Genomic DNA, 72,089 nt, shown 5'->3' with positions numbered 1-72,089 from the left:
CACGAGGGGACCGACCACGTACTAGTAGTACGTTAGCAATCGGGACATGTGACTATGTGGCTCACAATAGGTTAAAGGCTCAGGTCGCTCCAGCTTGGGTGCATCGATATACCTTTCAGAGTCACCTGATTATACGGTACTGATGCCCCAGTTTGATATACCCTAAGGTACGTGACTGGAGTTGTGATTTTCATGAATGACGTCGCATCTCTGAGGAGACCGGGCCACGCACTAGTGCCACGTTGGCTATAAGGGACATGCAACGTGCAATGTAATAATATAAACGTGCATGTGGTGTGTGCAAAACAGGGTGGGGTGTGCCCGGGGCCTTTTCCAAACAACATGGGCCTGATCATATCATCAATGGGTCACAATCATAATGAATACAAGTATATTAAGATCAAATTCATAGCATGCAAATCAAAAGAAATTCAAAATCAATCGATCAAGACCAATCAATTAACTAAGATCGAGCAATTAACATGTGAGACTTAAGATTCAATCAATCAAAGTATCTAAGGGGTATGATCATATCAACCGGGTAAAAAGGAAACCATGCACCCTAATCTAGCACCTAATTCACTCGATCATGGACTCATTGAGTTAACTCATCTCCTAGCATTCAACGTCGTAAAACATGGAAAAATACATGGAAACATTGGCATAAAGCTTAAAGTGAATGCAAAGGGAATTGCATGAGGTCTTTAATCCAAACGAGTCAACTCGACTTACGACAATCAAAATCGGGATATCATGACAACACATTATGGAAAAATTAAAACAATTAGCACGTAATTAATTCCTTATGTGGTTCAAGACAAGTTAACTGAATTAACTCACCTGAAATTCACCCCTATGGTTGATTTTTGAAGTCCAACACCCCGTTTTTTTTTTTTTTTTGTTGAGAAATATGCAAAGTAAATCCTTTGGAGATATAGGCTAACTTGATTTTATGGGAAAAAACTCGAATTCAAAAAAAAAAAGAAAATCAATTTTAGAACCAATAAACTTAGATCCAAGGTTTTAAAAAAATAGGTGGCTATGAAATTCCATCAAAATCTTAATTTTAGAATCAAAATTGTATGATGAAATAAACAAACATAAAGGAAAAATTCTATGAATTTTGAAAAAATGATCACTTTTCACCGCTGGATTTCAATTTTCATATTAGGAAACCATAGCCATCCACTTTCAACATCGAAGATTAAAGTCAATTTTGTTTTTAAAATCTGATTTTTTCCACAAAAACTAGAAGGCTGCAATGTCATGTTTTTAATTTCTTGTTCTAAGTGAACCCAATGACACCTAGTAGGATTCAAATCTTACTATGTGAGTCATGATAGCATGACTCATAAAGTGAATCCCAACTCAACACAACAATCAGCCATTTTTTCCTTCGTATATCTTGCTGCCAGCAACTCAAGTTTTTCACTATTGTTGTTAGCAGCAACTCAAGTTTTTCACTGTTGTTGTTGCTAACAACAACACAGCCGTTCTTTCCTCCATATATGTTGCTGCCAGCAACTCATGACACTGATACACAACACTTCACAACCCATTATTTTTCTCTTTATGTTGCTACCAGCAACACCAACAACCACCCTTTTTTTTTAAAGGTTTTATGTTGCTGACATCCCAAAGACAATCAGTTTTTTTATGCAACTTGTAGCACACAAAACACTAACTCATTTTTTCCATTATTATGTTGCTGCCAGAACATGCTACCAACACTAACAAGTCAACTTTTTTTTTTCATTTATATGTTGCTGCCAGCACCTCAACTCACACATCCCTTTTTTTTTATTATAAATTTTTGTTTTAATTTTATGTTGCTGTCAACACCTCTCACGTCACTCACACTTCCATTTTTGTGTTTTTGTATTTTAAGCAAATTGATTTTATTTTTATTTTTTTTTAAACCACCACACACCTATTATCCACAACAGAACCAGATGCCAAATCTATCATCACAACGAACCCAACCTTCAAACTCACCACCTGGAATTAAGATAAAAGATACTTGGACTGGTTTTTGGCGCTGAAACGAAGGGAAGAGGAAGGTTAGTTTAGATCTGACATGAAAGGTTGGAGGGGCTGCTAGTTTGAATTAGTGGTTTTGTGGGTCTGGAAGGAGATTGATAGAGGAGGCTTTGAGAATCAGTTTCGTTTGTGAGAGGGATTAAAAATGGTTTCGTAGATCAAACTGAAAAAATAGAGACAGAAGTAGAGATTGAAAACGACACCATTAAAGGACCTTCAAAGCTATCAAGAAATAATCGAAAAACGAGCATGGATGATGAGAGAAATAAAGAGATGGCGTTGAAAAGAAGCTTAAACGATGGAAAATCACTAAAAATCAAAATTGAGAGAGAGAGAGAGAGAGTTGAAGAGATGGCATTTTTTTTTCTGTTTTCTTCCATGGAGAAGGAGATAAGAAGAGAGAATTCCTCTTCTTATTAACGGCACACCAATCCCTCTAAAAAAATTGATGCTGTTGTTAACAGCACGTTTTTCATGCAAAATTATTATTTTTTATTTAAAAAAAAGAAACAGACGGATTGACTCACACCTAAAAAAAACAAATAATTAAAATAAAATCTTAAAAAATAAATAAAAAATAAATAACAAAGTTTTTTTTTCTTTATTATTATTATTTGAAATATTGTCCAAACACACGCCTAATAAAGAAAAGTTAATACCCACAAAGGATAGATTGACGTATGCCTAAAAAATAAAAAGAAATAAAAAAGTTATTATTTTTTTAATTAAAAAGAATAATCCTCATGGGTCAACAACCATTATTCCATAGAATCATTCTCTTGGAAACTCGAATTTCTTAGGGTCATTCCAAATGTTCCTTGATTAAACTATAAAAAATAATATGTTGGAGCAAGGTACTCCAAGTAGAACCGAATGATTAAGGATTGGACCAACAAGAACAATAAATAAAAAATCGATAAACAAACAACAAAAAGAAACTAACTAAAAAATAAAAAATTAGGTCATTGGCAATGTTCCCATACTTGGGGCTTTTCAAGTCTGATCCTCAAATGTCCCTAGTGGAGTCGCCACTGAAAGCGCACTCGATCTACGGGGTGCGCGGATCCGCTTTTGACCTTTGAGGTTTGGGAGTCGCCACCTAGTTATTACAGTCTAGGAACCGAATACTGACTCTAAAAAAGTAAATACTACTAATCTACGAAAGAAAAAAAATGGGTCCAGGGACACGTTACGGGGTTGGAAGGTGTTAGGCACCAACCCCGCCCGACAAACGCCGGTCTCTACTAATTCTCAAATAAATTACATTGCTAAAAGACCTAAGTAATGAAAAAAACTAATAAGAAATAGATACCTTTCTAAAGACAACGGTCTTATTCCCTCAGATCTAATAGAGTAACTACTTGTACAATACTCCTCGCTTCGTTCTGTCTCCGGATCTGATTTCTGATATCCGAGGTAAGGTATCTCTTTTCTAGATCTGGATTCTTCAGAATTTTTTTATGGATTTCTAGGTATTTTTGAAGAGCTTCTAGGTGTTTTTCAAGCTAAAATTGAAGTATGAGTGTTAGGTAAGGAGTTAGGGATTCAAAATTAGGGTTTTTGAGAGGCTAGGGAAGCTTTTTGACATACTTCTCTTAGGGTTTATTCTTGGATACGAAAATAGGTTGTAAGGATCCCTTTTTATAAACTTTTTTAAGTGCCTTTTAGATAGAGTTAAGGTTTAATTATAATTCTTTTAGAGAGAATTATTGTTTAATTAGAATTCTCTTAGAAAGAATTATTATTTAATTAGAATTCTATTAAATAGAGTTATTATTTAGTTAGAATTCTATTAAATAGAGTTATTATTTAATTAGGATTACTTAGAATTATTATTTAATTAGAACTCTATTAGGGTTTTGACTTTTAATTTCATTTGATTGACTTGAAGATTTTGACTTTAGTCTTACTTGGTTGACTTTTAATATCTTGACTTTAGTCTTACTTGAGTGACTTTAAGATCTTGACTTTAGTCTTACTTGATTGACTTTAATTTTTTTAGACAACCCCCTTTATTATATCTTTAATTCTTTGGGCCCCCAGATGGAGGGGTCCTTGAATAAATATCTTGGCAACCATCAACAATTTTGATTGAGAGTCTGATTGATTGATTTTTTGGTTCAAAATTTTTAAATTAATTTTATTAATGTTTCACTTTACATTATTTAATGTTTAATTTATTAATTTCAAAATTTTTAATTATTAAAATTGCAAAATTACCATTTTATCCCTGAAAAGAACTTTTACGTTTCAAGTCAATTTTTTATGTTCCAAGATGTTTTAGAATCAATTTTTTGTAAGGAATTCAATGAAAATATTGGTTTGTGTCATTTATTAAATTTTTTGTGCGAAATGATCGTGAACTTTATGAGGGGCATTTTCATAATTTTATCGAATTATGTGAAAATTGGCGAAATGGTTTATTTGGTTTTGATTTGTTATTTTATGTGTTTGAATGGGTTTTTCTATGCGTAACGTAGGCTCTAGGGATGTTTTAAGGTTAGGGGTATTTTGGTAATTTGATTATTTTTTAGTGATATTTATCGTAAAGCTTCTTTTTATCTGCAAAATGATGATTTCTATGTTTCTGGGGTCATATTGTCTTAGCGTAACGTGGTTTCTATAGTTTTTTCAGTTCAAAATACCTCATCCAGTTTTCTGAAACATATCTAGTAACAAATAAAGCATTGGAATAATCATCCATCATTTGGTACAGTTACAATCAGGTTGACGAGTTGATTAATCAGGCGGATGCAAAAATGGGGTGTCTACACCAGGAATGGTCCCCCTATGGACTTTTTGTACAGAGTGTCATCCAAGACCGTGTATCTCTCTGCTCTATTCTTGACTTGCCTGGCTTCTTTCGGGCTGCCGGGCAATTTTCCGCGTTGTAAGTAAACTAGGATCAAACTTATCCATTCTTGACTTCCTTCAATTGCTACTAAGCTAGGCAACCCAAGCTCATCTATTGATGGGTGCTCTTGATAGCTCAAAGGTAATTCCTTCTTGTTCTGCCCAGCCAACATGGAAGCGATGTAGGACAATGTCTACATGCCTGTTGTCTGTCCGTGGTATATGCTTAACTTTGATGTCTCCTGCTCGATGCATAGTAGCCCTGATTTTCTCAAGATAGAGTTGTATTCAAGGATCTCGGGCCTCGAAGGTCCTACTGATGTGGTAGACTACTAACTACAAGTCGCTATAGATCGTAGCATCCGATACCCCTAGACCTGCTAAAGACACGAGGTCGAGCAGCATTGCCTCATACTCTGCCTCGTTATTGGAGGCCTTGAATCCTAGGGTCACCGCATTCTTTATCCTTTCTCTATCTAGGGTAATTAGCACTACTCTGATTTTTGACCCCTCAAAATTGGATGATCCATCTACGTAAACCTTCTACCCCAATTTTTTTGGTAACTCATGCCCATCCTCTGCTTACTATAATTCTTCTATCAACAAATCTACTTATTTCTCTATCGCGAAGTCAGTTCAGAAGTCAGCTACTGCTTGGCCTTTCATTGAAACTCTGGGTTTGTATTCGAGGCCAAACTCTACTAACTGTACTGCACACCTGGCCATCCTCCCCGTACTTTCTATTTTCCCAAGCACAAATTTTAGGGGAAATTTTGTGATGACTTGCACCTGATCTACCTGAAAATATGGTTGCAAGCGCATTACCGTGTAGACCAACGCTAACCCTACTTTCTTGAGTCTAGTATAACGCATTTATGCATCTATAAAAGTCTTACTTAGAAAGTAAACAGGCTATTTACTTGCTGTCCTAGTTCTGACTAGGACTGCAATGAGTGCGTGCTCGAAAGTGGCCAAATACACCCCTAGCTCTTCTTCCATCTCTAGCTTGTAGAGTATGGACGACTTGACAAGATATCCCTTTAGCTTTGAGAATGCTCGCTCACATTCTTCCACTACTTGAACTTGAAATTCTTTTACAGTAGCTGGTACAAGGGCCTATACTTATCTAAAGACCTGGCTATAAAGCAATTCAGGGCAGCAACTCTTCCTACAAGCTATGGACTTGCTTCTAAGTTTTTGGGGAGGGCATCTCTAACAATGCTCTGATCTGATCTGAGTTGGCTTCGATTCCTCTCTTTGTGACTAGGTAACCTAGGAACTTTCTTGATGTTACGCGAAGGTACATTTCTCTAAGTTAAGCTTCATTCCCACATTTTTTATCCTGGAGAAGACTTATGCTAAATCTCTAACGTGGTCTTCCTTCTTCCTACTTTTAACTAGTAGTTCGTTTATGTGCACTTCTACTATGTGGCCTAGCAGATCTCTGAACAGCTCTATTACTAACCTCTGATAAGTGGCCCCCGCATTCTTCAACCCAAAAGGCATCACCTTGTAGCAATAGAGTCCTTACTCTATTATGAATGTTGTCTTCTCCTGATCTTCTAGGCTGAGTTGTATCAAATTATAGCTTGAGTAACCATCCATGAAGGATAATCTCTCATGACCAGAAGTCACATCTACAAGCTGGTCTATCCTTGGTATCGAAAAACTATTCTTAGGACAGGTTCTGTTCAAGTTGTAAAGTCTATGCAGACTCTGACTTTCCCATTTTTCTTGGGTATTGTCACAATATTTGTTATCCACTTCGGGAACTGCACCTCCCTTATAAACCCAGCCCTGATCAGCCTATTCACATCCTCATGTACCACCTCTTTGATCCACGGTGCTAGTCTCCTTGGTTTTTCCTTGACTGGATTGAAGTCTGGCTCAACGTTCAGACGGTGATAGATCACCTCTGGACTGATTCTTGGCATCTCTTCGATAAACCATACAAGAATGTCTCAATTCATTCTTAAGCACTGTGGACACGTGATTTATTCATTTTTGAATATCTCAACCACATTGAGAGGTTTTGGAGTCGCCACCATTCATATTTGAAATGGGTGTGAATGGTCAACCAGATTGTATTTTTTTGAAAAATCATATTTTTTGGCATTTGATGACTCTCGTACTGATCAAGTACATTTGGTACAACCTTTGATTCTAGGTAAGGGGGTTTATTTTATGGAGTAGGGAAGGTGTTAAGCACCCTATTCCATCCACCATTGGTAGTAACCTCGGATTCGATCCATTTTTAAAATAAAGAAAAAAAAAGAGTTGGAAAAATTCGACATGTACCCTCAAAGATGAGGGACTTGGATATTGATTCCCTTATTGAAAAAGGGGCCCCTTTGATGGTTCAAGTCATTTGTGGTGTGTGGATAAGTATAGAGAAGGGGGAGAGTAAAAGAGGGAGAGTTGGAAGGGAGGAAAACTTTTTCTCCTATTTTTAGTCCATGTCCTACCTTGTTCTTGTCTTGATCTTCAAAGTTGTGTTTTCTTGATCTTTCTTGACTTACTTGAGAAAAGGTAGAAAGTTGAAAGTAAGCTGTGATTCATGAGTTGAGGGAGAATATTGAGAGAACAAGTTGAGAGTAGAGGGTATTAAAGTAAGTTGAGAGTTGAGAGTTGTAATCTTTAGAGGGTACCTTTTTTCAATTTTCATTAGGGATTGTGAGTGGAGAATGAGGGGGGTTTTATATGATTTGAGAGTTATTTTTAGGGATAAAGTTGGGTGAAATGATGAGAAATGGTATAATGGTGTGGGGTTTAAGAAAGATGGGGTAAATTAGAGGGGAATTGAAGGGTATTTGTGTAAGAAGGTAAAATGTATTGTTTTACAATCCAAATGGTTTGGATCTTATCCAATCCATTTGGGTGGAGTGTTTGGTGAGGTGAAATGATGGGTGTTTAAGAGGGTGGTTGATTGATTAAGTGGTATTTGATTTAAGAGAATGAAAGGTGTAAGAGGGTGGTTGATGATATTTTGGGAGGGTGAGGAAGATGATGTCATGTGTCAAAATAGGTGAAGATGAGGGGTTTAGTTGAGTTGATGGGAGAGGATGAGTGTTTGAATTGAGAGGAAGGATATGGGTTTAGATTATAGATGTGGGTTTTATAGGGAATGATGAGAGTAGATTAGAAGGAGGTGTAGGTTGTAAATGTTTGATTTGAGATAATGGATAGGGTAAGTTAGGATGAGGTGTAGGTTGTAAGTGTGGGTAGATGATATTTAGAGAAAAGGTGATGGGATAGGTTGGGGATGAAGGAGGTGAATTGAGGTGGTGACATGTGTCCCACCTTGATGATTGTGATGTTGGGTTGGGTTGAGTTAGGTTTGGGTAATGAGTTGGGCTTTGGGCTTTGGTAATGGATTAGATTAAAGAATGGTTGGGTTTTAGGTTGTAAGTTGGGCTTGGGTGTATTGATGGATAGGGCTAATTTAAATGGGCTTAGGTGATGGGTTTAGGTTGGGTTGGGAAGTGTAGAATAAGAATGGGTTGAGTTTAAGAATGTAGGAGGGTGGTAAGGTGTTTGGGTCCATGGGCCACGTGAGTAGCCTTGAGCCGTTTATTGAAAAAGAATGACAAAATACATTGGATTTTTGTAGGTTTGGGCCTCGGAGTCCATTCCAATTTTTACGATTTTTGGGGCATTTTACGTCAAGGGCTCGGTCAAATTTGGGTATTTACAAGCACTCTATTATCTCTTCCAATTCCCCTAGCTTTAGCTTGGCCCCTATTCCTATATGTTTTCCTTCTCCTATATCCACCATCTGTAGGCCTTCTAAACAAGGGGGTCCACCAAGTTTGGTCTCCCCCCACTGTAATTACTATTACTGAACTTTGTCTTCAGTTGATTCCTCCCTGCTCAATGCGCATATTTGCGCCTCTACTTGGTCACCCCAGACATCCCATATCCCCTATGGTGTGGGGAATCGAAGAACTTGATAGTAGGTGGAAGGGACGGTTCTCATCTCATGCGTCCACCACCTTTCTAAGATGGCATTGTACGGAGAGCTTGCTTCGACAATCATATATCGGGTCATCAAGGTCACTAGCCCTTCTTTAACTAGTAACACTATCTCCCCCCAAGGCTGACTAGATCTTCTATCGAAAACGACCAATGGTACTCTTGTTGGAGCAAGCACATTCCTACTGAAGCCCATTTTCAAAAAAGTCGATGCGTATAGGATGTCCACCAAGCTGTCGCTATCTACCAGTACTTTTTTAATCACAAAGGTGCCTACCTGCAAGGTTGTTATAAGTGCATCATAATGGGGTCTGGCCACCACTTCCAAATCTTTCTTAGTAAATGTTACCATCTGTTCCCCAAAGGGTTGCAGTTTGGTAGGTATACTCCTTGTCGTAAAAATGTGAGCCAGGTGCTCAATTCTCCTTCTCTTTAACCTCTCAGCATTTTCGATTTGCCCAGGCTTACCATTCTCCTTCCTAAGGACAATGTGTATCACAACTGCCCTTTCATCCTGCCCTCTTATTGGTGGATGTTCTGTCCTGAGATTCCTTTCCTGAGGCAGGTCCTCCCTCTGTCTTCTGGGCAAGTCTCTTAGCCTACCCTGTGAAAGCGCCCTCGATCCGTGGGGTGCGCGGATCCGCTTTTGACCCTTGAGGTTTGGGAGTCGCCACCTAGTTATTACGGTCTAGGAACCGATCAATGACTCTAAACGGATAAAACTAATCTAAAATAAAAAAAAACTGAATTCGGGGATCATGTTACGGGATTGGAAGGTGTTAGGCACCAACCCTGCCCGGCCAAAGCCGGTCTCTACTAAATTCCCAAGTAAATTACATTGCTAAAACCTAGATAAAAATAAATAAAAATTTACCTTTCCGATAGCAAGGACTTTGTTCCCTCAGATCTGACAAAAAGAGCTCCTTGTACCGTGCTCCCTTGCTTCGTTCTGTCTCCGGATTTGACTTCGGATCTCCTAGACCGAGGTATCTCCTTGTTTTTGAATCTGAACTCTTCAAGTTCGTTGCGGATTTGGGGGTGTTTTTAGAAGGCTTTTGGGTGTTTTTTAGACTAAAATTGAAGGAGGGATGTTAGTTAAGGAGTTGGGGCTCCAAAACTAGGGTTTATGGGGGGCTAGGGGAGCTTCTAGACCTACTTCTCTTAGGGTTTTTTATCTAATAAGAAAATAGGGTGTGAGCACCTCTATTTATAGATGTTTTTAAGGGTTGATTTGGATAGAGTTAGTGTTTAATTAGAGATCTTTTAATTAGAGTTGTGTTTTAGTTTGACTTGTTTTAGGTAGAATTGTTTTTTAATTAGAATTGTTTTAAGTAGAATTATTTTTAAGTTAGAACTCTATTAGATAGAGTTATTAATCAATTATAATTCTATTATGACTTTTGGTCTTATTTGATTGACTTTTAATGTTTTGACTTTAGTCTTAATTGATTGACTTTTAATATTTTGACTTCAGTCTTGCTTAATTGACTTTAATTTTGACTTCAGTCTCACTTGATTGACTTTAATACCTTGACTTCAGTCTTGCTTGATTTACTTTTAATTTTGGAGAACCCCCTTCCATTATTTCTTTAATTCTTTGGACCCCCAAATGGAGGGGTCCTTAAAGAAATATCCCACGAACCCTCAACAATTTTGTCTGAGAATCCGATTAATCGATTTTTTAGGTTCAAAATTTTAAATTAATTTCATTAATGTTTCAATTTAATTATTTAATGTTTTATTTATTAATTTCGGAATTTTTTATCATGAAAATTGTGAAATTACCGTTTTGCCCCCGGAGAGGACTTTTCACGTTTTAAGTCGATTTTTAATGTTCCAGGATGTTTTAGAATCAATTTTTCGTAAGGAATTCAATGGAAATATTAGTTTGTGTCATTTATGAATTTTTTTTGTGTGAAATGATTGTAAACTTTATGAGGGGTATTTTCGTAATTTTGTCAAATTCTGTTAAAATTGGCGAAATGATTTATTTGGTTTCGATTTGTTGTTTTATGTGTTTAAGAGAGTTTTCCTAAGCGTAACGTAGGCTCTAGGGTTATTTTGAGGTTAGGGGTATTTTGGTAATTTGTTCAATTTTAGTGATTTTTATCGTGAAACTTCTTTTTGATCTACAAGATGATGATTTCTATGTTTCTGGGGTCGTATTTTCCTAGCGTAGCATGGTTTCTAAGGTTTTGTCAATTCGAGATACCTCATCCGGATTTCTGAAACACATCTGGTAACAAAATAAAGCAACGGAATACACATCCATCATTGGGAATCATTGCGATCGAGTTGACGAGTTGATTAATCAGGCGAGTGCAAAAATGGGGTGTCTACAGATGCCCCTCTTTGGCCGAGGGTTGAAGCAAACTAGATAGCAAATCTATTTTGGTAGATAGTGCGATATCTGAATGCCAAAGCTAGTGACAGTTCATTTTGAAGCCTGATTTAGCAATTCGTCGGGGTGTTCGGATCCATGAGTGTAAAGCTCTCCCCGAATTAAAAGGTTGTCAGGTCCTTGAGCGCAAACTCTCACTGACGGTGTCAGATCCTTGAATTTTAGAGAATTCTCCCTGACTAAAAAGTGCAAATGTGCAAGTGTGTGCACTGTGTGAAACTGAGTAAAACCTGAGCATAAATTGAGCATAGTCTGAGTATAAACTGAGCATAATTTGAATATAAACTGAGCAAAATTTGAATATAATCTGAGCATAAACTGAGCATAGTTCCGAGAAAACCCTCGGTGGTATCTGAGCATAATTCCGAGAAAACCCTCGGCGGCATCTGAGCATAGTTCCGAGAAAACCCTCGGCGGTAACTGAGCATAGTTCCGAGAAAACCCTCGGTGGTATCTGAGCATAGTTCGGAGAAAAACCCTCAGCGGTAACTGAGCATAGTTCCGAGAAAACCCTCGGCGGTAACTGAGCATAATTCCGAGAAAACCCTCGGCGGTATCTGAGCATAGTTCCGAGAAAAACCCTCGGCGGTAACTGAGCATAGTTCCGAGAAAACCCTCGGCTGTAACTGAGCATAGTTCCGAGAAAACCCTCAGCGGCATCTGAGCATAGTTCCGTGAAAACCCTCGGCGGTAACTGAGCATAGTTCCGAGAAAACCCTCGGCGGTATCTGAGCAAAATCCAAGATAACCCTTGGCGGTAACTGAGCAAAATCCAAGATAACCCTTGGCGGAAACTGAGCAAAATCCAATATAACCCTTGGCGGCAACTGAGCAAAATCCAAGATAACCCTTGGCGGAAACTGAGCAAAATCCAAGATAACCCTTGGCTGAGTAAAATCCAAGTTAACCCTTGGCGGCGACTGAGCAAAATCCAAGATAACCCTTGGCGGCAACTGAGCAAAATCCAAGATAACCCTTGGCGGAAACTGAGCAAAATCCAAGATAACCCTTGGCGGCAACTGAGAAAAATCCAAGTTAACCCTTGACGGCAACTGAGCAAAATCCAAGATAACCCTTGGCGGCAACTGAGCAAAATCCAAGATAACCCTTGGTGGCATCTGAGCAAAATCCAAGATAACCCTTGGCGGCAACTGAGCAAAATCCAAGATAACCCTTGGCGGAAACTGAGCAAAATCCAAGGGTGCAAAATCCAAGATAACCCTTGGCGGAGACTGAGCAAAACTGGTAGAGGAATGAATAAATTTTGGAGAAAACTGATTAGAACGAACCGGAGAACGAATAAATCTGGAAGATAATGAATCTCGAAGAGAAATGATTGATTCCAAGAATGATTGAATCTGGAAAAGAATCTAGAGACTGAAAGAATGTTGTATCTCCTATGTGAGATCCGAAATGCTTTTGTTTGAACCTCAAGGATGTATCAAAAAGTTTTATGAATTTAAAACATGAGTTTTTATTTCTTTTGAACCTCAAAAGTTTTTCGAAATAACTGTTATCAAGAGGGTAACCTTTGGGGTTCCTATTATTTTTTAGGATTAACATTGCTCGAAGACAAAATGTCCCTAGTTTGACAATGTACGTGGCATTGATGATAATTGAACACATCATGCAAAAATTAAAAAAAATGCCCCTAGTATAAGGGGGAAAAGTTACATTAAAGAAGAAAGAAAATGCCCCTTGTATGAAGGTTTGAAATAATTGATTACCACAAGCACAATAAAGACTCAACTTTTAATTTTGATTAATTTTATTGAAGGTCTTGAGTCAGACTCAAGAGTACAAAATTATTTCCTTTCGAGACTCATCATAGAATTCACTCTTATCTCCCTTGGTTCACTTGGGGGAGTAAACATTTTCAGATCGATCGTAGACAAGATACTTGTATCCATTGAGTCTATATTTGGTTCAAACTTGATCATTCAGACTTCTGATATTTCGGCACGGGCTACCTTTTCAGCTTCTCAACTCAATAGAGATTTTCTTTTATTTTTTGATAGCTCTAAATTTTGCCTAGATTGCCTATTCAAGTTTTCAATCTAGTGAGCATGCTCTAGCTTTTGCCTAGATCGCCTTTTTAGGTTTTCGATCTAGCGAGCTTATAATTTTTCTTTTTTCTTTACTCTAATTGTTGCCAAGGTCGTCATTTCAGATTTTCAACCTTGCGAGTTTACCTTAATTTTTGCCTAAGCTACCCTTTTCGAGTTTTCAATTTAGCAGGCTTTTTTTCTTCTCTTCTTCCCTTCTGAACTTCTGGAGTTGCTGTCTGATCATGCTTTGCTATCTTCCTTGACTTCTCGCACGGTACTTAGGAGGACTTTCATGGGTAAGCTTAGGACTAGGTATAAAAAGAAAGGGATTTTGAGGCTCAAAAACCCAAATGCCCCTTGTGTGACATTTCCTTTTAAATTATTTTCTTTTTTCCTTGAATTTTCTTCCCCACTTTGACAATTTTTTTCTTTTGAATTTTTTTTTTAGATTTTTTCTTTGTCGGGGAATCTATTTTTATTTTTTTGATATGGTCGGGCCTGAACTAACTTCTCAGGTTGCCTACGTACCCAGAATTTTGGGATCAGACCAAAACGTAGTTCGAAACTTCCCTCCCCTAGGTTAGGTGATCGGGTTAAGAAAGAAAAAGGCATAATTTTTCTTTTTGAAAAAGGTTGCAAAGGGGTTGAGAAAGGATATATTGAACTGGGTAACAGGAGAATTGATTCGGTCAAAGATGGCCTCCTTAAATGTAGTACCGTTTGATTTGGTCAATGTTGGTTGGTTCTGGTAGTTCACCTCCATCATGATCTTCAAGTCTGACGACTTTTCCAGACAGTATTTCCTTAATGAATGAATTTTTCCAATTTAGACTTTCTCCTAAAATCGAGGAGGAGTATTCAATTTTCTTTGAAGTCTGATAGTTAAATCTTTGACTTGTAAATGATGAGCTTTGAACTTTTTGTCAAATGCACGGGTGACTCTTCTTAGATAAGCTTGCACGTGGTACAGGGCTTTAACTCGTTTTCTTCGATCAAGTTTAATTCTTCATACTGCTGACGAACCCAATCTGTTTCTAAAAATGATTTTCCAACAAGACCTTGAGAGACGGAATTCACATTTCAACTGGTAAGATTGTTTCCATATCATACACTAGAAAGTAGGGAATAGCTCCAGTGGAAGATTGTATTGAAGTATGATGTGCCCCTAGTGTGAATGGTAACTTCTCTAACTAATCCTGGTGTGATTGACGCATTGTCTTGATGATTGTTTTGAGATTTTTTACTAGCTGCTTCAACCTTTTCATTAATCTGAGGACGGTAGAGAGATAATGTGTGATGCCGGATCTTCAACTTTGATCACAGAGTAATGATTTATGCTTTGAAGTACGACCCATTATCAGAAATCAATTCAAAAGGTATCCCCATATCGATTGATAATATGTGATTTGCAACTCAAGATGTAGTGAGGATAGCACTGGTACATTTTATAACATCTTCTTTGATTCCATTGATATAGACGAGTATCTAGTCCATGTTGAACAACCCAAGCTTGTACCTAACATACCCTCATATGATCACACGAACAAGTCTTTTGAAATTTCTGAAAAAATTCATTATCCCCTTGTGTTCCTCTAGAGATAAGATGGTTTCTATTTGAATCTCTTTAGGAATTTATTTCCGTTCCGAGGTCAATGACCTTTGCTTTCTTGAGCCCGACTCTTATCTTCTTGTCTTTGAAGCTAGATTATTAGTTAATTCGTTAATGCGCTCGAGATATTCAAAAATTTCTTTTGTATGATCAATTCTGAAGGGGCGACAGACACCTCTATAAACTCGACGAATTAACTTGACTTAATAGGAAAGAGTAGATTCAATCTAAGGAAGACATGACCTTGCTGGAAAAAAGGACTCGAGTTAACCCAAATGACTCATGAAAACTTAAGACAAGTACCCACACGAGTTTGATTTGGACTGAGGACTGAGATATTGCTTATAACCAGTAGGATTGAAGCACTATGATCTTCAAAGAACAAGTAGACGATGTTGAGAAATTTTGAGGTCATTTCTGACTGTTGATTTGATATTGACGTTTACTCTAACTAACCGGATTTACAACCCTAGTTAGACGATGGATGATTGAGCTTAGACACAATGATAATCCTTAACCTCTTTGAAGGTGAATTTAACCAATTTCAGTGTCACCCCCTTGATAATATTTTAAATGAATCCTGAGATTTTATTGAATTCTGTGCACCAATCCATTAAAAAGTTCATCCATTTAATGATTATTCAGAAGAAAAATAATTTTACTGCACTCTTGAAATATTGACAAATAATGTTTTCATTGAATAACAACTTCAAACATATTTCAATAATTTTTATGCAAATATATATCTTTTGTAAATCATTTTTCCTTCATTTTCTTTTTTTTTGGAAAACATTTTTCTGGAAAACATTTTTTCTTTGAAAAATAGTTTTTATTTGAAAAATATTTTCTCTTGGAAAATCTTGTTCTTATGGAAAACATTTTCTAGAAAACATTTTTTTCTTAGAAAATATTTTTTCTAGAGAATAACACTTTTTCTGGAAAACACTTCTTTTGGGAAATATTTTTTCCTAGAAAATACTTTCTTTTTCTTCTTTGAAAATTCGATTTTCATTTTGATTTAAATGGCCCGGTCCACCATGATTGTTGGATCGGGATGGACTGGGTCATTATTGTAAAAGAATGGATTTTTTTATTGGATCGGTGCACCCATTTTACTTTTCAAAAGCAACATTTTTATCCTTGAGATCAATTATGCACTCGGATCTCATCATTCACATCACTTACATACATTCATCAATCAACGGACTCCATTCAATAAACAACCCGGGAACACCCACGATAAGTTCGAGTCGTGACCTACTGGGAAGGTTTCTAGACTCTAAGCTTACTACGTGCAATGCATTTTCATCTAGCCACCCTTGCCCAAGCACACCTATATACCTTTCGATACGTGGTGACTTGGTTTGATATACCGTATAGGTGATAATCTAAAACCTCAATTCACTTCTCTGAAGCCAAAAACAGCCAGTTTGATCTCCAGTTGAGAGGTGGCGCACAATGCTGAGCAAGGGCCCACTTAAATACCTCTCGTCTAGAATAGACGTAGTCTATCCCCCTCGTACAGTAGGGTACAGCGGGGCAAGATCTGCTTAGGCACCGGTTTTGACCAAGAAGTGCAACTGATATACTTAGATTATCTTTTATACCTACGGGTATGAGTCAAGGGTTGTAGCTTTCATAAATGGTTTGGCATCCCACGAGGGGACCGACCACGTACTAGTACTATGTTGGCAATCGGGACATGTGACTGTGTGGCTTACAATAGGTCAAAGGCTCAGGTTGCTCCAGCCTGGGTGCATCAATATATCTCTCAGAATCACCTGATTAGACGGTATTAATGCCCCCAGTTTGATATACCCTAAGGTACGTGACTGGAGTTGTGGGTTTCATGAATGACGTCGCATCTCCGAAGAGACCGGGCCACGCACTAGTGCCACGTTGGCTAAATGGGACGTGTAAGTGAGTAAAGCAGTAAACGTGCATGTGGTGTGTGCAAAGCAGGGTAGGGTGTGCCCGGGGTTTTTCAAACACGTGGGCCCATGGGCCAGATCAAACCAATCAAGCCATCAACATGTGGATATCGAATAAATATTGATAAAAAATATAAAAATATTCAAAATATCCAATTCGAAATCAAAGCATGTATATATCCATTAAGATCATGGTATTTCGGATAATCAATCAATGAACATAGCACAGAATAATCGATTAGATCCAATATTGAAACATGCACAAAAAATTCTTTTTTTTTTTTCTTGGAATTTTAGGAATTTTCTGCATTTTTGAATTTAGGACTCAACAAATTTCTCAAAGAGAACTTGGGTTATCTCGACTAACACATTAAGATTTCAAAATTACTAAGGGCCATTAGGCCACGTGGTTCCCTCATTGATAATCTAATTTCATAGCTTTCTAGACTTTAAAGGAAAAACTTGAATCCAAAAGTGAAATTCACACATTTTTTTTTTTACTTTGATCCAATGTTTTGAGAATGAGTGGCTTATGAAACCAAATTTAAAATCAAAAATCAAAATAAAAATTAACTTTGGAAATTTAAAAAAAAAAAAAAAGTTTTGGAATTTCATCCGTCACAAGCACGTTTCATTGGATCACTTTTGGATACCACGTGGCGAAGTCAATGACTCTTAGTAAGAAGAAAATCTTACTAAGCTAGTAAGATTAGCTCATAAAAAAAAAATTTAATTTGCTTTTCATGTTACTGCCAACCACACGTAAACCCCAACTAGCATGTTTTTAATTTACACAACAAAAAAAAATGAAAGTGACATCATGTAACACAATTTTTCTTTGCTGCCAGCACACCATGTACCTCAATTTCCAGCACACAGCCAACATACTATTCTATTTTAGTTCGTCATGTTGCGGCCCCACACATATTGCCAACACAGCCATACTTAAGAAAAAAAAAAAAAAATCACAAGTCAAAAATGCTGCTGCCAGCACTTTACTCACATGTCCACGCATCACTTCCTCTTTTTCTTTCGGCATCTCTCTCTACTAAAAAAAAGAAATCCACTTCTAACCCCTTCCTTCTCTCCTTTTTTTTTTTAAAAAACATTTATAAGAACACACAAACAGTGAGTCAACCCATTAAATCTCTTTAAGTGCCTGCCACAACATTCAAACTTTTTTTAAAAAACGATAGGGAATATTTTGCAACTCCAGCTAGGATTCTTAGAGTGTAGCTCCAAGAACCAGAGAGCATGCCGATGTAAAGTGCTCAAATGGGCAGCTTCTACCAATGTTTGATGTTCGACCATCTGTTAAGTCAATCATCTCTTTTGCGATGATGATCCTTCCCTTTTCAATAATTTCCACTTTTCATCCATGTAGAATTGATGGAAAAGAAGCTACAACTATGAGACAGAGAGAGAGAGCGAGACAAAGAGAGAGACGTTTCTCTCTAGGTTGACGAGCATCTCAAAGCAAAAAAAAAAAAAAATCAAGGGTTGGCCATGTGAGGGAAAGCAAGGAATGTTCATTAGTTTGCACTGATTGTGTCAAAGCTTTTTCAATTTTAATTTATGGATTCCCATCAGGTTAGCTTCTCCCACACAATGTTGCAACAACTTCATGCCTTTCCTTCGTATTCTTACTCTTTTGACCTTAAAACACAGGAATAAAACAAATAAAACTTATGATTCCAAATCACGTCGGGCCCATTGAGACCCAACAAAAACCTGTCCATAAACCATGTAAACACAGGGTTCCAAACACCAACAAGTGTTGTCGTTGTCATGGTGCTCTATTCCTCGGGTAATCGGCAGTGCCCATAGAATTATCCCTTGAACCACAGATTTTAGAGCTATTCCAACCGTTGATCCAATACAAATCAAGAACCCAAATAGACGAAATAAGGGTTCATTATTTCTTGCTAAAACAATCCAAAACAACTGGAATTAAAACCAAATAAACCTCTCCGGATTCTTTCTTACAAATAATCAATAAAGTGAAAATTGCTGTAAAAAAAGTTGTTGCTCCAATTGTTAGACTGAACGATACAGGAAGATATCGAAGAGACGTGTTTCCACAAACAATAGAGAAACAGAAAATAACGGTTAGGATTAAGGTCTTGAAGAACTGAGTTTGAGAAACGAGTTGTTGAAACGGGACGAGTTGTAACCAATGGATTGAGATAAAATTGGAGACGGCGCAAAATACCATGTGAAGCATGGTTAGAATATGGGGTTTGATAGGGAATGGGATTCGTAAGTTTCGACAGCGCTGAATGGAGAAGAAGATGGATTCTTTTTATAAAAAAAAACTATTTAAGAGGGGTGAATAAGTAAAAGGCTTTTCTACTAACAACACCCCAAAATCATTAGTTGATTTATACTAAGCACACACCACCAAAAGTTTCTGCCGGCAGAAATTCCAAAAAAAAAAAAAAAATTTGTTTTTATTTTTTCGAAATTCTATATGCTGTTAATGGACAGCATGTCTTCCCTACTAAAAAAGAATTGAATACCTACGCGATAAGCGAAAAACAAACAATTAATCAAAATGAAAAAAAATCTCTCTTTTTTTTAAAAAAAAAACGTTATCAAACAACGTATCAACCATGTTTCTTTAAAAAAAAAATCTTTCATTAAGCAAAAATGGATCAACATACCCCAAAAGGAAGAACAACCAAAACAAAATCCCTTTTGTTTCATTATTCCATCCTCAATGATCATTATTCCACCCTGAACAAAATTATCCATATTGAAATATCGCATTATTTAGAATCATTCCGAATGACCCTTGATTAAATCATAAAAATTAACATGTTAGATCAAAGTGCTCCGAGTAGAATTAGATAATTAATGATGTACTAACAAAAATAAAAACAATAAACAAATAATAAAAAGAAACTAACTAAGAATTAAATAAAATAAATAAAAACAAAAAACTAGGTTGTTGGCAATGCTCCCATACTTGGGGTTTTTCAAGTCTGATCCTCAATGTCCCCAGTGGAGTCGCCACTGAAAGCGCCCTCGATCCGCGGGGTGCGCGGATCCACTTTTGACCCTTGAGGTTTGGGAGTCGCCACCTAGTTATTACGGTCTAGGAACTGATCAATGACTCTAAACGAATAAAACTAATCTAAAACAAAAAAAAACTGAATTCGGGGATCATGTTACGGGATTGGAAGGTGTTAGGCACCAACCCTGCCCGGCCAAAATCGGTCTCTACTAAATTCCCAAGTAAATTACATTGCTAAAACCTAGATAAAAATAAATAAAAATTTACCTTTCCGATAGCAAGGACTTTGTTCCCTCAGATCTGACAAAAAGAGCTCCTTGTACCGTGCTCCCTTGCTTCGTTCTGTCTCCGGATTTGACTTCGGATCTCCTAGACCGAGGTATCTCCTTGTTTTTGAATCTGAACTCTTCAAGTTCGTTGTGGATTGGGGGTGTTTTTAGAAGGCTTTTGGGTGTTTTCTAGACTAAAATTGAAGGAGGGATGTTAGTTAAGGAGTTGGGGCTCCAAAACTAGGGTTTATGGGGGGCTAGGGGAGCTTCTAGACCTACTTCTCTTAGGGTTTTTTATCTGATACGAAAATAGGGTGTGAGCACCTCTATTTATAGATGTTTTTAGGGGTTGATTTGGATAGAGTTAGTGTTTAATTGGAGATCTTTTAATTAGAGTTGTGTTTTAGTTTGACTTGTTTTAGGTAGAATTGTTTTTTAATTAGAATTGTTTTAGGTAGAATTATTTTTAAGTTAGAACTCTATTAGATAGAGTTATTAATCAATTATAATTCTATTATGACTTTTGGTCTTATTTGATTGACTTTTAATGTTTTGACTTTAGTCTTAATTGATTGACTTTTAATATTTTGACTTCAGTCTTGCTTAATTGACTTTAATTTTGACTTCAGTCTCACTTGATTGACTTTAATACCTTGACTTCAGTCTTGCTTGATTTACTTTTAATTTTGGAGAACCCCCTTCCATTATTTCTTTAATTCTTTGGACCCCCAAATGGAGGGGTCCTTAAAGAAATATCCCACGAACCCTCAACAATTTTGTCTGAGAATCCGATTAATCGATTTTTTAGGTTCAAAATTTTAAATTAATTTCATTAATGTTTCAATTTAATTATTTAATGTTTTATTTATTAATTTCGGAATTTTTTATCATGAAAATTGTGAAATTATCGTTTTGCCCCCTGAGAGGACTTTTCACGTTTTAAGTCGGTTTTTAATGTTCCAGGATGTTTTAGAATCGATTTTTCGTAAGGAATTCAATGGAAATATTAGTTTGTGTCATTTATGAAGTTTTTTTGTGTGAAATGATTGTAAACTTTATGAGGGGCATTTTCGTAATTTTGTCAAATTCTGTTAAAATTGGCGAAATAATTTATTTGGTTTCGATTTGTTGTTTTATGTGTTTAAGAGAGTTTTCCTAAGCGTAACGTAGGCTCTAGGGTTATTTTGAGGTTAGGGGTATTTTGGTAATTTGTTCAATTTTAGTGATTTTTATCGTGAAGCTTCTTTTTGATCTACAAGATGATGATTTCTATGTTTCTGGGGTCGTATTTTCCTAGCGTAGCGTGGTTTCTAAGGTTTTGTCAATTCGAGATACCTCATCCGGATTTCTGAAACACATCTGGTAACAAAATAAAGCAACGGAATACACATCCATCATTGGGAATCATTGCGATCGGGTTGACGAGTTGATTAATCAGGCGAGTGCAAAAATGGGGTGTCTACACCCTGCTCTACTAACTTTTGCAGGAAAGTCCTAAGAGCCTGGCATCTATTAGTGGTGTGAGCTTGCATTTTTTGATACTCACAATATCTCTCATCCTGGTTAATCTGATCTCGAGGAAGTGGCACAGGCCACTCAAAAAATGGTTCATGAGCAATAAGGGCAATATCTCTCTAGGGGGTATAGCGAAATATGTCCCAAACCTTCTCCAATCTCCATCTTGCTAACACGGTCATTTTTTGCCCTGTTGTTGTAGTTGGGGCTACTTGCTAGGCTTTTCTACAGCATGATAAACCTTACTCTTTCCCACTAAGCTCTGAGGACCATCCTCTAAGTGGATAAACCTCTCCGCTCTCTCGAATAACTCGCTCAAAGTCTCCGGCCTCTTCTTCACAAAGGATCTATACAACCCTGAGTTAAAGGGTAGGGAGTTTCTAAACGCCACTATTACCGTTCATTTGTCACAACTCTCTAATGACATTGCTTCCTCTCTAAACTTCTTGGTGAATTCCCTGAGGTTCTCCCCCGATCCCTACCTCATACTAAGTAGTATGTCAACATCTCCTCCACTTTTTCAATTTCCAATGCACCTGATGAGACTATCGTTGTTCTTCTCATCGGAGTTAATATTAATCTTACTTTTACCTTACTTGTGGGGCAAGTAGGGGATCGAACTCAAGAGAAAGGAGGAATAAAGTTAAGCTAAAAGGATAAAATTCAAATTAACTAAAAGGAATTAAAATTATTTTTCTTTGTATTTTTGAACTTATAAGAATATGTAAAATTGTTAGAAAATGAACTAAAGTAAATGATGTTAAAAGCAAGTAAACTTATGAAATTAAAGCACCATTGGAGATGGATCTACTTAGAACATGTTGATGAGTAATTCCTAATCTCAAGCCTTTTTCTAACTCAATTATAAGGGCTTGGTGTTAGCTCCTTAGATCGGAAAGTTTTGCAAATGAAATCAAATGAGGGAACATAAACAAAGTAGAATTCTTTGAAAACTTCCTACTATCAATTATCTAGTTTAAGCATATTTTATCTTGATCTAATCTAAGCATAAAGTGTCTATATTAAGAATAATAAGTGCAAGAAATCTTAAAAAGAACTCATAAGTATTTTAAATAAAAGAAAGGCATGAAATTAGAAACAACACAAGAACTTGCTCTAGGCTTTTCCACTCTCCAATGGAGGACAGCTTAGTCTAATGTCATTGCAAGAGAAGGAAGATAAGAGATGAAAGAACTTTTCTTCATTTCATGGAGAAACTTACAACTTCTTCTTCTTCAATTTCTTACAAGACTTTTAGTCAAAAGAAAATAACTAGAAGATAAAAATACAAAAAATAAGAGAATAGGCTAAGAGCCATAGATTAAATGAGTCTTGGATAAGAGAACCAAGAGGGGACCTCTTTCTCTAGAGATTGAGACTCTAATTATAGAGAAAAATGTGTATAGAAGAGTCTAAAAGTAGCCTCCACTTTTCTTTGCACAAAAAGACAAAATAGGAGAACATGAGTTAAGGATTAGAGAATTCCAAAGTGGGTCCAAATGCTTTTGCTTGAGATTTTGATTTCAAAATGTTGATTTCCTGCACAAGAAACATACGTAATTAGATTTATCTAGTAAATGAATTTATTTATATATAATTAAGCCTAATTAACATGCAACATGGTGTTTTGAGGTTTATCATGATTATTACCTTAATATGGAGACATAGGTACAAAAATCAAGATAAATATCCAGAAAATATGTGTATAATTGAGTGTTTGGAAACACTCATTAGCACCGTGCGACGAAGACAGTACAAATCTTTTCAAATGAACTAACAGATCCACATGGCAAGTTGTGGAACCAAGTTAGAGCATTCCCCTGCAAACTCGAGGGAAACAATCTACACATTAGCCCTTATTTCTCTTCCTACAGGTTGAGCATCTGCCGGAAGTGAAACAAATGCTCCATCAGGTCTTTCGTCTCGAAATAAGTGGTAAATCGTGACGGCACGAACTTCTTAGGAATTTCTTTGGCTAAAATTTTTGTTGAAAAGGGAAATTTCTAGATTCCCTTAACGGCTTGCGCTGCTACTGTGCACACGTCGACACTCTTTACCATCTCTTTATCCTTTCTAATCATCTCTCTAACCTCTTCTCAAGTCAACCGTACTACAGGTTCGACTCGAGTTGTTACTGTGGTAACCTCTGTTCCATCTTCCCCCATCGGGATCACTAACGGCGTGCTTCCTTGTACTAGAGGTATGGCCATCCTTATTTTTCCTTTGAGGATCCTTTAATATAGTATCTTGTTCCGTCCGTTGGCGGTCATCGAGGCACTGATTCAAGTTCTGATTTTACTTTATCAAATCATCCATCCTCTTCTGCATCTGTTCTTGCTGCTTTCTCCTAACCTCAAATATCGTCAGAAGCTGTGCGTCTGCGGTCGGGGCTGCTGACGGAGGCACATTGACTTCATTTGTTCTTATGAATCTCACCATTATTTCAACTAAAATCAATTTGCTACTGTTTTCCCACAAATGATGCCAATTTGTGTGGGTCAGAATCAGGTGAATGGCTTTGAGGGCCCCAATTCACACAGTTTCAAAGTCACTCATTGTGCCTCCCTCCTCGCGATGGCCTAGTACCTACCACAGACACTCTAACACTTAAGTTCGAAGGCTCTAGAGATAATTATCCCCCTCTAATAGTGCTTACTGTGCTATTTTAACCCCCCTACCTCCCCTTAAGGCTTCCCCTTCCATAGGTCGGGATTGACGTGCACGCAACAATATCGCAGTTTTCTCGAGGCCTGCCCTGCCCTGCCCTGCTTGGCTGGGCTGATCTCGCTTAATGCTATGCTACCTTGCTAGCTAGACAAGGGAGATCTCTGCTTTGACCTGTCCTGCTTGCTGGAAAACACCTCATCAATTGGTTTGTGTTTGGTGCCCCCTGGCCAGCATGGATACATGTACGACTAAGATTAATGTGCAATTATTTCCTTTTACAGACTTGATGTCTTCTTAAATAATCCAAATATAGTCGTCATCACTTTTGCGTATAATCTTACGTATGAAGCAACATGAAAAATTTTTAGGACGAGCCAATCGAGGTGGATTGTGCAACATTGAGAATTCACTGCGTCGCAGTAATCTAGAAGCATTAAAATTCTATTTTTTTACTGCATCCCTGATCTGACTTTCTGATTACATTGCATTCTTGCTTAAGTGATGGGGTATCCTTTTGGATGAGTTGATCATTGACCTATATAGTGAACACACGCAATCAGTTTTCTGATATTTATAATTATTTTGTGCAATTAAGCCTAATTAACATGGTATAACATGAAACATGATAATTTGAGGCTTAACATACTTATTCATCTAAAGTAATGAAATAAGGACGTAAATCAAGATAAATACCTCAGAAAAATAGTGATAATTTAGTGTTTTAAGACATTGATCAATGGGAAAGGAGAAAACTAATTCATTCCATTAGATTAGGGTGGCCTGAGTTGAACTAATAACTTGATTGGGTGCGTGGATCCATCCATGGAACTAATCAAGTCAATGGGGGGTTCACAATATTTCATTCTAGCTAGTCTAATCAGATGAATTGAATGAACCAACTCATTTTTCCCATCTAACTTTGGTCATTCTGTTAATCTATTATTTTGGTAAACATGTGGATGCCTTTAGACTTAGTAATGAGGGAAATATTCTATTCAAGTTGGTTGAAATTTCTCCAAGAAATTCTTAATCATCCCTTTTTTTCTTGTACATCGAGTCTATCCAATAAAGCTTTACTCAATTATTTTCTCAAGTCATCCAATTGGTTGTCTAGGATAATCCCTTGTTGTGGTTGTTCAATCAAATCTTCTATTTTTATTTTTCATAATCTCCGATTTATTTCTTTAATAGGCCACCAGTCTTCGAATGGCTAATCTATGTCAACTCATGCAAGATAACACGGACCAGAGGAACTGTGCTCACCAATATCACTCACTTATAACTAGTCAAGACAGTGGAGTTGGATATGGAAGGGATTTGATGATTAAGAATGATTATCTGAAGTAAAATAAATAATTAAGCATGCTCAAGTACGACGGAATTCGTGTCCAAGAACTAACCTTTGCACATATGTTAGAGACATACATCTTCGAGGTTTGAGGAGTGAACAAATGACACAACTATTTCGCACCACTCTTGAAGGACCAGTTCTTATGTAGCTTGTTTCTTTGATACAGTCTCGCTTTCACACCTAAGAAGAAATCATGGAAGAATTCGTGAAGCCGTTTAGACCAAAGATGTCATCAAATACAAACCCAACTTCAGCACTACTAGTAACTCAGGTTGTTGCTCTATCTAAGCCCAAAAGAATGTTTGATCATCTCGGGATGACTTTGAGCACCGTTTTAGAAATTTTAATAGAGAAATAACTAATCTTACCATTGCAACCTAAACATGTGACCAATACCATTCCAAACAATCACATGGGCGACCAGTTCTGCAAGTTTCACCAGATTATAGGTCATTATACTGACAAATGCATCTCTCTGCTACGTCATTCAAAACCTCATTGATAAGGGGAAGATAATCTTGAAATGAAATGTCAAGTTTTCTAGGAAAGAGGTAGAATACTAGTTCATTTGTCTATTTTCTCTTCTTTGTTTCTTATCTTTTTGCGCTTAGTTCATCTAGTCTGAGTCAAGTCAGTCTCTAGCTTGTGTTAAGTTCCCAGAGTAGTTTTGTTTGTGAGAATCTTTGTTCTAGTTTATTAATTGAGTCTTTTTTTCCCAATGAAATGACGGAGTATTTTGATTGTAATGTGTGCAAGAATATTTTTTCAAACTCTTGAATCTAAAAGGAAATTTGACTAACATTAAAACTAAGGATAATTCTCAAACGGTGTGAATCAAAACTACCTAATCTCTAGAAGAACATAAAAAAAAAATAATGAACTTACTCAACAAGTTCAGAGATGTTTTTTCATGATCTTATGAGGATATGTTAAGTGTAAGCATCAATATTTCTGACACTAAATCTTATCATTGATTAGTTAAGAAAGGAATTTCACCTTTGGGTACACAAGAATCCCTAGAATCAAGGTTATCAATTCAAATGGATATCTTATGACAAATGACCTCGAGTGAACCATGCATAAAAGACAATCAAAACGTGTCAATCGTAGTAAGAAGAATTAAGCATCACCAAAGAATTCAAATACCTAGAGTTGAACCATCAAATCTTATCAAACACTTCGAAGCGTGGAATTTATCATCTTATCTTAGAAGTAAGGCACAATGTCTATAATCTCTTATCTTAGACATCAAGAAAAAAAGTGTTACACGACGGATATGAAAAAGGAAAAATGTCAGACCCACATAACACAAAATATTTCTCCTAAGAAAGAACACTCTCTCTAAGAACCAAAATTGAAGATCAATGATATAAGTGAATACCAACTCAAACGTTCGATGGTAAAAGTGAAATCATAATTTTACACATTAGAATTCAGTTGACTATCATTACGGGAAGTTCGAGCTCAACTGCAGTAGACTCTTCATAATCAAAGAGATCTTACAAGGCAAAGCAATCAACCAATCTTGACCATATTAAGCGGTATCTAATCAAAAGAGGTATTTCCTTGGCCACTTTATTTTTTCAATCTTATCCTTTTCAAAATTTATCCTTTGTAAGTCCCTTGTATCCTACATGGATTGATAACCATTATTTTTATAACCTTACCAACCAACCTAGGGGAAGAAAATTTGAACTACGATCAGACCTGATCCTAGACCAAATTAGGGTACGTAGGTAACTTGAAAAGTTACTTTAGGCCCAATCTCACAAAGAAAAAAAGAAAAATATTCTCCAAAAATAAGGGTCATTACATTCTCGAAGAGGAAAGCAAAAAAAATGCTGTTAAAAGAAAATTTTCCTATTCAAAGGGAAAAAACGAGAAAAATAATAATGCCAAATTAGGGGCATTTTGAAAAGAAATTAGAGAATCAGAAGAATTAACAAGAAATAGAAAACATGCTAGACTAGGGGCATTTTTCGGGATCTTGAACCTTATATCATTTATTTTTAAACCTCATCCTAAGCCTACCTAAAAAGTCCTCCTAGGTATCGCATGAAATGGGTAAGAAATTTTTTAGAGTTATCGCCAAGAAGAGTTTCTAAAAAAAAAGAGTAGAAGGCCTACTATATTAAAAATTCGAAAGGGCGGCCTAGGCAAAAGTCACGGCAAGTAGAAAAAATTCAAAGTTCGTTAGGTTGAAAACCCAAAGGAGAAGTCTAAGCAAAAGGAAAGGAATAAAAAAATCGAGGTTTGCTAAATTAAAAATCTAAAAGGGCAAACCAGGCAAAAATCAAAATACTACCAAAAGAAAATCTCAAAGGACAATTTAGGCAACTTACTTCAACATTCATACTAGAGTAGAAGAATTAGATGAAGGATGGTATTGGAACCCAATCTAGAAAAAGCTCAGAAGATATCAAAATCATCTTCGACTTTCAAAGAGAATGTTCATTTGACTAAATGATCCAAATGAAAGCGCCCTCAATTCGTGGGGTGCACGGATCCGCTTTTGAATTTTGAGGTTTGGGAGTCGCCACCTAGTTGTTACGGTCTAGGAACCGAATATAGACTCAAAACGGTAAAAACAACTAATCTACTAAAAAATACTGAGTTCAGGGATCACATTACGGAGTTGGAAGGTGTTAGGCATCAACCCCGCCCGATAAACGCCGGTCTCTACTAATTTCCAAGTAAACTATATTACTAAAAGACCTAATAAAATAAAAAATAAGAAATTTATACCTTTTCGAAAACAACGATCTTATTCCCTCATATCTGATAGAGTAGCTCCTTGTACAGTACTCATCGCTTCGTTTTGTCTCCGGATCTGATTTTTTATCTCCAAGGTAAGGTATCTCTTTCTTAGATCTGGATTCTTTGAATTTTTTAATGAATTTTTGGGTGTTTTTCAAAGGCTTTTAGGTATTTTTCGAGCTAAAATCGAAGTATGGGTGTTAGGTAAGGAGTTGGGACTTCAAAATTAGGGTTTATGGGAGGCTAGGGAAGCTTTTTGACCTACTTCTCTTAGGATTTATTTTTGGATACGAAAATAGGTTGTGAGGACCCCTATTTATAGATTCTTTAAGTCTTTGTTTAGATAGAATTAGTGTTTAATTATAATTCTTTTAGTTAGAGTTATATTTTAATTAGAATTGTTTTAGGTAGAGTTATATTTTAGTTAGAATTCTATTAAATAGAGTTATTATTTAATTAGGATTGTTAAATAGAATTATTATTTAATTACAACTCTATTAGGGTTTTGACTTTTGGTCTATTTGATTGACTTTAGTCTTACTTGATTGACTTTAATATCTTGACTTTATTCTTACTTGATTGACTTTAATTTTGACTTTAGTCTTACTTGATTGACTTTAATATCTTGTCTTTAGTCTTACTTGATTGACTTTAATTTTTAGGAGAACCCCCCTCTATTATATCTTTAATTATTTGGACCCCCAAATAAAGGCAACATATCTAGGTCCAATATTTTTTTTCATGATTGTTTGATAAATTCTATGATTTGCATGCTTGGTAGACAATTTAAGAGTAACATATTAGAACTATTTGATCCTAAGATCGAACGTACTTGAAAATACTCTAGATCCGTGGGTGCAGATTTGATTTTTTTTAAGAGTCATCACCTAGTTTTATGATCTAAGAATAAAAAAATGACTCTAAATGGATAAGAAACACATAACTATAAATTAGAAGGTGTTAGGCACCAATCTCACTCGATAAAAATCGATTTCTACTCCTCTCAAATATTTACATTGAAAAAATGGCTTAAATTCATAATAAAAATAAAGAAATTACATTTTCTTTTACCTAAGTGATTATGATGATAATTCCTTCAAAAACTGGCTATAGCATTCCTCGAGTGAATCTTCTCGTTTTATATTTTTTTTAAGATTTACTTTCAATCTTTGAGATGAGACTTTCTTCTTCTAGATCTAGATGTTTTTATGACTTTTTAAGGATAATTTTAGGGTTTTTGGTTGTTTTTAGGTTGAAAATTAGGACTTGGGGATTAAGTATTGACTTGGGGCTCCATATTTAGATTTTGAGAAGGTTTGAGAGTTTTGACCTTGATTTTCTAAGATTTCTCTTAAGCTACGAAATTAGGTGGTGGAGGCTCCTTTTTAATAAGTTTTATTGATAAGATTAGAGTTTGATTAGGTTTCTTAGAGATAAGATCTATTTCTGACTAATCTGTAAAATGGTTTAGATATGATTTTAATTAGTTTTTAATTAAATTTTATTTTTTGACTTATGTAAAATGAAATTTTGGAGAACCCCCCAATGAAGGGGTTCTTTATTAAATTATTATGAGTTCTTTACGACCCCTGGTAGAGGGCTCTTTATTAATTATTAGGTGGGCCACCACTTGAAATTTGGTTCATAGGCTTATTAATTGAATTTATTTGTTCAAAAATTTTAATTTGATTTATTAATATTTCACTTTACGTTAATTAATATTTTAATTATTAATTTACGATCTTCGAATTTTAAGGTTGGAAAACTATTGTTTTACCCTCAAAGAGAACTTTTGAGTTGGGATGTATTTTTTTGAAGTTTAGAAATATTTTATAATTAATTTTTTGTAAGAAATTCAATGAGAATATTGGTTTGTGTCATTTATGGGTTTTTGGTGTGAAATAATCGTGAACCCTATGAGAAACATTTTGGTAATTTTATCAAATTTTGTGAAAATTGGAAAAATAGTTTATTTGATTTTAGTTTATTATTTTATGTGTTCAAAAGGATTTTCCTAAGCATAACGTAGTGTAGCATCCCACCAAACGCTAATACAAAATCTCATGTCAGATCTCGAGTCACAAGGTGGCGCCTCGAAATTTCAGTATGGTCTCCTCTGTTTATGTTAACATTCCAAGGTGTTCAACCTGTTTCACTTGATAAACAAAATCGACAATATCCTGTATATGTATACAATAATATAATAACAACAATCTATATACATCTAGCCATTTAAGATTGATCAGAATGCGAAATTATAAATAATATACATGATTACTCTGAAAATATTCACTCTAACAAAAAGCCTAACGCTTAATACAAAATCTTTAATACTCATGGTCTAACTGACACCACCAGCGGTAAAAACCCCAGTACTCACCAAGTGATGGAGTTTAGTCGTCAATTTGACGCACCAGATGGTCCCCACTCGCTGGTTCTACGCCCACCTCACCCACTGCAGGCTCTAAAGCTATAAAAAAAATAAGAAGGAAATAGTGAGTAACAATGGTTACCCAGTAAGAAAACAAACAATTTCTACAAATAACCCCTCCTAACATGAACGAATAAGCATACTGAATCATTTTAATAATACAAAATTTTATAGAAGAAACTAAGATAAATTGGTACATATAGCCAGGGATAAGCAACTAAATATTTTAAAACTGACATTACATCAATCAACAATACTCACTATAACATTTTCTTTTTATACAAATCTAATTGAGCAAATGGAAACATTTAAACATGTATTTCATTTTATATATAAAAATAAGGTTACAAATACATAATACACAATGGTGGAGTAGTGGAATTAGAGAGTTGGAATTCACGACTAGATCGCTCCCAGTCGGGATATGATGTTTCATATTCTTTACTGGCTTTTAGTTCCTGATTTTGTGGCCAGTCACTGCACTTACCATACTTCGTTGACCATTTATCCGGCTCAAGCTGGCCGTTTGACGTAACAGTAAGCAATGGGTCTCTTTTCAATGTGTCAGAACGTTCGACTAATATAGATTATTAGTGATTACTGACTAATCATCTTCGTCTATGCCTGTCAACGTGCATGTGATTCCCAAATATACAAACCATTCGTAAATAACCTCCTTTACATTACAAGTTCACTGATAAATATAGAGAGGAATAAATCCGGATTCCAATTGTGACTCCACTCTAATACACGTTCCATACCACATATGAGCTTGATGGTCCCTACTATACATTCCAGGATAGTACACCACTCTGGATGATATGACGTACTATCCCTTTAGACATTCACAAACTCTTTAACAGCTCACAAAATAGTTACATATATATATATATATATATATATATATATATATATATTATTTTCATTTGAAAATAAAAAAGAAATTAACAATACAAGATTGAGAATAGATATCTAGTTTCCTACCATGCAATTATGACCACCCGGCCTAAAATAAATAACAAACCGGAAAACTAAACAGCGTCTCGCACTAACATAAAGTAAATAAACATGCAACTAGTAACATTATCCCTGAATATCAATTCACCGACCTACATACAACTCAACAATGCAAAATGCAAACATCACACCTCAAGTGTGACTGACATTTTACCATTTCATACCATTTTTTCTCTTTTTTCAATTTTTACAGTCTTCAATTTCTCAAACAAAATATCCACTTTCTGATATTCATCAACTCAATATTAGTTCATTGAATATTAAATCATTTTTTTAACTATGAAAGTCATTTCTATCAAAAAAAATTGAAAAAACACAAAACTTAAATAAAAACGAGATCCTAGCGATGCACAAGACCCAACTGACGGAAATAACCCGGTAAAATATCCTATCCACATATAATTTTTTACAAAATACAATAAAACATATCAAATATACAAGTTCTAGCATGAATTTGAAATAACAAATTGAATTCTATATTTTTGAAAACACATCACAAATTTTTAATAAAATCCTAAATGCAATTTTCACAATCTACGATTACTAATAGAAATTGAGAATTCTTTACAATCTCTGTGCGAAAGGATGAAAGTGTGTACACGGTAATCGAGATGGTCGACATGGAAATAGAGGTGGATCAGACTTTGAGACGGCTGATTTTTGAATTTGACCCCGTAGTTTCAAAAATCTCTACGTCGTCGTCCTTTCTCCCTTCTACTACGGATGACGATTTGACCCCGAAACAGGCGAAATCCGAGGTCAAAGTTTCGAGAGTCCCGTATATATATGCGGCTGATTTTTTTTCTATACAGGATGAAAAAGAAAGTAAAACAAAAAGAAATTGGGTGGATTTTGTAGAGGAAGAGACTATGGACATTTCTTCCTTCTACGTCAGAAGTCAACGGCGAGCCGTTTGTAGTGAATCCGGAGTTGAAGATCGGTAAAAAAAACTAAAATTTTCGTTTAAATATCATGACTTTTTTGTATGGGTTGGGGATGACGATGAATAAAAAAAATTATACAAAATTTATTTATATAAATTTTGGGATGAAATCGATATTTTACCTATTGTTTCGTTCGATAATAACTTGACTGTCCGGACTCCAAAAATGACCAATGAATACTCTATTTCGTCTAATTTTTCATTCTGGATCTAATGGTGTGGTCAATTTCTACAAATTATATCTCTAACAAAATTTACATTCTTGGCATGATATGACCCTAAAATTGACGTCATTTTCATTTTTGATGATAATTCAACTTTTGAATTCCAAAAATGACAAGTAAATTATCCATGTTCAATATTTTTTTTATTACGAACCCAATGATATGATCGAATCTTAACAATTCTTGCTCTAGTAAAATATCATTATTTTGACCTAATTTGACTCAGTAATCAAGGATTTTACAACTTTTCTGTTCGGACTTGCATTTGAGCATGCTTACAGGTTAAAATATATTTTTTGATCATTTTGAATCCAATGGTGAGATCATATTTCATTAAAAATAATCAAAAACATCCTAAAGTTTTAGCCCTAAGGCCCACTTTCAGGATTTTCTCAAAATTTCATTATTTATTTTTTCTTGAGATACGAATCAAAAACTCGAGGTTTTACATTCTCCCCCCCTTAATATATGGTGAGATTATATTCCATTAAAAATGATCAAAAACATCCTAAAATTTTAGCCCTAAGCCCCACTTTCAGGATTTTCTCAAAATTTCATTATTTATTTTTTCTTGAGATACGAATCAAAAACTCGAGGTTTTACATTCTCCCCCCCCCCTTAATATAAATTTTATCCTCGAAATTGAAATCATACCTTATCAAACTTTGTCACCATTCCACTAACATGACATGTATAATTATCTCCTATTATTAGTCCCAAGCCAATCTCATTTATAACTCATAACCTTATGTCACTTGTATTGCGTCACCCTAACACATTCATTAATTAATCACTCCAATTTAAACTTATACTTCAATTAATCTATTATTTATATAACCCTAAGGTAATAATCATTTTACATTATATCACTCTCCCACCAATATCTATCAACAATAATCCTTTCACATCTTTTATATTCTTTATCTTTCCTTCTCTCACCAATTATACCGTCTATTATGTTTTACTCATATTTGTCAGGACTATTAATCCTCAATGCATAGACTTACCGCAAACACACCACTATTATTTGCACACAATTTAATACTTCTTAATAAAATAATACACAACATCCACATTTAATATATTCATACTACAATACAAATATCTATTAACACTAAATTTGCAAACTGCAATATAATCTCTATTCCCAATATACCACTATCTTTATATTCAACACAATATTCCATTTTTAACTTTACCTTACCGTGCCTATTTCATCAACATTCTTTGTCCATACTATCTCAATAACTTTTTATCAATCATAGTCTCCCTGTGGTGTAAATAATTTCATTACTCGACTCGTGTCAATAGTTTCTAGCTCTAGCAAGTGTGCAAAATCTCAACAGACTTATATGATCTAGAGGAACCAGTATTGAATAGAACTTCACTTTCTAATATTAATTAAAAATCTTACCTTCCAAAATTTCGTCGGAGATAGGTACTTTCTCCTAGGTCACAACCCTTATTCGACTGTGATAAGAGGCACTCTCTCTTGATATGTCCCACCTGACCACACGCGTAACATGCCAATGATCTTGTTTTCGTAGGTTTCTATGAAGTAGGCAGTTGGTAAACTGGAGCCTACCTACTCTGAACCTGCTTTGTTGGTTCCTTTGGCCCTGTTGGCATCATTGGAGCTCTAGCTGCTCTATAACTCAGTGATGGGGGAACACTATAACTCGGTAGTGGATGAGTTCTATATTGTGGATACATTAATTTGGGGGAGATTGGCCTCAAATACATCGGTCTCTTGTCCGGATCTGATCTAGGAAGAAAAGAAATCTAAGGTCGACTAATTTGCCCCTTGGAGGTTTGTAACTCCATCTCCCCTCGTTCTACCCTCTATGTTTTATTCATTGTATCTCTGTAATCGGTAGTCTCAATCATTAACCTCCTGGCCCTTAGGTAGGGTTATAGTTCTCTAAAGAATCTACGGGCCTTCTATAAATCTGTCAGGATAAGCTCAAACGCATATCGTGACAACCTAATGAACATCATACCATAGTCTGTAATCAATAGATTACTCTGCACTAATCTCAAAAACTCCTAGTGCTTGATTTCTCGAGCAGTCTCGGATATAAATCTATCAACAAACATCCTCTCGAAGTCTACCCACTCAAACGATCCATCTCTTAATACATTCCTCTCAAAACATTACTAATGAGTAGCATCCCCGTCCAACTGGAATGTAGTCACCATCACCCACTGATCTCTTGGGAACTACATAGTTGTAGACACCCCATTTTTGCAATCACCTGATTAATCAACTCATCAACCCGATCGCGACGATTCCCAATGATGGATGTTTATTCCAATGCTTTATTTGTTACTAGATATGTTTCAAAAATTAAGATGAGGTATCTCAAATTAACAAGACTGTAGAAACCACACTACGCTAGAAAAATATAACTCCAAAAATATAGAAATCATCATCTTACAGATAAAAAGAAGCTTTACGATAAAAAACACAAAAAAATTATCAAATTACCAAAATACCCCTAACCTCAAAACATCTTAGAGCCTACACTACACTTAGGAAAATCCTGTCAAAATACATAAAACAACAAATCGAAACAAATAAATCATTTCACCAATTTTCACAAAATTTGACAAAATTATGAAAATTATGAAAATGCCCCAAATAAAGTTTACGACCATTTCGCACAAAAAATTTCATAAATGACATAAACCAATATCCCATTGAATTCCTTACGAAAAATTGATTCCAAAACATCCTAGAAACATTGAAAAATGACTTAAAACGCAAAAAATCTTTTTGAGGACAAAATGATAATTTTATAATTTTAATAATTAAAAATTTTGAAATTAATAATTAAAATATTAATTAATGTAAAGTAAAATCCTAATTAAAATTAAAGTCAATCAAGTAAAACTTAAGTCAAAATCCTAAAATTAAAGTCAATCAAGTAAGACTTAAGTCAAAATCCTAAATTCTAGTCAATCAAGTGAGACTTAAGTCAAAACCCTAATCAATCTAATAAGACCAAAGTCAAATCCTAACCCTAATAGAATTCTAATTAAACTCTAAAACTATCTAATGGAATTCTAATTAAACTCTTAAACTACCTAATAGAAATATAATTAAACTCTAAAACTATATAAAAGAAACATAATTTAATTCTAACTCTATCAAAAAAGCTCTTAAAAAATCTATAAATAGGGGCCTCCACAACCTATTTTCGTATCTAAGAGAAAACCCTAGAAAAAGTAGGTCAAGAAGGCTCCCCAACCTTTCCAAAACCCTAACCCCTTACCTATCATCCAACCCCCAACTTTTGTTCAAAAAAAACCCAGAAATCTATCAAAAATTAGGAAGCACTTAGATCTAAGGAGAAGATACTTCATCTTGAAAATCCGAAGCGGATTCAGTAACGGAAACGAAGCATCACAAGCAAGGAATCTCTCCGCCAACTCTAAGGGAACTATCATTGTGATCATCTAGGTATTTTTCATTCTTATTTTTTTTATTATTTATTTAGGTCTTTTAGCAATGCAATTTTATTTGAAAAAAGTAGAGACCGGCGTTTACCGAGCGGGGTTGGTGCCTAACACTTTCCAACCCCGTAACGTGATCCCCGGACCCGTATTTTCTTTTGTAGATTAATGTTATTTACCTTTTAGAGTCAGTGTTCGGTTCGTAGACCGTAATAACTTGGTGGCGACTCCCAACCTCAAAGTTTAAAAGCGAATCCGCCCACCTTGCGGATCGAGGGCGCTTTCAATGGCGACTCCATTGGGGATTATTGAGGATCAAACTTGAAAGGCCCCAAGTATGGGAAAATTGCCAAATCGACTTAGTTTTTTTTATTTATTTATTTAGTTTGGTTTATTTTATTTATTTATTTTTTTATTTTTATCTTTTATTTTTATTTTCGTGGCTTGATTGTGGATTGTTTATTTGGATTTTGGGTATTGTATTTGATCCAATTAAGGGTCACTTTTGATGACCTTAAACAATGAAAGATTCAAATTGACATATAAATTGAGGATGGAATCATGGTGATTGGGATGAGAGTCATAGATTTTACCTTTTTTTTAAAAAAATTTGGATGAAAATTTTTTTAGCACGTTACTATGCATGGGTGGCGAGTTGTGAAAATAAATTATTTGTGAGTGATGTGATAAGAAATAAATTAAAAAAATCACTTTTTTTAATGTTGTTCGTGATGAGGAGAGAATTCCAATAAAAAAATCACAGAAAAAAATTCAAAGAAAATACAGCATTTGCATGGTGTGCTATTAGTAAAGAAAAAGTTTTTTTTTTCTTTCTTCCTTTCTTCTTCTCATGTACGTTGAAAAAGGCAGTGAAGAGAGAGAGAGAGAGAGAAAAAGAAGAGAATGAAAGGAGATAGAGGAGGACTCACCTCTATCTTCTCTCTGGGCAACTCCCATCGTCATCCTCTTCCTAACAGGAACCCCCTTCATCCATCTTCATATTCTTCTTTCTCGAAACAACGTCCTTCTTCAATGCTATTACCTTTTCTACTTCACCTTCAAACTCACCATTACATCCATGTGATCCCAGACCATTACTTGCTTTATCTTTTCATGCATCGCATCCTCCCCATCGTCTTCTTTCATCTTACCCATACGTTCATCGTCTAACTCACCAATGTAGCCACACACGACCTTATATTATTCATTTTCCAAACCAAACCTCCATTAATGTCTAAACCAAACCCATGCTCACCCACTTTGATAACCACCAGAATAACCTTCTTCAATCGAACTAGATCACCATCTTCCATTCTATCCAAATCGAACCTCTACAGACCAAACTTCCACCACAATTCTCTCTCTTCTTGATCTATGTCTCTCTCTCAACCTATGCACTTGTTGTTGTTGCAAGAGTTTCCAAGCTAATTTCAAAAAAAAAGAAATAAATCAGAAGGGCTTTGGATTCTCTAATAAGTGGCAACAATGGTAACAGGGAAGAAAAACGAAAAAAAAAAGAGTTAGTTGATGTTGTTGGCAGCAAACATATAAAAAAAAGAAAAGAGTTTTTTTTAATTGTGGGTATGGTAGTGTTGGCAGCAAACAGAAAAAATATAAAAAAAGGGAAGGATATCCTCACCAAGTTAGTAAGATTTCAAATCTCGCTAAAGGTCTTTGACCTCTCCACATGGCAGCAACACATTTTTTTTTTTAATAAAAAATAAAAAAATCAATTTGTTTTAAATAAAAAAAAAAGTCATCACTCCTTATCTCCACAACTAACATTCTGTCCTCGATTCAATATTCGTTAAGATCTCAATTTGTTTACGGTCGCCCAAAACGACTTTTGATTAGACCATTAAAAAAAATTCTTTTTGTTTTTTTTATATTAAAAAAAAAACTCTCTTTTTATTTTTATTTTTTTTTTTTAAATTTGGATTGGATTTCAAAATTAACTATCGGGGTGAATTTTCTTAGGTGAGTCAAGTCAGTTGAACTCATCTTACATCATGTGCGGTGCTCATTGTGTGCTACTTGTGTTAATATATTCTCTCTTTTCTTGGTGTGATTTTATCATGATACCCAATTTTGAACGTAATGAGTCGAGTTGATTAATTTAAATTTATTGGTTTTATGCAATTTCTTGTTTGTTCTTATACATTCCCTTGACGTGTTACATTGATATTCCATGTGATATTTTTGCCCATGTTATATGAGGTTGAATGCTGTGAGACGAGTTAACTCAATGAGCCCACTTTGAATAAGTTATGTGCTAATTGAGATGATCATTCCCCTTGGATATTTAGATTGATTGAACCTTAAGTCTCACATGTTGATTGCTTGATTTTAATTAATTAATTGGTTTTGATCGATTGGTTGATTTTAATTTCTTCTGATTTGCATGTTATGATTTTGATCTTGATAATCTTCTGATGATTGTATTCACTATGATTGTGGCCCATTAATAATTTGATGTAGCCTAGGGGCCTATTTATCCGAAAAACACCCCGGGCATACCCCACCCTATTTTGCACAAACCACTGACACGTTTATTTTGTTGCATTGCACGCTTGCATGTGGCTTATAGCCAACGTGGCACTAATGCGTGGCTCGATCTCTTTGGAGATGCGACATCATTCATGAAAACCACAACTCCAGTCATGTACCTTAGGGTATGTTAAATTGGGGCATCAGTACCGTCTGATCAGGTGACTCTAAAAGGTATATCGATGCACCCAGGCTGGAGCGACCTGAGCCTTTGACCTATTGTGAACCACACAGTCACATGTCCCGATTGCCAACATAGTACTAGTACGTGGTCGGTCCCCTCGTGGGATGCTAAACCATTTATGAAAGTTACAACCCTAGACCCATACCAATAGGTATATCAAAAATAATATAAGTTCATCAATTGCATTCGTTGGTCAAAACCAGTGCCTAAGCAAGATCCTGCCCCGATGTACTACGATACTAGGAGGATAGACTACGTCTATTCTAGAAGAATGGTGATTTAAGGGTGCCTTTGCTCAAGCATCGCGCACCACCTTTCACCTGGGGATTAAATTGACTATTTTTTATTTCAGAGAAATGAGTTGGAGTTTTAGATTATCACTTATACGGTATATCAAACCAAGTCACTACGTACCGCCTGATTGAGTATGCTCGAGAGGTATATAGGTGTACTTGGGCAAAGGTGGCCAGATAAAAATGTATTGTACGTAATAAGCCTAAAGTTTAGAAACCTCCCCTATAGGTCATGACTCGAACTTATCGTGGGTGTTCCCGGGTTGTTTATTGAAATTAGACCTTATGAATGATGAGATCAAGAATGTGTGGGTTTGTCCTGAAGGATAAATTTTTTTTTGTTTAACCTAATTTTAAATTACAGTATCATTAGGTGCACCAACCCAATAAAAAATCCATTTTAAACTTGACCCAGTCCATCTCGATCCAACGATCATTATGGGCCGAGCCATTTGAATCAAAATGAAATTCAAACTTTTTTCTAATTCGGATTTTTAACCCATTTTAAAAGAAGAAAAATGTCTTCCAGAAGTAAAATATTTTTCAGAAGAGAAATGTTTTCCAAAAGTAAAATGTTTTTCAAAAGAATAAGATTTTCCAAAAGGAAATGTTTTCCCAAAAAAGTTTTCTAAAAGAAAATGTTTTCCAAAAAAATAAAATGAAGAAAAATATTTTTTTTAAAAATGATTTACAAAATATCTATTTTTGCATGAAAAATTATTGAAATATGTTTGTTGGAAGTTGTTATTCAATGAAAACATTATTTGTCAATATTTTTCAAAAGTGCAATAAAATTATTTTCCTTCTGAACAATCATTACGTTAATAAATTGTTTAATGGATTGGTGCACAAAATTCAATAAAATCTCAGGGTTCACTTAAAATATTATTAAGGGGGTAATACTAAAGTTGATTAAATCCACATTCGATTAGGTTTCAGGGTTACCATTGCACCTAAGCTCAATCATCCATCGTCTAGTAAGGGTCATAAGTTTGGTCAACTAGAAGAAACGTTAATACCAAGTCAACAATCAAAAATGGCCTCGAAATCTCTCAAAATTACACAGTTGTTCCTGAAGATCACATTGCCTCAATTCTGTTGGTTGTAAGCAATATCCAGAGTCCTCAGCCTATAGTCAAGTCTGTTGTGTATGGGTAATTTTCTTTCATGAGTCTTGAATCAAGTTTTTTTTTCAATTCATCAATATCATATTTTTTTTAGATCGAGTCTACTCTTTTTCTGTTCAGTCGAGTTAGTTTGTCGAGTCATAGACGTGTCTATCGCCCCTTCTGAATTTGATTGGATAAAGAAAATTTTTGAATACCTTGAGCGCATTAACGAATTAACTAATAATCTGGCTTCAAGGATATATTTTTCTCCTGAACAAGAAGATAAGAGTCGGGCTCAACAACTTTCAATCAGAAAGCAAAGGTCATTGAACCTTAGAACAAAAAATAATTTTCAAGAAATTCAGATAGAAACTATCATATTCTTAGAGGAGTACGAGGGGATAATGAATTTACTCAAAAATTTTAAAAGACTTGTTCGTGTGATCATATGAGGGTATGTTAGGTACAAGCTCCGGTGTTGTTCAACACGGAATAGATACTCGTCTATATCGATGGAATCAAAGAAGATGTTGGAAAATCTATTAGCGTTATCCCCACTACATCTTGAGTTGAAAAGTTCATTTAAGCACATGTTATCAATTGATATGGGGGTACCTTTTGAGTTGATCTCTGATAATGGGCCGTACTTCAAAGCTTAGGTCATTACTCCGTGTTCAAAGTTCAGGATTCGACATCACAAATCATCTCACGTTCTCAGACTAATGGAAAGGTAGAAACAGTCAATAAAAAAAATCTCAAGATAATCATAGGAAAATGTGTCAATCGCACCAGGATCCATCAGAGAAGTTACTATTCACACTATGGGCATATTAGTCTTCCATTAGAGTTATTCCCTACTCTCTAGTATATGATATGGAAGTAGATTTAACAGTTGAAATGGAAATCTGATATCTCAAGGTCTTGATAGAAAGTCAATTGTTAGAAACAGACTGGGTTCGTCAGCAGTATGAAGAAGTAAACCTGATAAAAAAAACAACTTAAAAGTTCTGTACCAAGTGTAAACTTATCAGAGAAGAGTCATTCACACGTTTGACAAGAAAATCAAAGTTCGTCACTTACAAGTCAATGATTCAATCGTCAGACTTCAAGATCATGATGGAACCGAATCACCAGAACCAACCACCCTTGACCAGATCAAGTGGTACTACATTTACGGAGGCCATCTTTGGTCGAATCAATTTTCCTACTACCCCGTTCAATATCTCCTTTCTCAACCCTTTGCAGTCTTTTAAAAAAAATGTTTTTTTCTTTCTCAACTCGATCACCTAACCTAAGGGAGGGAAGAATCCGAACTACGTTTTGGCCTGATCCCAAAAGTTTGGGGTACGTAGGCAACCTGAGAAGTTACTTCAGGCTTGACCACATCAAAATAAAAAAATATATAAATATTTCCCTACACGAAAAAAATATAAAATAAATATATTGTCAAACAGGAAAAAAAATTTAAAAAAAAAAAAAAATACCACACAAGGGCATTCGGATTTTTGAGCTTCAAAATTCCTTTTTGTTTTATACCCAGTCCTAAGCTTACCCATGAAAGTCCTCCTAAGTACCGTGCGAAAAAGTTAAGGAAGGTAGTACAGCATGATCAGACAGTAACTCCAGAAGTTCAGAAAAAGGAAAAAGAGAAAAATGGGACCTGCTAAGTTGAAAACCCGGAAGGGTGACTTAGGCAAAAATTAAGGCAAGCTCGCAAAGTTGAAAATCCAAAAGAACGGTCTTGGCAATAATTAGAGCAAAGAAAAAAGCTTGCTAAATTGAAAATCTGAAAGGGCAACTTAGGCAAAAATTAAGGCAAGTTCGCAAGGTTAAAAATCCAAAAAGACGGTCTTGGCACCAATCAGAGCAAAAAAAAAAGTTCGTTAGATCGAAAACCTGAAAAGGTGATTTAGGCAAAAGCTAGAGCATGCTCGCTAGTTTGAAAATCTGAAAGGGCAATCTAGGCAAACGTTAGAGCAATAAAGAAAACATAAGAAAATCTCCATAGAGTTGAAATGCTAAAAGGCATTTCGAGCTGAAATATCAGAAGTCCGAATAATTAGGTAAAGACTCAGAAGCCACAAATATCTTGTCTACGATTGATTTGAAAATTTTTGCTTCCCCAAGTGAACCAAGGGGGAGAAGGGTGAATTCTATGATGAACCTTAAAAGGAAACGTTTTGTTCTCTTGAGCCTGACTTAAAATCGAAATTAAAAGTTGGATCTTTATTGCGATTGTGGTAATCAAATATTTCAAACCTTCATACAAGGGGAATTTTCTTTCTTTTCTAATATGTAGTTTTCCCCCCTTACACTAGTGGCATTGTTTTTTATTGTTTTTTAATTTTTACATGATGTGTTCAATTATCTCCAATGCCATGTTTCCTGTCAAACTATGGGCATTTTATTTTTGAGCAATGTTAAATCCTAAAAGATAAAAGAAATCCTAAACTTAAGGTTACCCTCTTGATAATAATTTTTCGAAAATCCTTGATATTCAAAAGAAATAAAAACTCAGGTTTTAAATTCATAAAAATTTTGGATAAGATCTTGATGTTCAAACAAAAGTGTTTCTGATCTTATATTTGAATTTGCCCAAAAAAATAGTTCAGTACTCTTTCATCCCGAGTAGGTAGAGTAAAACTCCTAGATCCAGTCATTCTTTCCTAAAATTGTCCATTCTTTCTCGAATTATGTTGCCACTGAGGGTTTTCTCGGATTATGCTCAGCCAGTTACCGCCGAGGGTTTGCTCGGATTATACTCAGTCAGATGCCTCCGAGGGTTTGCTCGAATTATGCTCAGCCAGTTGCCGCCGAGGGTTTGCTCAGATTATGCTCAACCAGATGTCGCCGAGGGTTTGCTCGGATTATGCTTAGCTAGTTTCCGTCGAGGATTTGTTCGAATTATGCTCAACCAGTTACCACAAAGGATTTTCTAAGATTTTACTTAGATTTTACTCAGTTTTCACTTAGGCCCTCTGAGATTTATCTCAGATTTTAAATGCACACCCGTGCACATTTGTTTCTTTAGTCAAGGAGAATTTTCTAAAATTCAAGGATCTGACGTTGTCAGTGAGAGCTCGTGCTCAAGGACCTGACAAATTTTAGTTCGATGAGAGTTTTATGCTCAAGGATCCCAACGCCCCGATGAATTACTAAATCAGGCAGCAAAATGAACTGTCACTAGTTTTGACATTCAGATATCGCACTATCTACCGAAATAAATTTGCAATTTAGTTTGCTTCAACCCTCTACCAAAGAGGGGCATCTGTAAACACCCCATTTTTGCAATCACCTGATTAATCAACTCGTCAACCCGATCGCGACGATTCTCAATGATGGATGTTTATTCCAATGCTTTATTTGTGAATAGATATGTTTCAGAAATTCAGATGAGGTATCTCAAACTAACAAGACTGTAGAAACTACGCTACGCTAGGAAAATATAACTCCAAAAACATAGAAATCATCATCTTGCATACAAAAAGAAGCTTTACAATAAAAATCACAAAAAAATGATCAAATTACCAAAATACCCCTAATCTCAAAACATCCCTAGAGCCTAAATTACGCTTAGGAAAACCCTGTCAAAACACATAAAACAACGAATCGAAACAAATAAATCATTTCACCAATTTTCACAAAATTCGACAAAATTATGAAAATGCCCCCCATAAAGTTCACGACCATTTCGCACAAAAAATTTCATAAATGACACAAACCAATATTCCCATTGAATTCTTTACAAAAAATTGATTCTAAAACATCCTAGAACATTGAAAAATGACTTAAAACGTAAAAAATCATTTTCGATGGCAAAACGATAATTTTACAATTTTAATAATTAAAATTTTCAAAATTAATAATTAAAATATTAATTAATGTAAAGTAAAATCCTAATTAAAATTAAAGTCAATCAAGTAAAACTTAAGTCAAAATCCTAAAATTAAAGTCAATCAAGTAAGACTTAAGTCAAAATCCTAAATTCTAGTCAATCAAATGAGACTTAAGTCAAAACCCTAATCAATCTAATAAGACCAAAGTCAAACCCTAACCCTAATAGAATTCTAATTAAACTCTAAAACTACAGAATAGAAACATAATTAAATTCTAAAACTATCTAAAAGAAATATAATCTAACTCTAACTCTATCTAAAAAGTTCTTAAAAAAATTTATAAATAAGGGCTTCCACAACCTGTTTTTGTATCCAAGAGAAAATCCTAAAAAAATAGGTTAAGGAGGCTCTCCAACCTTCCCAAAACCCTAATTTTGAAGTTCTAACCCCTTACCTATCATCCAACCCCCAACTTTTACTCAAAAAACACTCACAAACCCTTCAAAAATACCCAGAAATCCATCAAAAATTATGAAGCACTTAGATCTAAGGAGAAGATACTTCATCTTGGAGATCTGAAGCGGATCCAGTAACGGAAACGAAGCAAGGAATCACAAGCAAGGAATCTCTCCACCAACTCTGAGGGAACTATCGCTATGATCATCTAGTTATTTTTCATTCTTATTTTTTTATATTATTTATTTAGATCTTTTAGCAATGTAGTTTTATTTGAAAAAAGTAGAGACCGACGTTTGTCGGGCGGGGTTGGTGCCTAACACCTTCCAACCCTGTAACGTGATCCCCGGACCTGTATTTTCTTTCGTAGATTAGTGTTATTTACCTTTTAGAGTCAGTGTTCGGTTCCTAGACCGTAATAACTAGGTGACGACTCCCAAACCTCAAAGGTCAAAAGCGGATCCGAGCACTCCGCGGATCAAGGGCACTTTCAATAGTATTCAAAATCTCTCAAGTTTTCAAAACCCACTCATTGACCTCAATCGGATTAGAAAAACCCCCAAATCTCGGTGGACGTAATCGTTGAAAATTCTACAACCACATCCTTGGATTTACTTGTCCTTTGGACTGAGGAATTCTCTTATTCTTCAAAGGCACGACTTGTGGTAGTGGTCCCTGAAGTAGAAAAGTATTTGCCTCTTGTGAAGAAGTCTAGCGCTCCCTTATTTCTTGGTTTTAATAGTGCACCTTGCAATTGTGGTAAGTTTTGTATCATTTCTCACTTCCAATCGCCAGTCTTGTCTGTTCGGGATAGCACAAGTACGTTATCAACTTTATTGAAATCTGGTGGCCTTATTGTTCCCTAAATTTGTTTGTCTAGCATTTTTTAGAGCCACACATCCTTAATTAGTTGACGTCGAACCGAACATTGCCTTATTGTTCTCTAAATTTGTTTGTCTAACATTTTTTAGAGCCACACATCCTTAATTAGTTGACGTCGAACCGAACATTTCTTTCCTTTATGTCCTGATTTGCCACAGTTATAACATACCACAACTCTTTCTTCCGATTGATTTAGTAGTATATGTTGTTATTTCTTATGAAAGTCTTCCATCCATTGAGTTGGTATGTTTATAATTTCACTCCTCGTGTATGATTTTTTTTCCTATGAATTTGTTAGTTTCGTAATTGTTTGTCTCTTATTAGATATTAATTGCCTTCCTTCCATTTGGCTTTAAGATGGTAGTAGTTATATGATTCATATTTCCTCTCTAAACTTGACATGAGACTCAACCATCTATCCCATGAATGACATTAGTTGTGCTATCAGGTCAGTGATCTGATCAAAACTCTGTTTCATCTCTGTTGTGTTTCGATCTTTGCCTCGTCTATTCCTCTCACTTGTGTTTATCCGTAACAAGGCACTTATTAGAATAAGGCCAAAATCACTCTTACGTAACTATGAATTCCTACCGTAACCTGGAACTTAGTAATGAACTCCATTTCCATTATTAATAGAACAAATCAAAAATCTTATCCTAGGCTCACTAGGCTTTAAGGTCTTCTAAACACGGAAGAGTTCGTAATCCCAATACGGAACTACTAATGAGCTCAAATATCGGATTCTTAATATCACTCTAATATATATGGTATCAGCCCACTCTTCAAAACATAGTAGACGTGTATCCCATACGGATCTAATGCTATGCTCTGATACCATTTGTGGCACCTCGCCAAACACTAACACAAAGTCTCATGCCAGATCTCAAGGCACTAGGTGGCACCTTGAAATTTCGGCATGGTCTCTTTTGTTTATGTTAGCATTCCAAAGCGTTCAACTTGTTTCACCTGATAAACAAAATCGATAATATCCTATATATGCATACAAGAACAGAATAACAGTAGAAGATCTATATATATCTAGCCATGTAAAATAGATTAGAATGCGAAATTATAAACAATATACAGGATTACTCTGAAAATCCTCACTCTAATAAAAACCCTAACGCTCAGTACAAAATCTATAATACTCCTGTTCTAACTGACACCATTAGGGGTAATAACCCTAGTACTCACCAGGTGACGGAGTTTGTTCATCTATCTGACCCACCTGATAGTCCCCACTCACTAGTTCTACGCCCGTCTCACCCACTGCAAGCTCTGAAGCTAAAAAAAATAGAAAGGAAATGGTGAGAAACAATAGTTACCCAGTAAAAAAACAAACAATTTCTACCAATAACCTCTCCTAACACGAACGAATAAACATACTGAATCATTTTAACAATACAAAGTTTTACAGAAGAAACTACGATAAATTGGTACATATGGCCAAGGATGAGCAACTAAACATTTTAAAACTGACATTACATTAATCAATAGTACCCACTATAACATTTCTTTTTTATACAAATCTAATTGACCAAATTGAAACATTTAAACATGTATTTTATTTTATATATAAAAATAAGGCAACAGATACATAATACATAATGGTGGAGTTGTGAAATTAGAGAGTTGGGATTCACGATTAGATTGCTCTCAGTCGGGACATGATGTTTCATATTCTTTACTAGCTTTTAGTTCATGATTTTGTGGCCGGTCGCTGCATCTACCACACTTGGTTGACCATTTATCCGGCTCAGGCTGGCTATTTGACGTGATTGTAAGCAATGGGTCTCTTTTCGATGTGTCAGAATGTTCGACTACTATAGATTGTTAGTGATCACTGACTAATCATCTTCGTCTATGCCTATTAGGCGTGCATGTGATTCCCAAATATACAAACCATTCGTATACGACCTCCTTTACATTATAAGTTTACTGATAAAGATAGAGTGGAATAAACCCAAATTCCAGTTGTGACTCCACTCTCATACGTGTCCTATGCCACGTAGGAACTTGGTGGTTCATACCATACATTCCAAGATAGTACACCACTCCGGATGATATGACGTACTATCCCTTCAGGCATTCACAGACTCTTCAACAGCTCACAAAATAGCTATATATATATATTATTTTCATTTGAAAACAAAAGAGAAATTAACAATAGAAGGTTGAAAATGGATATCTAGTTTCCTACCATGCAACTGTGGCCACCTGGCCTAAAATAAATAACGGAACGGAAAAGTAAATAACACTTCGCGCTAACAGAAAGTAAATAAACATGCAATCAGTAACATTATCCCTAAATATTCGTTCACCAACCTACACACAACACAACATTATAAAATGCAGACATACCCCTCGGATGTGACTCTGAAATTTTATAATTTCATACCATTTTTTTCTTTTTCTGATTTTTACAGTTTTTAATCTCTCAAACAAAATATCCACTTTCTAATATTCATCAACTCAATATGAGTTCATTGAATATTAAATCATTTTTCGAGCTATGAAATTTATTTTTATCAATAACATTGAAAAAATACAAAAGTTAAATGAAAAAGGGGTTCGAGCGGTGTACAAGACCCAACTGACGGAAATAACCCGGTGAAATATCTTACCCAAGTATAATTTGTTATAAAATACAATAAAACATATCAAATATACAAGTTCTGGCATAAATTTGAAATAACCAATTGAATTCTATATTTTTGGAAACACATCACAATTTTTTAATAAAATCCTAAATGCAAATTTCACAATCTACGATTACTAATAGAAATTGAGAATTCCTTACAATCTCTATGCGAAAGGATGGAAGTGCGCATGCACGAAAATCGAGACAGTCAGTACAAAAATCGAGGTGGATCAAAATTCGAGATGGCTGATATTTGAATTTGACCTTGTAATTTCAAAGATCTCGACACCGTCGTTATTTCTCCCTTCAGCGATAGAGGACAATTTGACCTCGAAACAGGCGAAATCTGATGTCAAAGTTTCGAAACCTCCGTATATATATACGACTGATTTTTTTGATAAGGGGTGAAAAAGAAGGTGAAACGAAAAGAAGTTGGGTGGGTTTTGTGAAGAACAAGGCTACGGACGTTTCTCTCTTCTATGTCAAAAGTCGATGGTGAGCCGTTTGTAGTGAATAATGGGATTGAAGATCGATAAAAAAAATAAAAAATTTCGTTTGAATATCGCGGCTATTTTGGACGGGTTGGGGATGATGATGAATTAAAAAAATTAAAAGAAAATTTATTTTTATAAATTTTGAGACGAAATCATTATTTTACCTATTGTTTCGTTCGACAATAACTTGACCGTTCGGACTCCAAAAGTGATGAATGAATACTCTATTTCATCTAAATTTTTACTCTAAATCTAATGATGTGATCAATTTCTACAAATTCTATCTCTAAAAAAATTTACATTTTTGGCCTGATGTGACTCTAAAATTGACGTCATTTTCGTTTTTGACGATAATTCAACTTTTTGGGAACCAAAAATGACAAGTAAATAGTTCATGTTCAATAATTTTTCGTTACGAACCCAACGATATGATAGAATCTTAACAATTATTTCTCTAACAAAAAGTCATTCTTTTAGTCTGGTTCGACTTGATAATCGAGGATTTTGTAACTTTTCTATTCGGACTCGTATTTGAGCGTGCTTACAGGCTAAAGTATGTTTTTCGATCATTTTGAATCCAATAGTGAGGTCAAATTTCATTAAAAATTATCAAAAACATCCTAAAGTTTTACCCCTAAGTCCCACTTTTAGGATTTTCTCAAAATTCCATTATTTATTTTCCTCGAGATATGAATAAAAAACTTGGGATTTTACACGTAGCCTCTAGGGATGTTCTAGTGTTACGGGTATTTTGGTAATTTGATCATTTTTTGATGATTTTTCTTATAAAACTTCTTTTTATCTCAAAATGTTGATTTCTATGTTTTGAGTCATATTTTTCTAGCGTAGTATGGTTTAGAAAGTTTAGTTGCATGAAATATCTCATTCAAGTTTGGGAAACACATCTAGTAACAAATAAAAAACTTTAGAATATTCATCCGTCAACGAGAACTGTCGCAATCGAGTTGACAAATTGATTAATCAAGTAAATACAAAAAATGGGATGTCTACAGTACCATCAATAGAATTTGTAAGAAATTCTCATTGAATATGATAGATGATCGAGAGTGAACTCTCTATGAGATATTTGTTCCCACTTCTGCTACCCCACCTATATGTACTGTGTTACCATTAAATAATGCCTATCAATTTGAAATTAGGATAGTCACTATAAACATGTTCCATAAATTTCATAGTTTAAAACATGAACAGAATCTATGTCAAACCTTTATACCCACCTCAATCGATTTTGACTATATATCAAATCTTTAGAAATCAGAATTTAGATGAGAAGAGTGTTAAGCTCATTTTGTTTGCGTTATCCTTGGAGGATCATGCAACTGTATGGTTGAACTCCCTGGCTCCCAATTCTATAACTTTATAGGATGTTCTATTGAAGAAATTCATGGTGAAATTTTATCCCATGTCCAAAACCGAAAGAATGAATGACGCAATTAGGTATTTTAGAGGGCATATGAATGAAGAATTCTTCCAAACTTTGAAGAAATTCAATGATTTATAAGTCAAATGCCCATATTATGACATTGACAAAGCACAATTGATATATGAATCAACATACCTTAATTGAATCTATGCATAAGGGTCAATTCATGAATCAAAATCCCAACAAAGCGTACGGTTTTCTAGTTGAGGCATAGACAAGTATGCCCTTAACTTAAAAGGATATTACCTCTTATATCCTATAGATAAGTATATAAGCACCACATAAATTAATAAACCCACACCATGACCAAATTATTTTGTCTTATATGAGTTAAAAGTCTTAGAATGAGTTGATTTTTGGTGATGATGATCTCTACAATGAGGAGATCATCCTCATAAAAAATCAGCCCATCCTGAAACTTCTAACTCAATCAAAACAAGTTCAAGAATCGTAAATCATTTTTTTTTTTGAAAACTAGTTTTGACGTGGTTAGAAGTTTCATAATGGGTTGATTTTTGGTAAGTATGATCTTTAGACTATATAGATCATCCTCACCAAAAATTGGTTCATTCCAAAAACTTTAACCCATTTAAGACAAAAAAAATTGACTATGGTGTGGGTTGCCCTTATTAATTCGTGGGGTGCTTTTATAATTACACATCCTTCATTTCCATCGAAAATTATTCACCCCAAATTAAGTTTTTTCAATGTTGATTTCAAATTTTGGTGACTTGTATGACATTATTGTTTTTAATTTGAAATTTGTGAGCTTTTAGAAATAAAAATTATTATTTATAAATTGAAAATTTGAGTATTACTTATTATTTAAAAATGAATTGTATTTTAATTTTATAAAAAATAATATATTTTACTGTATTTAATAAGAAATAGGCATTTGAACATGCAAACAATGTATAATATGATTATAAGGGAAAAAAAGATAATTTACCAATTTCAGCAATGTGTAACAAATATGATTCTGCATCTAAATAAATAACTTTTTCAGCACTTAAATTCAGCGCTTATAAGCTTCAGCGCTTAATGCTATTCAACACTTATTTTTTCAGTTTAACAAACAACACCTTAGTCGAGAGTGCTCAAAATTTGAGCACTAATAACGAAGAGTTTGATAGAGATGACCCTATTAAGAAGTCGGGAATATATGAGATGGAGGTGAACCATGATCTTAAGAATGTTATGTCCAATCTAATGAGTATGCATAGTTTTACAAAGAAGCTAGATGCTTTTACCATCTCAACATCTAACCCTCACTATGATTCTCGTTCAGTTCGCAAGTATCAGTTGAGCCAATTTCTTTATGTGTCTTGTGCGACGACAATGACCATTTAGTTAAATACTGTCTGAACTTGCATACATTAAGGCCGAACAAGCCAATGTGTCAATAGCTACAGTGTTTCTAATAAGTCAAGTCAAAATTCTTATAGCCAAACGTATCGTCCATATAATAGGTTTCATCCTAATTTTTGTACAAACAAAATGAACCTATTTAGTCTAGTGTCCGTCAGGTTACAATAGGAGCTATCCTATACAAACCGGTCTTTCCATGAACCAATCCATTGTTCCACAAGTATCATATCAATCTCAACAATCTATTGAATGTAGAGCCTGAAATCACCTCGACCCCCGGTCGTCCGCTAAATAGCGGATTAGGGGTCCATTCTACGTATCTTGGGGATTTTTAAAAGAATAGGGAATCGCCACCTAGTTTAGGTCTAGGAACCAAAATTAACTCTAAATGGATATGGGTCGGTCCGTGGATCAGAGAGATGGGTAAGGGGGTCAGGTTACGGATTTCGAAAGGTGTTAGGCACCGAACCCGCCTGATCAAAATGATCAGTCTCTACTGCGATCCAAAAATATCCTACGGTCAACATTCAACAACTAAAAGTCAAACTAGGATCCAATCATCATCAAATTGTATCGGATTTACTAAACAAATCCTACGGTTAAAATAATTACATGATTTAATGAGGCATACATGACACCAAAAATTAATGGATCAATTCGATCATATTTTGAACAATACGCAATCAATTTTCAATGCCGCGTATATAAGATTAGTGAATTGGCTCATTAATGATATTTTATCAAAGAGATTCGATTTTTGAACCATTACGTGCATTAAATTCAATGGCTTAACTCACAAATTTTGAGTTGCCATGTGTATTAAATCGGTGAGTTAACCACGTACCTAATTTTAAAATAAAATTGATTCAAATTTTCAATGTCCCAAAAATCAGCGAGTCGACTCGTAATTTGTTAACCAAAAGAATCCTAATTTTTTTGGAATCGTCACGTGTATTAAAAAGGTAATTTAACCCACATGCCTAATTTTTTTTAAAAATTTGATTCAAATTCTTAATGTCTTCAAAATCAGCGAGTCGACTCACAATTTTTAATCATAAGAATCATAATTATTTTTTCGGAATCGCCACGTGTATTAAATCGGTGATTTAACCCACGTGTCTAATTTTTTTAAAAATTCGATTCAAATTCTCAATGTCCCCAAAATCAACTAGTCGACTCGCAATTTGTTAATCAAAAGAATCATAATTTTTTTTCGGAATCGCCACGTGTATTAAATCGGTGATTTAACCCACGTGCTTAATTTTTAAAAATTCGATTCAAATTCTTAATGTCCAAAAAATCAACGAGTCGACTCGTAATTTGTTAACCAAAAGAATCCTAATTTTTTGGAATCGCCACGTGTATTAAATCGGTGATTTAACCCATGTGCCTAACTTTTTTTTTTAAATTCTATTCAAATTCTCAATGTCCTCAAAATCAGCGAGTCGACTTGTAATTTATTAATCATAAGAATCATAATTTTTTTTAAGAATCGCCACGTGTATTAAATCGATGATTTAACCCACGTGCCTAATTTTTAAAAATTCGATTCAAATTCTCAATGTCCCCAAAATCAGCGAGTCGACTCGTAATTTGTTAACCAAAAGAATCATAATTTTTTGGAATCGCCACGTGTATTAAATCGGTGATTTAACCCACGTGCCTATTTTTTTTTTTAAATTCGATTCAAATTCTCAATGTCCCCAAAATCAGCGAGTCGACTCGCAATTTGTTAATCATAAGAATCATAATTTTTTTTCGGAATCGCCACGTGTATTAGATCGGTGATTTAACCCACGTGCCTAATTTTTAAAAATTCGATTCAAATTCTCAATATCCTCAAAATCAGTGAGTCGACTCGCAATTTGTTAACCAGAAGAATTCTAATTTTTTTTTAATCGCCACGTGTATTAAATTGGTGATTTAATCCACGTGCCTAATTTTTTAAAAATTCGATTCAAATTCTCAATGTCCCCAAAATCAGCGAGTCGATTCGCAATTTGTTAATCATAAGAATCATAATTTTTTTTCGGAATCGCCATGTGTATTAAATCGGTGATTTAACCCACGTGCCTAATTTTTAAAAATTCGATTCAAATTCTCAATGTCCCCAAAATTAGCGAGTCGACTCGCAATTTGTTAACCAAAATAATCCTATTTTTCTTTTTGAATCGTCACGTGTATTAAATTGGTGATTTAATCCACGTGCCTAATTTTTAAAAAATTTGATTCGAATTCTCAATCTCTACAAAATCAGCGAGTCGACTCGCAATTTTTATATCATAAGAATCATAATTTTTTTCGAAATCGCCACATTATTAAATCGGTGATTTAACCCACGTGCCTAATTTTTAAAAATTCGATTCAAATTCTCAATGTTCCAAAAATCAGCGAGTCGACTCGCAATTTGTTAACCAAAAGAATCCTAATTTTTTTAGAATCGCAACGTGTATTAAAAAGGTAATTTAACCCACGTGCCTAATTTTTTTAAAAATTCGATTCAAATTCTCAATGTCTTCAAAATCAGCGAGTCGACTCACAATTTTTAATCATAAAAATCATAATTTTTTTTCGGAATCGCCACGTGTATTAAATCGATAATTTAACCCACGTGTCTAATTTTTTAAAAAATTCGATTCAAATTCTCAATGTCCCCAAAATAAACTAGTCGACTCGCAATTTGTTAATCATAAGAATCATAATTTTTTTTCGGAATCGCCACGTGTATTAAATCGGTGATTTAACCCACGTGCCTAATTTTTAAAAATTCGATTCAAATTCTTAATGTCCCCAAAATCAACGAGTCGCCTCGTAATTTGTTAACCAAAAGAATCCTAATTTTTTGGAATCGCCACGTGTATTAAATCGGTGATTTAACCCACGTGCCTAATTGTTATTCTCAATGTCCTCAAAATCAGCGAGTCGACTCGCAATTTGTTAATCATAAGAATCATAATTTTTTTTAGGAATCGCCACGTGTATTAAATCGATGATTTAACCCACGTGCCTAATTTTTAAAAATTCGATTCAAATTCTCAATATCCTCAAAATCAGCGAGTCGACTCGTAATTTGTTAACCAAAAGAATCATAATTTTTTGGAATCGTCACATGTATTAAATCGGTGATTTAACCCACGTGCCTAATTTTTTTTTTTAAATTCGATTCAAATTCTCAATGTCCCCAAAATCAGCGAGTCGACTCGCAATTTGTTAATCATAAGAATCATAATTTTTTTCGGAATCGTCACGTGTATTAAATCGGTGATTTAACCCACGTGCCTAATTTTTAAAAATTCGATTCAAATCCTCAATGTCCCCAAAATCAGTGAGTCGACTCGCAATTTGTTAACCAAAAGAATTCTAATTTTTTTTTAATCACCACGTGTATTAAATTGGTGATTTAATCCATGTGCCTAATTTTTTAAAAATTCGATTCAAATTCTCAATGTCCCCAAAATTAGCGAGTCGATTCGCAATTTGTTAACCAAAATAATCCTTTTTTTTTTTGAATCGTCACGTGTATTAAATTGGTGATTTAATCCACGTGCCTAATTTTTAAAATATTTGATTCGAATTCTCAATGTCTCCAAAATCAGCGAGTCGACTCACAATTTTTAATCATAAGAATCATAATTTTTTTTTCGGAATCGCCACATGTATTAAATCGATGATTTAACCAACATGTCTAATTTTTTAAAAAATTCGATTCAAATTCTCAATGTCCCCAAAATCAACTAGTCGACTCGCAATTTGTTAATCAAAAGAATCATAATTTTTTTTCGGAATCGCCACGTGTATTAAATCGGTGATTTAACCCACGTGCCTAATTTTTAAAAATTCGATTCAAATTTTTAATGTTCCCAAAATCAACGAGTCGACTCATAATTTGTTAACCAAAAGAATCCTAATTTTTTGGAATCGTCACGTGTATTAAATCGGTGATTTAACCCACGTGCCTAATTTTTGTTAAATAATTCGATTCAAATTCTCAATGTCCTCAAAATCAGCGAGTCGACTCGCAATTTGTTAATCATAAGAATCATAATTTTTTTTAGGAATCGCCACGTGTATTAAATCGATGATTTAACCCACGTGCCTAATTTTTAAAAATTCGATTCAAATTCTCAATATCCTCAAAATCAGCGAGTCGACTCGTAATTTGTTAACCAAAAGAATCATAATTTTTTGGAATTGCCTCATGTATTAAATCGGTGATTTAACCCACGTGCCTAATTTTGTTTTTTAAAATTCGATTCAAATTCTCAATGTCCCCAAAATCAGCGAGTCGACTCGCAATTTCTTAATCATAAGAATCATAATTTTTTTTCGGAATCGTCACGTGTATTAAATCGGTGATTTAACCCACGTGCCTAATTTTTAAAAATTCGATTCAAATCCTCAATGTCCCCAAAATCAGTGAGTCGACTCGACTCGCAATTTGTTAACCAAAAGAATTCTAATTTTTTTTTTAATCGCCACGTGTATTAAATTGGTGATTTAATCCATGTGCCTAATTTTTTTAAAATTCGATTCAAATTCTCAATGTCCCCAAAATCAGCGAGTCGATTCGCAATTTGTTAATCATAAGAATCATAATTTTTTTTCGGAATCGCCACGTGTATTAAATCGGTGATTTAACCCACGTGCCTAATTTTTGAAAATTCGATTCAAATTATCAATGTCCCCAAAATTAGCGAGTCGACTCGCAATTTGTTAACCAAAATAATCCTTTTTTTTTTTCTAATCGTCATGTATATTAAATTGGTGATTTAATCCACGTGCCTAATTTTTAAAAAATTTGATTCGAATTCTCAATGTCTCCAAAATCAGCGAGTCGACTCGCAATTTTTATATCATAAGAATCATAATTTTTTTTCAAAATCGCCACATGTATTAAATCGGTGATTTAACCCACGTGCCTAATTTTTAAAAATTCGATTCAAATTCTCAATGTCTCCAAAATCAGCGAGTCGACTCGCAGTTTTTATATCATAAGAATCATAAATTTTTTTCGAAATCGCCACATGTATTAAATCAGTGATTTAACCAACGTGCCTAATTTTTAAAAATTCGATTCAAATTCTCAATGTCCCCAAAATCAGCGAGTCGACTCGCAATTTGTTAACCAAAAGAATCCTAATTTTTTTGGAATCGCCACGTGTATTAAAAAGGTAATTTAACCCACGTGCCTAATTTTTTCAAAAATTCAATTCAAATTCTCAATGTCTTCTAAATCAGCGAGTCGACTCACAATTTTTAATCATAAGAATCATAATTTTTTTTTCGGAATCGCCACGTGTATTAAATCGATAATTTAACCCACGTATCTAATTTTTTTAAAAATTCGATTCAAATTCTTAATGTCCCCAAAATAAACTAGTCGACTCGCAATTTATTAATCAAAAGAATCATAATTTTTTTTTCGGAATCTACACGTGTATTAAATCGGTGATTTAACCCACGTGCCTAATTTTTTAAAATTCGATTCAAATTCTTAATGTCCCCAAAATCAACGAGTCGACTCGTAATTTGTTAACCAAAAGAATCCTAATTTTTTGGAATCGCCACGTGTATTAAATCGTTGATTTAACCCACGTGCCTAATTTTTTTTTTAAAATTCGATTCAAATTCTCAATGTCCTCAAAATCAGCGAGTCGACTCGCAATTTGTTAATCAAAAGAATCATAATTTTTTTTCGGAATCGCCACGTGTATTAAATCGGTGATTTAACCCACGTGCCTAATTTTTAAAAATTCGATTCAAATTCTTAATGTCCCCAAAATCAACGAGTCGACTCGTAATTTGTTAACCAAAAGAATCCTAATTTTTTGGAATCGTCACGTGTATTAAATCGGTGATTTAACCCACGTGCCTAATTTTTGTTAAATAATTCGATTCAAATTCTCAATGTCCTCAAAATCAGCGAGTCGACTCGCAATTTGTTAATCATAAGAATCATAATTTTTTTTAGGATTCGCCACGTGTATTAAATCGATGATTTAACCCACGTGCCTAATTTTTAAAAATTCGATTCAAATTCTCAATGTCCCCAAAATCAGCGAGTCGACTCGTAATTTGTTAACCAAAAGAATCCTAATTTTTTGGAATCACCAAGTGTATTAAATCGGTGATTTAACCCACGTGCCTATTTTTTTTTTTTAAATTCGATTCAAATTCTCAATGTCCCCAAAATCAGCGAGTCGACTCGCAATTTGTTAATCATAAGAATCATAATTTTTTTTCGGAATCATCACGTGTATTAAATCGGTGATTACCCACGTGCCTAATTTTTAAAAATTCGATTCAAATTCTCAATTTTCCAAAATCAGTGAGTCGACTCGCAATTTGTTAACCAAAAGAATTCTAATTTTTTTTGAATCGCCACGTGTATTAAATTGGTGATTTAATCCACGTGACAAATTTTTTTAAAATTCTATTCAAATTCTCAATGTCCCCAAAATCAGCGAGTCGATTCGCAATTTGTTAATCATAAGAATCATAATTTTTTTTCGGAATCGCCACGTGTATTAAATCGGTGATTTAACCCACGTGCCTAATTTTTGAAAATTCGATTCAAATTCTCAATGTCCCCAAAATTAGCGAGTCGACTCGCAATTTGTTAACCAAAATAATCCTTTTTTTTTTGTAATCGTCATGTATATTAAATTGGTGATTTAATCCACGTGCCTAATTTTTAAAAAATTTGATTCGAATTCTCAATGTCTCCAAAATCAGCGAGTCGACTCGCAATTTTTATATCATAAGAATCATAATTTTTTTCGAAATCGCCACATGTATTAAATCGGTGATTTAACCCACGTGCCTAATTTTTAAAAATTCGATTCAAATTCTCAATGTCTCCAAAATCAGCGAGTCGACTCGCAGTTTTTATATCATAAGAATCATAATTTTTTTCGAAATCGCCACATGTATTAAATCAGTGATTTAACCAACGTGCCTAATTTTTAAAAATTCGATTCAAATTCTCAATGTCCCCAAAATCAGCGAGTCGACTCGCAATTTGTTAACCAAAAGAATCCTAATTTTTTGGAATCGCCACGTGTATTAAAAAGGTAATTTAACCCACGTGCCTAATTTTTTCAAAAATTCAATTCAAATTCTCAATGTCTTCTAAATCAGCGAGTCGACTCACAATTTTTAATCATAAGAATCATAATTTTTTTTTCGGAATCGCCACGTGTATTAAATCGATAATTTAACCCACGTATCTAATTTTTTTAAAAATTCGATTCAAATTCTTAATGTCCCCAAAATAAACTAGTCGACTCGCAATTTATTAATCAAAAGAATCATAATTTTTTTTCGGAATCGCCACGTGTATTAAATCGGTGATTTAACCCACGTGCCTAATTTTTAAAAATTCGATTCAAATTCTTAATGTCCCCAAAATCAACGAGTCGACTCGTAATTTGTTAACCAAAAGAATCCTAATTTTTTGGAATCGCCACGTGTATTAAATCGTTGATTTAACCCACGTGCCTAATTTTTTTTTTAAAATTCGATTCAAATTCTCAATGTCCTCAAAATCAGCGAGTCGACTCGCAATTTGTTAATCATAAGAATCATAATTTTTTTTAGGAATTACCACGTGTATTAAATCGATGATTTAACCCACGTGCCTAATTTTTAAAAATTCGATTCAAATTCTCAATATCCCCAAAATCAGCGAGTCGACTCGTAATTTGTTAACCAAAAGAATCCTAATTTTTTGGAATCGCCACGTGTATTAAATCGGTGATTTAACCCACGTGCCTAATTTTTTTTTTAAAAATTCGATTCAAATTCTCAATGTCCTCAAAATCAGCGAGTCGACTCGCAATTTGTTAATCATAAGAATCATAATTTTTTTTAGGAATTACCACGTGTATTAAATCGATGATTTAACCCACGTGCCTAATTTTTAAAAATTCGATTCAAATTCTCAATATCCCCAAAATCAGCGAGTCGACTCGTAATTTGTTAACCAAAAGAATCCTAATTTTTTGGAATCGCCACGTGTATTAAATCGGTGATTTAACCCACGTGCCTAATTTTTTTTTTAAATTCGATTCAAATTCTCAATGTCCCCAAAATCAGTGAGTCGACTCGCAATTTGTTAATCATAAGAATCATAATTTTTTTTCGAAATCGCCACGTGTATTAAATCGGTGATTTAACCCACGTGCCTAATTTTTAAAAATTCGATTCAAATTCTCAATGTCCCCAAAATCGGTGAGTCGACTCGCAATTTGTTAACCGAAAGAATTCTAATTTTTTTTTAATCGTCACGTGTATTAAATTGGTGATTTAATTCACGTGCCTAATTTTTTAAAAATTCGATTCAAATTCTCAATGTCCCCAAAATCAGTGAGTCGATTCGCAATTTGTTAATCATAAGAATCATAATTTTTTTTTCGGAATCGTCACGTGTATTAAATCAGTGATTTAACCCACTTTCCTAATTTTTGAAAATTCGATTCAAATTCTCAATGTCCCCAAAATTAGCGAGTCGACTCGCAATTTGTTAATCAAAATAATCTTTTTTTTTTAATCGTCACGTGTATTAAATTGATGATTTAATTCACGTGCCTAATTTTTAAAAAATTCGATTCGAATTCTCATTGTCTCCAAAATCAGCGAGTCTACTCGCAATTTTTATATCATAAGAATCATAATTTTTTTTCGAAATCGCCATATTTATTGAATCGGTGATTTAACCCACGTGCCTAATTTTTAAAAATTCGATTCAAATTCTCAATGTCCCCAAAATCAGCGAGTCGACTCGCAATTTGTTAACCAAAAGAATCCTAATTTTTTTGGAATCACCACGTGTATTAAATCGGTGATTTAACTTCAAATTTTCTATGTCCCCAAAATCAACGAGTCGACTAGCAACTTTTATTGTGAAAATCAATTTTTTATTTTTATCTTTCGTGTACACCAATAATTTTTATTGAGTAAATCAACATTAATGAGTTAACCCACTAACATCAAAAGTCGGCGAATCGACTCGATAGACATCAACAATCAATGAACCGATCCACTAACTTGAAAATAACGAGTTGGCCCAATCAATCTATCAACAAAAATGGTCGAATTGATCTACTAATTTTTTGAAAAATTAAAGGTTGCCATTAATACCACGTATGCCCCCAAAATCAACGGATTAATTCGAATGCATAAAAATGTGAAATCAAGAATCAATAATAATAAAAATAAACTAAAAATTAAAAAAATTAAAAAAATTAAAAAAATTAAAAAAATAAATAAATGAATAAATAAAATAACTTACCTTCACCAAATAATTTTGGATGCGTGGATTCCTTCAAAAAGAAATTGAAAAGCTTGTGATGCCCAATGATGTTAGAATAGGAGAAGATGATGACCGTTGTGGAGCGTCCAATAAATCAAAGAATGAGCGTTGTCAAAGAAAGAGAGAAATTGCTATTATTTTTTTTATGGAGCGAAAACGTATTGGAGAGAAGTTATAGGATTAATGGAGATACAAAAATGGACAGCAAGATAGATGAAATTGGAGCTTTAATGGGTGGAATATGATGAAGATATGGCTGTAATGGAGATGTTGCTAAATTTTAATGAGGAAAGTTGCTGAAATTTGTTTAATAGGGGAAGAAGAAGATAGAAAGTTGCAAAAATTTTAATGGGGTGGAAGAATATGGAAAGTTGAAGAATTTTTAATGGGGAGGTTGCTGAATTTTTAATGGGGAAGGAAGAAGATGGAAAGTTGTAAGTTTTTTGGTTATGGAGGGTAGTAAAAAAAAACGTCGGCTTAAGTCCCCTTCAATGGTCCCTTGCCTTTTCCTTTTATAGTGGTTCTTCCCAAAAATCATGAGAGAGGGAGAGAGGGAGAGATGGGAGAGTGAGAGAAGAACATGGGTGGTTATGAGGAGGAGTTAGAGATGTTGGAGAAGAAGATAGGAGAGTTGGAGAGTGCCCACGTTTTATTCTCTCTTTTTTTTTTTTTGGAGAAGGAGAGGTGGTGATCCCACGCTACTCGTACTACGGTAATTTCTCGCTAATGAGTTGTGATTGGTTGAATTTTATTATTATTATTTAGTTGAATTTTGGATTCGTTGACATTTTGATTTAACTTTTATGTCTTAAATTAAATTTGAATTTGTGTTTGATTTTAAATTTTGGATTAAAATTGTTAGATTAAAATTTAATTTGAATTTTGATTGTAATATTGGTTATTGGTCGATTTTATTTTGTTTCGATTGGTTGATCATTCGATTTTAATTTTATTTTTATATTTTAATTAGTTGGGTGATTTTCAATTTGATTTTAATTTGAGTTTTAATTGTTTAATTTGAATTTAATTTTTAATTTAAATTTTGAACGGGTTGATTAATTTGCGTTTTAATTTGAAATTTAAATTGATTTTAATTTTTAATTGGTCGGTTGATTGGATTTCGATTGGTTAAGTTTTGAGTTTTAATTTGATTTTCGATTAGGTTCGATTTTAAATTTTAAATTTATTGATAGAATTTGTGTTTAATTTTGATGGTTGATTACTTGAAATTTTTATTTTGGTTGATCGAATTTTTATTATTATTATTTTTAATTTGAAAAATATTTTTGATTGGATTTAATTGTTCGATTTTAATTTTAATTGTTTGGATTTTTTAATTTGAATTGTTTAATTTTTAATTTGAATTTTATTTTTAGTTTAGATTGGATTTCGATTTACATTGTCCTAGGGATCGGGATCTCTAAATTGTAGAGTTGGATATTGAGGGGTATTTTGGTCTTTTAGCGATTTTTACAGATTTTTCTCGAACTTCTCTGTTTTCATCGATTTGGGTCTCGTTAGACTCGAAATCACATTCTGAGTGCAATGGAGGTACTTTCGAGATTTTTCGGAGGTCCGAGGTATATGAGGGGTATTTTCGTCATTTTGATGATTTTTTTTACAAATTTTTATAAATTTCTCTGTTTTCATCTATTTGAGTCCCGTTAGACTCGAAATCACGTTCTGAGTGCAATGGAGGTACTTTCAAGACTTTTCGGACATCCAAAATTTATGAAGGGTATTTTCATCATTTTTATGATTTTTACAACTTTTTTAAGGATTTTAGCGTGAGGTTTCTTTCAGTCACAGTGTGAGTATTTCTAAGTTCTAAAGTTATATTTTTCTAGCGTAGCGAGGTCTCTAAGTTATCGAATTGTGTAACTAACCTATGCGTACGTGCTTGCTAAGTCAGGTATAAAATGTAGCGATCCTAAGCATGCGTAAACTTCTATGTCGAGTTGTGACGAGTAGGGGGATGAAAAGAAACTAGAAACAGAAGGAATCAAGCAGTACTCACAAGCCTTCGAGTTCTTTTATATTCATCATTAGGAATCCACCAAAACTGAGTGACGAATTGTCGAATTAGGTAGATGAAAAAATGAGGTGTCTACAGAGCCATAATCCTAGATTCCATGACCAACTATATTCCACTCGGCCAACAATAGTCATCCTTAGAATCTATGATGATAGAGTTGATGAAACAACAACAACACTCCTCCACACTCAACAGCAGACCAACCAAAATCAAATCTAAATTAATCAAGTCACTACTTAGTCCATAGCTAAGATGAAAGTTAAATTGGATCAATTAGTTTTTTTCCTTGGAAGGAGAGAGAAAGTCAATTTTCCCGTCAAACAGTTCCTAACCTTAGAAGCCAACCTATGGTTTCCAACGGACTGAAGGGTCAATACGAGGTAGAAAACCAATTTGGAACTCCACAAGACTCCATCCAAGCTATCCACACTTCGAAACAGGAAAAAATGTGGACAACAAGATCCAACCTATTGACGAGGAAGATAATGTCCCAAAGAAGGAAAAATTTTAAGTAGAAAAAATTATAGAATCTTCTAAAGATAAGAAGAAATATTTTGAAAAACTTCTCATCATTCCACCAATTCCAAAAACTTCATTCCCCCATCGTCTTAAAAAAAAATAAGAAAAGTAAGCAATTCGAGGGTACCTTCGAAGTCTTCCAAAATGTGCACATCAATATCCCATTCTTAGATGTTATTAAGCAAATACATTTTTATGTCAAATTCCTTAAAAATTTAACCACAACTAAGAAAAAAATACAATTTCCTCGGGAAGCCATCATGACAGCCCAAGCTTCATCTCTTATCCAACAAATAATTGCATCGAAATTTAAAAATCTTACATGTCCGACAAGTTTCATTCATATTGGAGATCAAGTGGTTGAAAAATGTCTTTTAAACTTAGGGACAAGTTTGAACCTTTTACCTTCGGTTTATAAATAACTAGGTTTGGGGGTTTTGAAATCTACTGATATCACATTGAGTTTAGCCGATAGATATATTAAGGTTTCCAAGGGTATAGTTGAGGATGTGATAGTAAAAGTCAAATATTTTTATTTCTCGATTGACTTTGTTGTCCTAGATACAAAGCCAATCATCAATCTGCATAGTCATGTTCTTATAATCTTAGGATATCCATTTTTAGCAACTTCTGACGTTGTCTTTCTTCGTAGAAATGAGATTATGACTTTAGCATTTGGAGATAGAAAAGTTAAATTGAACATTTACGACAATTTTCAAGGAATTGATGTAAATGATAATGTGGAGGAAACGAACATGATAGATGCCCTAGTCAATCGACCATGTCAAGATTTATTCTGATCCCCTAGAAAGATGTTTGGTCCATTTTGATCAAGATTTTGACATGAAGATTTTATAAGTGAAGTCAATACTTTATTGGAATATGTTCCTTACTTAGACTCTATGCATTGACACCCAAAAGTTGAAAGTCTTCCTATTCATACTTCCACTCTTGTTCTTTCCCAAATTGAGCCTCCCAAATTAGAATTCAAAGTGCTTGCAGAGAGTTTGAGATATGCATTCTTACAAGAATAAAACTTTTCCTGTGATTATTTCCTCCTACTTAGTGTAGTTTAGAAGGAAATATTGTTAAAAGTTTTGAGAGAATATAAAGAAGCTATTGGTTGCACCATTGTTAACATTAAGGGAATTAGTCCATTCGTGGTAATGTATCATATTCTCTAGAGAATTTCACTAAACCTTCCTTAGAACCTCAAAGATGGCTAAATCATGTCATAAATGATCTAGTTCGAAGTGAAGTGAAGTGATGAAATTACTAGATGCGGGTATCATCTACCCTATCTCCGACAGTCGTTGGGTAAGTCCCATTCAAGTTGTTCATAAGAAGTCTAGTATCATTGTGGTAGTGAACCAAGACAACGAGTTAATCCCCACTCGATTCCAAACTGAATGGAGAGTGTATATTGATTATAGGAAACTCAACTCAATGACTCTCAAATATCACTTTCCACTATATTTCATTGATCAAATGTTAGAGCATCTAGAAGGACATTTCTATTATTGCTTCTTGAATGGTTACTCTAGATACAACCAAATACCCATTGCTCTCATCTATAAGGAGAAAACTATTTTTACTTGCCCCTTCGGAACTTTCACATATCGTCGTATGCCTTTTGGGTCGTGTAATACATCTGCAACCTTCCAACGATGTATGATGAGTATATTTTCATATATGCTAGAAACATATCTTGAAGTGTTCATAGATGGTTTTTTGATCTTCGGATCAAGTTTTGAAGAATGTCTCCATCATTTGACTTTGGTTCTTATTCGTTGTAAAGAAATCAATCTAGTCCTCAATTGGGAGAAATGTCATTTTATAGTAACATCTAGGACTGTACTATGACACATTGTTTCTGTTAGAGGGATTGAAGTAGATAGTGCAAAAGTAAGTTTAATTGAGAAGTTACCACCTCCTAGAACAGTCAAAAAAATTAGGTCATTCCTAAGCCATGCAGATTTCTACTGTACATTCATTAAAATTTTTTGAAAGATCACAAAATCTTTATGTGAACTCCTAGGCAATGCAGGTTCCTTTCAACTTCTCAGAGTTATGTCTCTCCGCGTTCAACCAGCTTAAGTTCGAGTAAATCTCGACACCCATTATTCAACCTCCAAATTGAAACATTCCATTTGAGGTTATGTGTGATGCTTCAGATTATGCGATAAGTGCTATTTGGGTCAACGAATCGATAAACATCCTTACGTTATCCAATACGCCAATAAAACCCTCAGTGAAGCTCAACTTAACTACTTTACAATAGAGAAAGAAATGCTAACAATAATTTATGCCGTTGATAAATTTTACCTCGATATAATAGGATCGAAAGTCCTGGTCTACACAAATCATGTCGCATCGAAGTACCTTATATCCAAGAAGGATGTTAAAATAAGACTAATTCATTGAATTCTTCTCTTACAAGAGTTTGATCTTCAAATCCGAGATAAAAAGGATACAGAGACTGTCGTAGCTGATCATCTATCTAGGATCGTAACTAAGTCATCTGAGAAATCTTTACCCATTTTTGAATCATTTTTCGATTAGCAACTTATGCAAATTTCTACGTCTAATACTCTATTGTATGTTGACATTGTCAACTACCTAGTTACAGGTCTATTACTAGTCTCAATGACTAGGCATGAGAAACTTCGTCTCTTTTCGAAAGTCAAATGATATTTCTAGGATGAACCATACTTATTTAAGTATTGCCTTGACCAAATCATTAAACGTTGTGTTCCAACCAATAAACAAGCTAATATCTTAGAGTTTTATCATAGTCATGCCTACGGAGGGCACTCAGTGGTAAGAAAATCACAGCGAAAATCTTGCAATATGATTTTTTTGACTTTTCATTTTCTGAGATGCCTACGAGTTTAACAAATCTTGTAATCAATATTAGAAATTACGAAAAATCTCCCAGAGAAACAAAATGCCTTAGAATCTTATCCTAATCATCAAAATGCCTTAGAATCTTATGCCTTGGGGTATAGATTTTAAGGGACCCCTTCATATCTCCCAAGGTTACTAGTATATCCTCATTATCATTGATTATGTGACCAAGTGAGTCGAAGTTGTAGTGTGTAAAATGAACGATCACAAAGTGGTGATCAATTTTGTCAGGGAGACCATCTTATCAAGATTTGATACTCCGCGAGCTATCATAAGTGATGGTAGTTCAAATTTCTATAGTAAAATCTTTGCAATATTAATGAGGAAATACCTCATAACTCATAAAATTGCAACACCTTACCAACCACAAACATGTAGACAAGTAGAGATTTCTAACAGGAAAACCAAGATCATTCTAAAAAAATATAGTCAACCCTTCACGGAAAGATTGCTCTTTGAGATTAAATGACTCGTTATAGGCCTATCGAACCGCTTTTAAAATACCAATAGGGATGTCTTCTTACCGGTTAGTTTTTGGCAAGGCCTTTCATCTTCTAGTAGAACTTTAGTATCGAACATATTGGATGATCAAACACCTTAACTTTGATCTCAATAAAGTCGATGAAAATCATAAATTACAACTCGATGAATTAGAAGAGATCAGAAATGATTCTTATGATTGTGCCAAATGCTACAAAGAGCGTGCAAAATTTTATCACGATAAGCACATTTTTCGACGAAATTTTGAACCTGATCAAAGAGTTTTGTTGTACGACAACAAAATCTACTTTTTTCCAAGAAAACTCAAGTCTAGTTGGACCAGCCCATGTATTATCTAAACAGTTTACCACTATGGTACTGTTGAAGTCTTTAATCCTAAGGATGGATCCACTTTTAAAGTGAATGGCTAGTGCCTCAAATAGTATCTCGAGTGTGTATCACAAGAGGAAGTTCTTATCCTCGATGATCCTATTTATTAGGATTAACAAAGTTTTCATCTGGTTGAAGACGTTAAACTAAGCACTTCTGGGAGGCAACCCATTAGTTTTAGATGAGTACTTTAGTTTTTCGCTTCAGTTAAGCCAAGGACTTGGCCATTTCCCTCATTAGGAATGGTTATTGGTTTGAAACCAAAGTGGTATGTTCTAGAAGAAAAATCATAATTGATCTCATATGTTTAGAATTGCATAATGCTTAGTAGAAAGAAATGGTCTAAATATCGATAGATTTCACCTTTGTTGGCCCTCTTCAAATAGTCACCGACGAATCGGGACAACATATTTAATACACCCAATCTCGAGCTGAGCCCTTATAACATTAAGTGATACTCACACATACGATTACCATCCAAATCTTAGGATTTTAGTTATTTCGTCTTGTGCTAGTTTACATAGTATAGGTTGAAAATATTGGTGTATCTTTATCTGAGATAGTCTAAGAATCATTTCCTTAGGTTATGAGGATAATATATTTCAAGGTGTTCATGGCATAATACAACATGATCACGATTAATACAACAGATACAATCGACGTTATGACAATGGTAAGTGGTGTATTGTCTCATTTCATGGGACATTGTATTAATATCACAAGACTATAGGATCATTTTCAGGTGCTATCCAACCCGCTTTATTTCTGTTTGTCAATTTCAGTTTTGCATTTGTATGTGCGTAATAAAATATTGAGGATAATATTATGTTTAAGTTTGGGGGTGTAGGTGTAGACACCCCATTTTTGCATCCGCCTGATTAATCAAGTCGTCGACCCGATCGCAAAGGTTACCAATGATGGATGTCTATTCCAATGCTTTATTTTGTTACCAGATATGTTTCAGAAATCCGGATGAGGTATCTCGAACTAACAAAACTTAGAAACCACGCTACGCTAGGAAAATACTACCCCAGAAACATAGAAATCGTCATCCTGCAAACCAAAAAAAAGCTTCACGATAAAAATCACTAAAAATGACCAAATTACCAAAATACCCCTAATATCAAAACAACCTTAGAGCCTGCATTACGCTTAGGAAAACACACTCAAACACATAAAACAACAAATTGAAACCAAGTAAACCACTTTGCCAATTTTTACAAAATTTGACAAAATTACGAAAATACCCCTCATAAAGTTCACGACCATTTCATATAAAAAATCAACATTCCCATTGAATTCCTTACGAAAAACTGATTCCAAAACATCCTGGAACATTGAAAAACGACTTAAAACGTAAAAAATCCTCTTCGAAGGCAAAATGGTAATTTCACAATTTTAATAATTAAAATTTTCGAAATTAATAAATAAATCATTAAATAATGTAAAGTGAAACATTAATAAAATTAATTATAAAATTTAAATCAAAAAAATTGATCAATCAAGCTTTCAAGAAAAATTGTTGATGGTTCGCAAGATATTTCTTTAAGGACCCCTCCATTTGGGGGTCCAAAGAATCAAAAATATAATAGAGGGGGGTTCTCCAAAAATTTAAAGTCAATCAAACAAGACTAAAGTCAAGATATTAAAGTCAATCAAATAAGACTAAAGTCAAAATTAAAGTCAATTAAGTAAGATTAGAGTCAAGTATTAAAGTCAATCTCATAAGACTAAAGTCAAAACCCTAAATCAAAACCCTAATCTAAACTAATCGAGTCAATCTTATAAGACTAAGGTCAAAACCCTAAATCAAAACCCTAATCTAAACTAATCAAGTCAATCTCATAAGACTAAGGTCAAAACCCTAAATTAAAACCCTAAAGACTAAGTCAAAACCCTAATTGAAACCTTAAAAGAAACCCTAATCAAACCCTAATGCTTCTAAAAACTTTATAAATAGGAGCCTCCACACCCTATTTTCGTATCAAAGAAAAAACCCTAGGAAAAGTAGGTGAAGAAGCCTCAACAACCTCTCCAAAACCCTAATTTTGGAGCCTCAACTCCTTACCTAACACCCCTGCTTTGATTTTAGCCTAAAAAATACCCAAAAACCTCTCAAAAACATCCCAAAAATCCACAACAAATTCGAAGCACCCAGATCCAAGAAGGAGATACCTTACCTCGGAGATCAGAAATCAGATCCAGAGATAGAACGAAGTAAGGAACACGGTACAAGGAGCCGTTTTCACCAGATCTGAGGAAATAGCACTTTTGCAGATCGAAGGTAAGCTTTTTTATTATTTTTTTTAATCTAGGTTTGACATTAGCGATGTAGATTTATTTGGGATAAGTAGAGACCGACAATGGCCGAGCGGGGTTGGTGCATAACACCTTCCAACCCCGTAACATGATCCCCGGATTCAGATTTTCTGTAGTAGATTAGTTTTTATCCGTTTTAGAGTCAGTTTGGTTCCTAGACCATAATAACTAGGTGGCAACTCCCAAACCTCAAAAGCGGATCCGCGCACCCCGCGGATCGAGGGCACTTTCAGTAGGGTCAAATTTCCTCTTTTTTTTATTTTCTATTATAAAAATCATAAAAAAAAATTTAAAATTTGTAAAATTTTGAAAAAAAATTTTGATGGAAACTTTTGTTGTATTTTGTTCAAAATCTTAACTTGAATCTTTGAGCACTCAATTAAAAATACAAAATCAAGCTTTAATCTGGAGTCTCATTCGTGTTTCTCCTGGCAAAAATTAAAGTAAAGTTACTTTTTTTATAGCTACTTCTAATAAGATTACAAAGAATTTAGGTTGAATTAAGTGAGTTTTTACCTTCTTTCTACCTATAGTATAAAAAAAATAGGTTTGAAGAACTTCGACTTCTTTTTTCATTTGGTTGGTGAAAGCGCCCTCGATCCGCGGGGTGTGCGGATCCGCTTTTGACCCTTGAGGTTTGGGAGTCGCCACCTAGTTATTGTGGTCTAGGAACCATACTGACTCTAACATGGATAAAAAGAACTAATCTACCATAAAAAATCTGAATTCGGGGATCAAGTTACGGGGTTGGAAGGTGTTAGGCACCAACCCCGCCCGGCCAAAGCCGGTTTCTACTAAAGTCCCAAGTAAATTACATTGCTAAAACCTAGATAAAAAAAATAAATAAAAATAAAAATTTACCTTTCCGATGGCAAGGACTCGGTTCCCTCAGATCTGACAAAAAGAGCTCCTTGTACCGTGCTCCCTTGCTTCGTTCTGTTTCCGGATTTGACTTCGGATCTCCGAGGCAAGGTATCTCCTCGTTTTTGAATCTGAACTCTTCAAGTTCGTTGCGGATTTGGGGGTGTTTTTAGAAGGCTTTTGGGTGTTTTCTAGACTAAAATTGAAGGAGGGATGTTAGTTAAGGAGTTGGGGCTCCAAAACTAGGGTTTATGGGGGGTTAGGGGAGCTTCTAGACATACTTCTCTTAAGGTTTATAATTTGATACGAAAATAGGGTGTGAGCACCTCTATTTATAGAATTTTTTTAAGGTTGATTTGGATAGAGTTAGTGTTTAATTAGAGATCTTTTAATTAGAGTTGTGTTTTAGTTTGACTTGTTTTAGGTAGAATTATGTTTTAATTAGAATTATTTTAGGTAGAATTATTTTTAAGTTAGAACTCTATTAGATAGAGTTATTAATCAATTATAATTCTATTATGACTTTTGGTCTTATTTGATTGACTTTTAATGTTTTGACTTTAGTCTTAATTGATTGACTTTTAATATTTTGACTTCAGTCTTGCTTAATTGACTTAATTTTGACTTCAGTCTCACTTGATTGACTTTAATACCTTGACTTCAGTCTTGCTTGATTTACCTTTATTTTTGGAGAACCCCCCTCTATTCTTTCTTTAATTCTTTGGACCCCCAAATGGAGGGGTCCTTAAAGAAATATCCCACGAACCCTCAACAATTTTGCCTGAGAGTCCGATTAATCGATTTTTTAGGTTCAACTTTTTAAATTAATTTTATTAATGTTTAAATTTAATTATTTAATGTTTTATTTATTAATTTCGAAATTTTTTATCATGAAAATTGTGAAATTACCGTTTTACCCCCGGAGATGACTTTTCACGTTTTAAGTCGGTTTTTAATGTTCTAGGATGTTTTAGAATCGGTTTTTCGTAAGGAATTCAATGGAAATATTAGTTTTTGTTATTTATGAAATTTTTTGTGTGAAATGGTTGTGAACTTTATGAGGGGCATTTTCGTAATTTTGTCAAATTCTGTTAAAATTGGTGAAATGATTTATTTGATTCCGATTTGTCATTTTATGCGTTCGAATGGGTTTTCCTAAGCGTAACGTAGGCTCTAGGGTTGTTTTGAGGTTAGGGGTATTTCGATAATTTGGTAATTTTTAGTGATTTTTATCGTGAAGCTTCTTTTTGGTCTGCAAGATGATGATTTCTATGTTTCTGGGGTCGTACTTTCCTAGCGTAGCGTGGTTTCTAAGGTTTTTTCAATTCGAGATACCTCATCTGGATTTCTGAAACAAATCTGGTAACAAAGTAAAGCAATGGAATACACATCCATCATTGGGAATCCTTGCGATCGGGTTGACGAGTTGATTAATCAGGCGGATGCAAAAATGGGGTGTCTACAGTTGGCTGATTAGAAGAAAAAGAGAACTAGTTGAATATATCATGAAC

General features: G+C 34.5%; 1 long non-coding RNA gene across 1 annotated transcript; it reads right to left on the bottom strand.

The window, feature by feature from the left end:
- Window positions 1–30,627: 30,627 nt before the first annotated feature.
- Window positions 30,628–61,675, bottom strand: LOC147391193 (uncharacterized). Its single transcript, XR_015183267.1, has 4 exons — window positions 61,047–61,675; window positions 47,002–47,085; window positions 37,430–37,924; window positions 30,628–30,899 (listed from the first exon to the last, which is right to left on the bottom strand). It is a non-coding gene; the product is annotated as an uncharacterized LOC147391193 (long non-coding RNA).
- Window positions 61,676–72,089: the final 10,414 nt, after the last annotated feature.

The sequence above is a fragment of the Akebia trifoliata genome, chromosome 11 (genome assembly GCF_017979445.1).
Source record: "Akebia trifoliata isolate Shusen 1 chromosome 11, ASM1797944v1, whole genome shotgun sequence".
Classification (NCBI taxonomy): Eukaryota; Viridiplantae; Streptophyta; class Magnoliopsida; order Ranunculales; family Lardizabalaceae; genus Akebia; species Akebia trifoliata.
This window is presented reverse-complemented; position numbering and strand designations above follow the sequence as displayed.